We start from the raw sequence: 59,205 nt of genomic DNA on the forward strand, positions 1-59,205 counted from the left end.
TTCAATTAATTATTCTTTTTATGTAAGGTCTTAGTTGAGATAAAAAAGTCAGCGTCATGTCTTTACATCTAAACATAATTTTAACTGTTTTTGATGTTAAACTTAAACGTTAAACCACATTTCAAAAACAGCAGTTGACACATTAATAGCAGGTATCATTGGCTTTATTAAAAAGTTAGCAAGAAATGAACTGGGGTCTTCAGCCTTTCCCATTCTCTCAGGCCCGTCTACTTGAAATTCTGCATCAGACGATACCTCATGCATTCAAATCCATTCAGCCCAAAGTGCTGCATTATTTACAAAAACGACAACAGGAAGATTTAAAGACCACAACTTTGAAAACACGATAGTTCGGACAATTGATTTTAAGGGTGAGGGTGCAGTCAAGAAACTTAGCCACTTAATTGCATCTGAGAAAAGTTTTGACAGTTATAAGATTTTTAAGGGATAAACAGGGTTTTCTAACTTCAGATTTATGTTACGCTGAAAAACATTGTTAACATTGACTATTTTTTGAGACTCAAAGGTAAATCATAAACGACGAGCAGAAATTTCCCAAAATAAAATAAATAAATTGCCCTCATTATCCTCATTTACTTTTATTATTATTTAATATCATTTAAAATAAACGTAATAGTTTTAATTTTCAAAGGGATGAATCCAATCCCCAAATTTTAATTACATATCTACAAATTAAAACAGGCTAATTATCGGTAAAGGTGATCTGCATGGATGTTGGTAGCTATCTCAGATTCCCATTTGTCGCCATTGTTAAGAAGTTTCTCTTTATTATATAGCAATTCTTCGTGAGTTTCCGTTGAATATTCAAAATTTGGACCCTGAAATAGAAAGAATTTAAATTAAAAAATCAAATAAATAAAAATCCTGATGAATAGAAAATAGTGCCTCAGATCCAAACAATGGTCTTCATACTAGTAAAAAAATTATATGAGTGAGCCTAGAGTCTGTCAATGTGTTTAAGTAGCTGGTAACACCCACTTTAGCACATATTCTTTTTTTTTTTTTTTTTTTGTAATATGTAATATTTACATTTGGGTAACAGATAGGTTGTATTTACCTCAACAATAGCATCAACTGGACATGCCTCTTGGCAAAAACCACAGTAAATGCACTTTGTCATGTCGATGTCATAGCGAGTTGTCCTTCTGCTGCCATCTTCCCTCTCTTCCGCCTCAATAGTAATAGCCTGAAACATCATAAACAGTAACAAATTTTTTTGTAAATTAGTGAGGTAAAAAGACCTGTGCTGGACAAATGGCTTCACACAGCTTGCAAGCGATACACCTTTCTTCTCCAGATGGGTACCTCCTCAATGCATGCTCTCCTCGGAATCTTGGACTCAGCGGACCTTTCTCGAATGGGTAGTTAATAGTTGCCGGTTCTTTAAACACGTGGCCCAAAGCTACCATGAGACCTAAAAGGAGCAAAAAAAATCCAATCTTTTACCTATTAGGATTTGTACTAAAATAAGAAACAACCTTAATTTAAGTAAAAATATAATTATATAATAATAGAAGCATTATTATTCTTTTAAATGACTTTATGAACTTTGAACATTAGCCAAGGAATGTTATATTATAAAAAAAAGGGCCAGCAGGGGCAATGATGGGAATCAAACCCACGGCCGAAGGGTCTTCAGCCGACAGTTTATCATGCTGACCACTTGGCTACTGCGGTACCTGCAAATAATAGTTAATAAGAAAAACAATCAACCTCAAGTAAACTCGATGTGAGATGCTAAAATTAGTACAATTTATAAGAATTTCTACCTTTGGACTCACCAACCTATAAATATAATTATATTTTTATATAGTTCTATTGTCAAAAATATTAATTATTATTGGTGGATACGCTATTGCAAAATTAGTCTGACAAATATTGCTGATATTTATGATTTATAACTCTTTTGACCTAATGATGATGAAACTTGATGAATATAAAAATCAAGATGTGAGAGGAAAACATTGAGTTCTATCATAAAAGAAATGGAAAACACAGGACATCTATTGCTGATTTGAAGAACAAAATTAAAGTAGTTAAAACTACATTTGATGTAATTAAATCTTTTATTTTTTGATAATTTTTTGTGTTATTTTTACTATTAGTATAATAAAGCATATAGGATTAAAGGTACGGTAGGTCAAGTGATGGAGCATCAGAGTATCTATCCAAAGTTCATGGGTTCAAATTCTTCCTGTGACACGAATTTTCATTTCAAAAATTGTAGAATAAAATTGACATACAAGAAAAAATGTTCAATGGTTTGTAAGTCAAAAGTTGATCAATTTTTATTGAAACATGTGAACAAAAATTAACTAAGTCGCTTTCAACTTTCAAAATTTAAAAATCGTGAGTACATGCCTTTAGCAACTAAGCCCATAAAAAACAATTTTGTTTTTTTACCAATAAGACAAAACTGAACAAAATACACCAGAAACAGAATAAATATTCAAATATTATCACTATTATTATATTTGGAATAATTTTTATTTATTTATTTTTGGAATACAACATATTGTGCTGAGCACTTTCACTGTGAGCAAAAAGAAATGGAACAAAAAGAACCAAATATGCAAAAATATTGGTCCATCTTACTCCATAGCCATATAGGATTCAATCCTGGCTCTTTTCAAGGTAAAGGTTTCAACAGATATTTTAGGTGTTACATCTCTCCAAAAAAATAAAAATCGATGACTCGCTTAGATATTCCGAAAGAAAGTAATTCCTCGGATTACATGGCAGAAGTATAGGGTTTCAGTGTTTAATGGGGTATGTTGGAACATATGATGAAATCAAGTGGGTTTGGTAGGTTGAAGGCAAGGAGCTGCGTTGTACAGGAATAAGAAATGAGAAAGATAGGTGTGAATAAGTATGGCGGTTCCATTGTGGGTAGTACCGTCTTGTTGGTTCGTTCTGTAGGTTGTAAAGCTAGTTATATAAAATCGAGATCAGTAAAGTGAGTTTGAAGAGTTAAATTTTAAAAGAGTTTAAGGAGTAAAAAATAAATACAAACCCCTCATAATTTCAGTCATGAACATTGAAGCAGCCGCCCTGTCGCTAATGTCCTTCCAAGCCATTGATTTCTCTTCGTCGTTCACGTAAATGTATTTGTTTCTGACGATTGACGAACTTGCCAGGAGACTCGGCCTGGGCAAAGGCGAAACTTTAAAAAAAAGATTAAGAAAAACTGTTCAAAAAAGAATCAGATCACGGGGTGCTACTGGACAACACACAAACCTGATTTTGTTAGTTTGAAAAGTTTCACTGTCGCCATCATTTTGAGTTTTACTTTTAAAACTGAGCTGTAAAGGCCTTCACCCTTCAGGTAAAGCCTCGATTAAGAAAAATACCAAAATTTTACAGCTGCCTATATAAGGTTCGAAATTTACCTTCCCGTCTTACCTACTTCTAGACAGCCTCAAGCGGCATTTATGACGACAACATCAAAATGGTGAACTACAACCTTGTTATTTTTTCAATTAATTATTCTTTTTATCTAAAGTCTTGTTATTTTTATTTTATTTTTTAGTGCCTATTATACATTTTTATTGTACCAACCAGAATGAATAATACAAAATACATTTCAAAAATCAAGAAAAATAAATTTAGATTTCCCATAGAAAATACCAACTCTTTCCTGGATCACTTCCTTTTATTTTTGTTCTAGTTCAATGGTCAACTTCAGCAGCCAAAAAAGGCCATTTCTCTCGTGTTTGGATCCTGTGTATAATAGCAATTCTGAATTATTTTATCACGGACCTTTTGAAATCAACAATACCTCACAGTTGATTAATATGATACCTCTCATCTCGCTTGAGTATGGGTGATTTGTGTGGAGTGAAGTTTCGGTTTCGAGGTCGTCAACGTCAAAATGATCAGGGTCATCAGATGTTCGAGGTCGTGGTTGGTGGAGGGTTTGTGTCCGGACACCTTGGAGACTCCGTACAAATACTCAGACTCAACACTGAAGAAGGCGAAATGCCGAAACTCGTCTGACAGGCAAAATTAGCAGGGTTAAGCAGACCAAGATAATAACTAACTACCAAATTGTAGGTCCATCACTCCGCAGTCCACATGAGGAAATATCAAAAAATAATACTGTAATTTGGTATTGGCACATTACACAAAATTCTGACCCTAAATACTACAATTACAACCGAATATACATAACAAAGCTCAATGAAATCTGCACTATCTGTGATCTATAACATATTGCCTCGTTTATGGTCCTGTAAGAAATATCTGCCAAACGACACTACTACCATTGATGAGTTTTCGCGTGTTTAATTACATCAATTACGTACAATCAATACGCAAAATATTAATAACTCTGACTTTTACTTTATTGTCTGTAAAAATAAGGCCAATTTTAATAAACGAATAAAAATACAAAATGAATAAGAATAAGTTTATTGCTCTAAATTATAAACTGCCACGACCTCGAACATTTGATGACCCTGATCATTTTGACGTTGACGACCTCGCATGAGAGAGCATCCTCTTCTTTTGTTAGCCGTTTCGTTCTTCAAGTTCTAGAATCATCATAAGGTAAACGTGTTTCCTAGATCCATTTGGCAATTTTCGAATCCAAGACTAATTTGGAGCTGAAAGCATGTGCATTTAGCTAGCACCTTTTTAGCTGCCAGTACGAAATCCGTGCACCTTTCATTTTCTTGTTATTTACTGATTATTTCGCACTTTTTCTATTTAGTGAGGCTGGTCGAGTTTAATGTGCTGTTAGTTCATTAATCCACTTTTTAACATGAGCAACAATTTAGTTTCATGTCGTGATGTATGTTGGATTATATGACATGGGTGTTTGATTGGCCAGGACAACTAAAACTCGGCAAATATTCATCAGATCTGCCAAACATAAGTCTCACAGATAACGTCTTAATTTCAGGGGTAACGAAAAGTCTGATGAGGCGGCTAGGCTGGTACCTCCGAACTTAACTACCAGGGCTCTCTGTCGCAAAAAAACGATTAAAAATATGATTAAAAGCTCCTATTTCAATTTTTGGAGGAAACAAGGGTATATAGGTTTTTTATTGCAGGTAATCTTAGTGTTGTGTATGTCACATTTGAATTGATTTCAAAGTGACAAGAGAAGTGTGCGATCCTCAAAAGTGTTGTATTCCCTAAAATAGAGTGCTTCGGTCCACTGCGAATTGACTGGAAATAGTGAGTACATATCCACCCTTGTTCTAAATGGTCTGGCAGACGCTTTGTAGGAAATTACTGTTTATTTAAAGTTATAAAAAGTTTTAATTGTTTGTTTAAAATTTAAAAGGAAATTTATTGGTTTTAATTATTACTTTCTTGTGTTTTAATAAATTGTTTTTAAACTTTAATTAAATTTTATTATAAAAAGGCACCTGATCGGCTGTATTCAGGTTCGATCAAGACCTCTGGGGCTCTGTTTCTCATAAAAAGGATTCAGATCAACAGATCGTGATATATATATATATAATATAAATTTGGTCGTAGATGTATTCTTTGTTAACTGTTTTGTGAGAATGTGTTTATAAACGTGAATGTGTGTGTAGTACAGAGCGTCGATGGCGGAATCAAGTACCCCATCGACCTTCTATTCGATTAGTTAGTGTACTTGTAATGTTTATAAGTGTGAAGGATGATGAGGAATATCGATTATTCCTTCATCTTACAGTAAGTGTAAATAAGAAATAATGTATTTAAAAATGAGTGAAAAAGTGAGTGTGTTTAGGTTAAAACTGCAAGGGATGGGGTGAAATGACTTTGAGAGGGATGGATTCCAACCTCAATGGTAGAGATTCGACCCTGAACATCAAGCTACCGGAGTGATAGGTGATTGGCAAGCCGCGAGAAGACGTAGGTTCGATTATACTTTAAAAAAAGCGGTACAATAGCAAAGGTGAAGTGCTTTAAATTGGAATTTAAGTTCATGCAACCAAGTCCACAGGTTTTGGACAGTCAAGCAGATGTTTTGTGACTCTCCGATAGATCAAAAGAGAGGGCCTTTTGAATACTTTTGCAATTAATGCTCATGTTTTTTCCTTCAAACACCGCCTGGAGTGAATTGCTTTGTTTGATTTTCCGCCTTTGTCCCTAAATGACTTTTCATTTTACTTCCTGTCTGCCTGTAAGTTATTGTATACATGGTAAGTCTGTAAGTCTGAATAATAAGGTTAAGTCATTCCTTACATAAACGTTTATGTGGTTACATAGTTATGCAATATAGAATTGGACCTGGAAAAGACTAGTAGTCGTATCAGAAAAAAATTGGAAAAATTGAAAGCCGAAACTGCAAAACAACACGGCTAATGGCCTGAAAGAGATTGTTGAAATTAGGTTGATTAGACGTGCTGGAATTTCCCTGATATATAAAATTCTCTCAAACAACTTCCACTCGTGTCGAGATGCTATTGCTGGTCCTGTTGTTCTCCTGTTCTGTCATTTCAGTGAAATTGCGTAAGTATGAGTGAATATGAATTTAATCGCCGATGATGGGTTCTGTCATTAAAAACGCTGTGATTTCCGAAGCCGTCCACTGGCCGAAATGCTTGCATGGGGCAGGAATGAACGAGTGCTTGAAAAACGCGATGCAACTCGCAATCAAAGACTTAGCGAACGGTATGTAACACACATATTTTATATTTTTGATTGATTGTAGTGATTTCTTCTTGAGGTCTGCGGAGTGATAAACATGTAGTTTCTTCGTTCTTAGATAGAAATTTAAACGCACAAGATAAAACCATCACTAAAAATGACGAACCCCCTATGACGGACGAACACAGGAGAAAGATAGCGTAAACAACCAAATTACAGGTTTATATAGTTGACATTAATAGTGGCAATATTTATTATAATGTGGCTGTATTCTTGAAACATACATCCATTCATTGTGTGATGAAATAAGACAGGCCGGCAAAACATTTTTTTCTATTTATCTGTCAGTTTGTCTTTCGATTATTTTATTCTCTCTCTCTCTCTCTCTCTCTCTCTCTCTCTCTTTCATTCATCTCTCCCGATCCCTCAACCTCTCTAGCCTTTATCACTATCTATCTATCCATCTATCTATATACCTACCTACCTATCTATCAATATATCTGTAACTTATGATTTTTCCTTCTTGAAGGTGGGATAATAGGTCATGACCTATTATCCCACCTTCAAGAAGGAAAAATCATAAGTTAAACTGTTGAGGTCGAAATATAAGAATATATCTCCATTTATGTTTAGTGGTCTAATTGTTGTTACCATGTTAATTATTTCAATTAAGTATTCTTTTTTTATGTAAGGTCTTGGTTGAGATGAACAATAGTGACAATAGTCACAATGGCTCAAGTGGTTAGAGCAGTGGCGTATTGAGCCGAAGGTTGTCAGTTCGAATCCCGCTCGCGACTAACTTTTTCATCTCAACCAATATCTTACACATATAGAAAAGAATAATTAGTTGTATATAAATCATTCTATCTATATTGGTCTATCTATCTCACCCTCTCCTTTCACTCCATTCTCACTCACTCTCTCTCTCTCTCTCTCTCTCTCTCTCTCTCCCTCTCCCTCTCCCTCTCCCTCTCCCTCNCTTTATGTCTGTTTTTGTTTTATCTCTGTTCTCTCTCTCTCTCTCTCTCTCTCTCTCTCTCTCTCTCTCTCTTTCTCTCATTCATTTTTTGTATGTACGGTCCACTTTTGATAATTCGAAACCCAAGGGACCAGAAAAATAATTCGAATTATCGAGATGTTCGAATTATCAAGAGGAAAGAATGAAATTGTTAAAAGTTGACATGCATTTTTCCATATTAACATTCAACTTGTACATATATATAAAACAGTAAAAATAATGAAAAACGGAAATAGATCAACTGTAAAATTGAATATTGTTACGCATTATTAAAAAAAATCATGAAGTAGTTTTTGTTTCAATATGGCCTGGCATCCTAATTTAAATGATTTTCCGAAGTGACCAATGCTGAGAACACATTGACAAAACACTGACCGTAGAACATAACAAACTAGACTAAATTAAAGAAACTTTAGGCTAAGGAAGTAAACAATACGTGGAAATATATTGATTGAGAGGAATACATTGTAATAAAGAAAAAGTGCAAATTATAAAGATGGAAAGTGGCTCCATTTCGATTAATAGTATGTAGTAGTAGATACAAAACATCCAAGACATATTATATTATATTATATAGACTGTAAAATTTTAAAACATTGTGTGAGTCAAAAAGTGATGTAAGTATTGCATTGCGCTATTTTCAAAACTATTGTATGAAGCAATATGCTGAATCTGTAAATCAAATTCATTAACCGCTCTGAAACGCAAATAATTTTACAATACATTTGACGGCTAATTGTTCGTCGACTATGATAATTATCATTGACGTCGTCCATTTGCTATTGATAAATATCACGATAATGATAATTTAAGCTAGGACCAATAAAAACCGGTAGTAAATGTTATTACAAAAGAGAAAATATTTTCCCTGTTTTAATTTGTATTTGTTTTTCCATATTAAAACTGCCTCCGACCTAAACGGCTAACGATAATTCCAACCTAAGATTTTCTACAGGTGGAAAACCCAAAACTATTTATAAATTGATAGTATGATATATATATATTTTTTCTTTCGGCAGGTTTTTATACTGCCGTGTGTGAGAAGCGTTAAAAAAATAATATTCTCTTTTTTGGCCATAATCTCTGGTTTGTTGTCGTTTAGTTGGTAGGAGACTGCCATTGATTTTCCACCAAACTCACACAATGCATGCGAGAACTTTATTCAATAGAGGTCAACTTTAAAGTCCGTTAAAAATGTAGCTGGTTTTTCAAAGTTTGTTGTGATCTCTAAATAATTTTTTTATTTTATTAAAATAAATCTAATATCAAATGATCAAATTAAAATAAATTTAATAAAATCCAATTTCCTCTCTCTCTCTCTCTCTCTCTCTCTCTCTCTCTCTCTCTCTCTCTCTCCCCTCTCTCTTTTTTTCTAACTTTTCCTACTCTCTCACTCTCTCACCCCCTCTTTCTTTGTTCAAACTTTTTTTCTCTCTCTTTTCTGTCTCTCTCACTCATTCTCTCTCACTCTCTCTCACACTAACTGAACCTCTCTTTATCTTTTCCTTCAAAACTTACTTTCTCTTTTTTTCTCACTTTTACCTTCGTGTCTCTCACTCATTCTCTCACAGTACCTCTCTTTCTCTTTTATCTCCTAACTTACCCTCTCTCCTTCTCTATTTTTACTCTCTCTCTCTCTCTCTCTCTCTCTCTCTCTCTCTCTCTCTCTCTCTCTCTGTTTCTCTCTTGAGGTTCATGAGGCCTAATTTTGCGAGCTTTTACATATAATATATTCAATTCAATTCTCATCTTTCACCCTACGTCTTATGAGAAGAACTAATTGTAGTCACACATAATTACCAACCCGATAGATCAATTCCTCAAGAAATTAACTATAATAAGTGGTTAAGGTAGAGAGAAGCGATCAGATCAACATAATAGATGTATTTTAGAAATGCGCATTTTTTATTTAATTGCCTACGTTTCGACCTTTATTCGGGTCAGCTTCAAGTCTGGGTAAATTACAAACATGTGTCAATTATGAAATCTGTGTAAAAAAATATACCAAAAAAAATGTAAATGATTATGTTTGATATAAAAATGAATTTTAGTTTAATCAAAATATTTATACTCACATGTGTTATTCGAGGGTTCACAACAGCAGAGGTCGTATCAACCCTCAAGGTGTCGACGTTTTTGAAAAAAATAAAAAATTTGTAAGTATGTCGTGTTCGTATTCGAACCCGGGACCTTTACCTTACACTGACGAGTACCGTGCCAACGCCCTTGAGCGTTGCGACCATCGACCAAATAGTTTTAATTTTTTTCGTCCAATTTAATTAGTTAAAAGATCATGTTCTTTCAAAAAATCTTTATTCCAAGATTATTTATGACCGTTTTGTGGCAAACTACTTGCTTTGTTTTGTCTTTTTTTTTTTTAATTTAGAGAGAACTTATTTTCACACTTTCGGGATTTTAATTCTTCGAATTATATCTGACCTTACAGTCGGTTGAACGTGCTTTTGATTGGTGTGCAAATTCAGTCTATTAAAGTTATATATCTATTATAAATTGGGTTTGTTTTCCTTATCATATGTGCCAGGAGTTGTTATTGACCCAGAAAGCTTTATTGAGCGAAGGCCTCCCCTTTGTGTCGCCACCAGTCCTTTTTCTTGAGTCTTCCTTCTCCACGATTATCCAGCTTCCGTGACAATTTTATTTACGACTTGTTCTATTTTTCTTCTTTGCCCCCTCAGATAGTAGTTCATGATTTGTTCGTTCTTTATATTGCACAAGAATCAATCACCTCTGTTAAGTATTGGGATTGAGCAATGAAAAATGAGGTTTTCGTTGTTTTTTATTGATTCTGCACCCTTAAGATGAAACTGGATAAGTTGAATTTTGGCCAAATGTTTCATATTCCAGTATGTCTTTAGGCTTGACAGACTGTGCATAATTGATTACGTCGAAACCACTTCCTATTTTTAGGCCCTGAATAATATTAATTAATAATTCTACTTTAACTTTAAAATCGCAATCATGAAAATTTGGGTTTTTTGACTTATCCAGTTTTGCCTCAAGGGTGCAGAATTATTCCATCAAAATTGCAAAATAATTAATTATTTCAGATCACTTTTAGCCGGGTTTATGGAGTGAAGGTTTTATTTTATAATAATTTCTGTACAGGCAGTAAATCTTTGGGTGTGCCACCGCTTGACCCTTGGCCATACACAAAATTGGAGTACAGTCAAAAACACAAGCCAGTGGCTTTGTATGCTGTCGCTTCTGACTCTGAAACAACTGGATTAAGAAACTCAACCATCCATTCAGTCTGGTAAGTATATAATCATACATCTATCATGGTAATTTAAATTTGCCTATTCGGAAAACTCGTCACTTTTAGGAGGAAAACTCAAATAAACTGTTTGACCCAGCTTATATCCTTGACAATAACTTTTCTTAAAAATCACACAAACCTACATAATTAATTTTTTTAGGACGGATTGGGAAAAAATGGAAATCCAAATGAGCTCGCCTCGTATAAAGATAAAAGGAAACTATTTGATTAATGGAACTTTGATATTTTTCCCTTTATCAGGACAAGGGGAATACTCGGTTGTTTTTGGTAAGACAACAGAACGGTTACGTTGCATATAAATGTATAATACTTTATTGTATTTTTATTTTGAAGAGGGCTTCAAAGCTGAAATAAAAATGCTTTTCGAAAAATACAGAAAATCGGGACACGAGTACATCAGGGTGAAGCGAGCAATGTTTCACCCTGACGCTGAAAACGTTTCGGTCCATATGACTGGCTTGTTCAACGGCAATAAAGTCCTCAGTAAGGATCGCGTTGAAAAAAAAGTTAAAATTTTGAAATAGTTTAGATTTTACATTTCAGGCGAGAGGACGATCGCACTGATCAACAAAAACTGGAAGTTCATACTGGTCACGGTGGCTCCGTTAGTATCTGAGACGTCTGCAATTCCTATCGTTGACGTCTGCAACAGCATTTTTTCCAGGGTTCCAGTAAGAGAGTTCATACCGGAGAAAAAGCTATACTAAAAAGATCGCATTACACGTTTATATATATCCTGTATAAATAAATCCTCTGTGACTGTTTCTTGTGAATTCACTTTTTCTTCATGTTACATGTTACATCTAGTAAAGTATTTTTCTTTGATACTTACAAAATTAAATTTTTTAATTAACTAGAAAGTAGTTTTTCTATTACCTGAAGGTATTTCACATATTTCATCACTTGAGACATGAAGACGTTGTAATTCAGCAGGATTACCACCTTTCCTGTTCACCAGTGCCAGCAGCTCTTTTTGATGAATTGTGATGCCTTCTCTCAATTTCTTGGCAGTACTTCATTGTGTTGATTGTTTCCTCCCTAAGCAGAAAAGCAAAATTGATCACCTCAGCTACAGATCATCGTGTAGCCAATGATTAATAATTAGTTTTGGCATAAAACTAGACGACTGATCGACATTAACCTAATCAGCGTATGTTGTCGTTCATAATTTTTCGTCTTTGTTATTGGACACCCAACAAATGACCTGTTTTTTTTTCAAGTTTCAGCTCCTGAAGTTCATTAATTCATTGACAATTATCCAGTATTTTATCTTCAAAAAGCAGATAGTCTATATAACGCAGATCAGGGAAATAATTTTTTATGAATTCGAAGACTGTTCTGTTCCGGCGGTACCATGTAACATGATTCCAATGTTCAACAGTCCACTACGCTTTTGATTCATCAAATTTTAATATATTTGGTCAATTCCTTGGTAGCACTTGAGTTACCATCCCTAATCAGTTCTTGGGTGAATTGTTTCCCGGTATGACCTGGAATTTTGACAAAGACCAGACAGACAGACATCTAACCACTGATCTGATCGGCGTCAATTGATATATGCTCAATTTTTGGTCTTTAGTTGCTATGAGTTCAAGAAATGAGTAATTTTTATGTAATAAAACAAAACTCATGATGTCCCAGCTGCTGAACTTTGTTTAGCCATGGAGGACCCAGGACGTGTCCCATTTTAGCTCAAAATAGCGGATAGTTTCTCGGGACAGGTAAGTTCTCCACGCTGCTTTTGATCAAATTTTGATATACTTGGTCAATCCTTCGGTAGTACGTCGTTAAGTTGATTGTTTCTCTATCGGTGGGAAGGAGAAATGTTTGACCTGGTGTTTTGGCAACGACCAAGCTGATAGTCATCTAACAACTAGATTGACACACAATAAATTTTTCGGCATAAGTTGTTCGAGTCTAGATTTTTTTGACATGCGAGCAGAGAAACATAAAACGCCTGACGTTCCAGCTGATAAAGTTCATTAAGCTTATCCAGGACCCCAGTTGAGTTTTTTACGTCCAAACAACAGGTAGTCTCCCAGGACCAATCAGGAGGTTCCAACCTTTACTGTTCATCAAGCTGTTTTTTGATCAGAGTTTGATGTATTAGGTGATCGTATGACAGTACGTCGTTGAGTTGATTAATACTCTCGGTAGAAAAGAAAAATGGATGGCCCGGTCGTTTTGTAGCATGCCATGCGGCTGAATCTAATCAACATCTATCGTAATACATGATCTATTTTTCATCGCGTGCTGTTGTTTTCCTAAGAAACTATTTATTTTTTGACGTACAAGCAGAGAAAGAAAACACTTTATATTTCAGTAGTTGAAATCACTCATATTGCTGGACCCACTTATCTATAATTTTAATTTCCTATTGATGTGTGTGATGTGATTAATGTCCTATGTGTGTGTGTGTATGTGCGCAACCTATCCTAGGAGTCAAGAGGACTTAAGTACGATGTGGTTTTTTTCGCAGCTTCTTTACCAGGTCACACGTCTACCCTGAGGTTTGATTTGCTTCTTATCTCGTATGCTGTTATGTGTCAAGAAACTATTCATTTTTCGAAGGACAAGCAGGGAACAAAACTCCTCACATTTCACCAGTTGAATTCATCTATTGCTGGACCCACGTATATAGATTTTTAACTATCCCTCTTGATTTTATGTGAGTGGAACTAGTCCTAGGTCAAGTACGATGTTGTTTTTTCCGCAGCTTCTTTAACTGATCACACGTCATCCTGTCGTTTGGTTTGCTTCTTATTTCGAATGGTATTATGTGTTTATGAAACTATTCATTTTTTGAAGGACAAGCAGGGAACAAAACTCCTTACGTTTCCCCAGTTGAATCCATCTATTGCTGGACCCATTTATCTAGATTTTTAACTTTCCCTATTGATTTTATGGGTGTGGAACTTATCCTAGGAGTCAAGATTAGCTTAAGTAGATGTGGTTTTTTTTCCGGATTAACATTGCAGCTCTTCAGAGAGTTTGGTTTGCGACTTATCTCCTGAAGAACCTTCCAAACCAATGATAATTTTTTTAAATTAGAATATGGAGTTAAACATTTTATTATTATGATTTCTTGGACAGTAGAGCCAACGAGCTAGCTTGGTCAGGTGGAAAGAAAATGTGGTTTTTAAATAGAGAATTAACTAGTGTTTCTTACATACTGAAAATATTTTGTTTAGAATCAACGCAAAACTTTTTAATCCACTTTTAATTTTGTTCAATAACAATAAAAGGACATATCAGAAAACCCAATCTGAAATATTAAATTCCTCAATAATTAAAAGCAAGCTGAAAGGAACTATACACAGTTAAACAGTGTTGAAAGCAACATATGTTGATACATCATACATGCAGAAATGCGGAGTTGACCGTTTCGACTTTAAGGAGGGGGTCGCGGTTGCGCGGAGTCAACAGACACCAAACAACAACACTACTGACTAGTGACTACACTCCACTCTCCAGTATGCCCCCGGCCGCTGCAGGAGGACGTCGAAACGTCTTCAGTTTCTGGGAATACCCGTTCTACCCATGGTGCGATTAGTGTGATGTGACCCGCTATGGATTTATCAGCTGCAGTTGTATTTTTGACGGTGAGCTTTGTCTATTTATGCGTTTTGCATTGTACGAGAGATAAATTATTCCTATTTGTTGTTTCACCTTCAATGAAATAAATAAAACGAGACCCACATCCAAATTTTACAGGATCGGTTTCGATTTTACCCAAATGTTGGTATAAAATTATCATATTTGCTATGTTTTGTAAGGCAAATACACGTAATATCAACATGGAAAAATTAATCTTTTGTGTAGCAATCCACTAGGATAAAAAATACTCCTCTTCTAGTTCTTTTTCTTCTAAATTTAAGCATACAACTTGAACAATTTAACAGATTTAATTAAATGTTGGAATGTCACGTTCAAAATGAAATGTTAATTTTAAGAAATTATGACGGTGAAATCAATTCAATCGTGAAATCATCTAAGCTGACATTAACTGCGATTAACTGTTTATATTTACTAAAAGAATTATTCTTTTTGAGCCATTTAAGACAATTTATATTTTTTAAATTTCCCCTTATTTCGCTGTCGTTTTCATTTGTGTTGTCCAGTTTTCTTTTAGCAATTTTTTTAGGCTTAATTACAAGGAACAGTACTTACTAAGTGCATTATGAAACCCTACGTTTTGGTACTTGTGACATGATCGTTGTCATTTTTATTAATATATAATTTTTTTATTGTACTCGAAAATGGACTTTGTTACAAATATTTTTGTGTTTGTGTGTATTTTTCCTATCGTTTTTGGCCACACAGAGATCATTTTGAAATATAGAATTATGTTTTCTCTATTTTTTCCTGGTTTCTATTAATGTGGATTATTTTTTATTATTTTTGGGGCTTTTCGCTTGAATATCAACATTCTAATACTATATGAAAGCTTTTTTAAACTACCTTTTCTAAAAACCTTTTATAATAATACTATCATGATCGGCACAAAAAATTTATAAGCCTTCTGATAAATAAGACAAAAATAATTGTAATAATTATAAATAAAAGATTCAATAAAAACAAAACAAAAATTGCTATTTGGGTTGTACCTGTTGATACGTAAACGACTAACTATTAGATAAAAAATAAGGAACTTTACTGAAATGATTTTATTCCTATGGTGAACAATTTTAAAAACAAAATGACATTTTAAACTTATATTACAAAATATTACCTTAACTAATATTATTTTTGATAACCGTGTTCAATGAAGAAAGTTAAAATGAAGATTAGCTTGGTCGTTTTTGATCATTCTGGTCCGCCTATCCTCGCTATGTTGGGCTGTCATCTTTCGCCATACTTGTAAACCCTAAAAATGTACAATTCATTATTTTGAAGTAACAAGAACAGCATAGACTCAATCAATAAGCTAGTAAAAAAAGACAATAACAAAATGACATTTTCATTATTTTTTAGGGATATAAGCAGGGTGAGGCAAGATACCAAGACAGCCACTCAGGTCCTTGTTTTGTTCTTTATTCGCTTTCTAAATGAAAATGTTTTTCAAAAGCATCCTCTGACGATGGCAAGTTCAGGCGGATCATAATGTTCGGAAACGACCAAGACGTGAAAAAACATTCCATTTTCTCAATCAGTTCAACTTGGAAGCGGGTTTGTCGAGTTTTTTTGAAAATTGTCAGGTTCGAAATGCAGGAAGGTCTGAAGGAACAGTAGTTGGTTAATAAAGTTCCTCGTAAATTCACTAATTTCGTGGGACGCTTGACCAATTAATATATTACAATTATAAAAAAAACCTTAATTAATTGTTCTTCGTAAAGTTACTAGAGATTTTCGATTAAATTTAGGTAATTTATTGGTACTAAATATACAGCGCAATAGTTAAAAAACTAATTTTACATTTCATACATATGTTTATATCTTAATTAATGTTTATTTTTATATGAAAGAACAAAAAACGTCGTACAGATTTCATGAAACAGTATGATTTGCGATTATAGCAAGCTGATTGCAGGCGGTGTAAATGTGCCTTTATAACCAGCATAACGGGAAAACTATAGTTTATAGTAGTCAGAAATTTAACGGTTTCCTTTTTCCAAATTTAAAGTCACAAAATACAACTTGCGTTTAATTGATTAAAGTTCTGTAATGTTAATTGTTTTTCACTCTTTTATGTTTTCCAACCCTTAGACAAATCTAACATCAGGCCTTATAAATGGTTAATAAAACAATCATTATTATTTTATATCGAAGAAAAATTACCATAGTTGAGTGAAAGCATGAATTTGATGGATATTTCAACACCAAATTATTTTTTGATTTGATGATTAATGTTTTTCACATTGGGGCGCAATAAAACCCCAATGTGAAAAACGTTAATCATTGAATCAAGTCGTTATTTGTAATTCATATATGTATGTCTTAATTAATGTTATGTTGTAACCAACATAACGGGAAAACTATAGTTTTTAGTCATAAATTTTACTGTTTCCTCTTTCCCAATATAGAATCATAAAATACAAGTTGCGTAAAATTAAATAAAAGTATGTTAAATAATTGCTTTTCACTCTTTCGGGTTGAGCCACACTCCGGCAAATCTAACATCAGGCCTTATCAATGGGTAATAAACAATAACCATTATTATTTTATATCCAAAAAAAATTACCATAGTTGATTGAAAGCTTGAATTTGGTAGATGCATCAACACAAAATTATTTTTTGATTCGATGATTAACGTTTTTCATGTTGGGAGTTTATTGCAGAATCATCTGGAATGACCTGATTCCCTTTTGACCTTTCCCCATATTTTATTATCGCCCCGTATTGTTTTCATGCCGGGGAAAGAAACTTTAAAAAACAGTAATATTTCATATATAGACATCTTGTAACATTGTTTTAAAAATAATTTAAATTAAAACAAAAAACATTAGCAAATGTTGGTTTATTTGGTTATTGATTAACAGTGAAGCTCGACTGTGTTAAGTCCGGTACAGGTGTTAAATTCTATTTTCAGAACAGATTAGTGCAAATTCATTTGTTACTCCACCGTTATTCAACCGTTATGAACCTGGCATATTAAAAAATCTTCAATTCGTACAACACAATCACTATTTTCATCGCGTCAATCGTAAAATATAAATTTCGATTAATACCGTCTCACCCGATCGGGTCGACATTGTCATAAAAAGGGTGCATACTGCTATTTTCTTATTTTAAACCTATCTATTTCTGGTATTCCAGACCCACCCTTGTCTCCCCACGCAAGGATTCGTGTGACAAATGGTTACACAGTGGGTATGTATTTTTGACAATGACCCAAATTATTTAATATAATCCAGTGGAAAAACTAAAGAAATTTACTCATGATTGCGTGACAAGATTTCAAAATGGTTTATTCTGACTAGAACACGCACACGAAGTTGTGTGTTACCACAAAGTTTTGTGTAATTAACAAAGAAAATATAATAATCTTAAAAAATCTGCACCACATTACGACTCAAAAACCTTGACCTGGTGATTCTCCTGTCATACAGAAGGGCGATGTCCAACTACCCGTTTGTCGCATTATATTGTTCTCAATTAAAAAACCATGGGCTGTGCCGGGAATCTAACCCAAACGGCTAGCATGGCCAAATACAAGTCGGACGTCCTAACATCTCGGCAACCGCGATCCTTGACACAGTGAACTACATACATAAAAATTATTATTTCACCTTCGGACCGCTCAATTCTTTCTTCGAGGTGCTCATACTCGAACCAACAATACAGAACGCCCAAACCTAAATATATTCTCTATCAAAATACAAAAACGTCAATACTCCAAGGCAGAAAAAGACAAACACATCAATTCCACCGTGTCTTTCAAAAGCTAAGGTCAGGGGCAAAAAGATAGCCTACCTAATATTCTAGGTATAATATCTTAAATTTTATTCTTTTCATTATTTTTTTAAATCATAAATAGGCTCCACCTTTCTTCATCCCAGTTTGCATTCGATTTAGAAGGTCGTAAAGGCGACGAGCATCCTGAGAAAATTTCTTTCTATTGTTTGAGAGTTATCTATCTTGGTCTGCCTATCCTTACTGATTTTTGTCGGTTCAGACGCATTTCGACATTTCGCCATCCTCAGAGCTTGGGAGAATTTTTTGGAGTGTTCTCTACTCTAACAGTAATAAAGCATAATAGGCTTATCACCCTATTATGTTATTGTAGCTAATAATAATAATAATAATAATAATAATAGCCCTAGCTGGCCAATCCAAAACTTGTTTTTTTTCCCTACTTGACAAAAGGATTTTACCATTTTCCCTGTATGGAGTGGAGCATGTCCTGCTGGATACAAATTATTCACTTGGTGTAGTATAAAGCCACCCATACCATCACATTTCCTCCGCCTCCTTGACTTTTCGAAAACCCATTTCTTCTTTAAGTAAATCACGGAAATAATATACCCAGCCATCAGGGCCGTTAAGGTTTATGTTACATCTGAAAATAGGATTTTTCTCTATCCTCCTTCCTGTATACCACAAGCGGACTGTTTATGGCGTTCCTTATGAACTTTATTTAGCTGTGGTATCCGTTTCATTTTCCTCCTCTGGATGTGCATGACATCATTTATGTCTCCCTTTACTTTTTTCTGTTGGTTGACACTCCAGCTCTTTGAGCAGTTTTCCAAGATGACAAACAGGAATTTGAAGCGATCCTCAAGATTGCTCGTTTTTCACTGCTGGTTAAAATAAGTTCTTTTTTTAGCTAATCTTCTGGATTATTAGGTTTTTTTTAAATAGAATTATTAGATAGAAATGCATTATGTTTCTTGATATGTCCGATCAGGGCCTCATTTTTCACTGGGCCTGATCAGTCTGGGTTCCTGGACATTTTTTTTCGGGGTCATTGGTGAGCAAAGTTTCCCTTTATTCTACTGCGACTTAAAAGATCTATTGTGAATTTGACCCTTCTTTATTTACAAGCATCAAAAAGTGCATCGCTTTCTGGTGTTCCTCTTCGCTTATTTCTTTGGACGATAATATCTTCTTTTGCCTTTCCGGGCCAAAGCTTTGCTGCAAAGGACATGCTCTGATGACTCTTCTTCTACATGACAGAATCAGCATGTCCATTTTTTAAATAAGCATTAATTTTAAATAAGCAATGTCTTATTCATCATAATAAGGGTAATCTGATGTTCTGTAGACGCCGGCTGGATAAGTATTTTACATCTACCCTCCAAGTCCGGGCGCTACCAGGGATATAAGCAAAGTTAATAAAAACAAATGTATCTATATAAATTAATACAAAACATTAAAGAAGAAAGAATTCGGACGTTAGTGCGTCTCGATGTCGACTCACTGCAGAGTGAAAATCAGAAGGTACGTACAGGAAGGCAAATTGAGAGCAACTCGCCGGATAAAAGCCAAAGGTACGATCGTGCGTACCGGATAGAAGCCTGGGAGCAACTGGACCGATGAAAGCCAAAGGTACGTTCGTACGGACCGGATAGAAGCCTGGGAGCAACTGGCCTGATGAAAGCCAAAGGTACGTTCGTACGTACCGGATAGAAGCCTGGGAGCAACTGGCCTGATGAAAGCCAAATGTACGTTCGTACGTACCGGATAGAAGCCTGGGAGCAACTGGACTGATGAAAGCCAAAGGTACGTTCGTACGTACCGGATAGAAGCCTGGGAGCGACTGGCCGTTTTAAGGACGACTCGCTGGAAAATTACGTGTTTCTCTCCCTCCTGCCTGTTCTTATTTTTACGTGTTTAACATGTATGAAAGGAAGAAAAATATATAAACTTAAATGATCAACTATAATAAAAAATTGTTTACATTGGCGTAAACACCTACTATATTCTTTAATTCTACTCTACTGAGAGAGAGGTCAATTTTGTTTTCCTGGATGAGATGTTGCGGAACTTTTGATTGTCTGGTGAATTTATCCAGTGTGTTTGTGGCGTGCCAATTTACGTTTCCGGTCCAATAATTAAACTGTCCCTGCCTTTGCTAATTTGTCAGCCTGTTCATTTCCTTCAAATCCTTCGTACGCACATTAGAGTTACCTGATTACGTTTTCCCAGGAACTACAGATTGGCACTAGCTTTCAGTTGAAGACAGAGAAGTTTAAAGGTATTAAGTGCTGCTTGACTGTCTAAAAATATGCTTATCTATTTTAACACTTTTTAAAAATATTTCTTGTACTCAGAGTTCTATTGCATGGATCTCAACTTGGAAAATTTATGGTGTGGTCCCTAGAGGTTTTGCTAAGTCAAAATCTGGTCCGTTTGTTGTTGTTCAATTTTAGATCCATCTGTATACCATAATAGTTTCAGGGTTTTTATTCTTCCAAACATCTCTTACTATTTGATTTGTAAGGGTGTATCAAAATGTTATTTTAAGTTCCTGGACATACTGCAATGAATTAGCATATAAAGCTGCTGCAGGGTCACCAGGCAACCATCCAGAGAAGAACATATAGTCGACGTTTTTAATTCAAACGTTCTGTCTCAAGGTTTAGTTGAACAAACAAACCCAAAGGTTTAGAATGAACATCATGATCGATTAGGAAAAAAGAAATTTGTTTTAGCCATATCGGTCACTGTAGAAACATAATCGTGTAAAGACATCTAATGCCTTTGAACTGCCCCCATGCCACCGTGTGCAATGAACTAAAATCTCGCTGACACAGCCAACGGGTTGAAAGATAACATTCCACAAATTTCGTTTTGCACATTTGCCATCTACACTGCAAGAAATTCTTGGCAACAGTCAGCCGTCTCAATTGTACTATATAATCAGCATAAGTTGAGACAATCGTGATTCTCGGTTGTTCTTTACTCTTAAACAAGTTTAAATAAAAGAAAAAGTAGCATACGTTTTTGAAATGTATAGCTACCTAATGTCTACTCGGTTTTGTGGAATTTTTTACGATACTAATCAACTTAGAACTTTAATAAAAACGATAAACCTAGTTATAAAAGTTTAAAGATTTGAAAATAAATTGTGAAGATGGAGTGTAATTCTTTCCGGTTTTATCGAGAAGGCTCGACCCGGTTGTCCTTGTGCAAGACAAAGTGGTAACCTTGTAGTACACACGGTTAAAAATACTTCTATCTTTATCAAGTCAAACACTTCGATTTACTGCACAAAAAAGAATGCTCGTGTTCAAAAAGGAAGTGCACATAGACATCTCTATTTACAAATGTAAACCCGAGACCCAAACATATCTCACTTTCTGGCATGGTACCAGGGAATATTTTCGATGTTCGCCCACTTTGCTGAGCATTAACACAATATAGTAAAACCCGACTTAGAAATTTTGTCTATCTACCTTTAGTCGTATTGTCAAGTTACCTTAACTTGATAGAAATTTGCCTGTATAATAAAACGTTTCTCGGTCATCCACAAAAGTCTATACACTGCACAAAGCAAAAACAAAAACCGCTTTTCCTAAGTATTTCTTGGTTTTCTATCGTAAAATTATTCGCTAGAAGTCAAATTTCAATCAAAATATCTTTTTTGAACAATTTGGTGCTATGTAACCTCGCCATATACATATTTTTAGCAGCTCTTCCTCGTTTTCTTTTAAAGTTCTTGAACTTCCTTATGAGGTTTTCAACAAGTAGCTTGCAGATTTTCAATTTATTTCCTAATAATTCAACAATGGCTTCTTTCTGGATTTCCTTGATAGCCCAAGGAGTAAACGTGGCATATCTCTTATGAACTTTCTTTTGTATATTTATTATTTCCTCAGCTAGGTACAATTTTTTTTCAACATTTCATTACAATCTGAATTTTTTTATTACAATAGAGAGGGGTAAATAATCAATATCATTTTCCCGTTTGACTTCATTAAACAAACTTCCTGGCTACTCCTCAGCAAGGAGGCCGCCGGGCCATTTCCTCTTGAGACGCCTTATGGGATTGAAGGGCTGGGTTCTGTTGGACAAGGCTTGGACGAGACTATTGGGATGATGGAAGAGATTATTTTGGAACTTGGTAAATTTTGGGGGGATTATATTTTGGATAAATGGGATTTTAAGTTGTGGGGGTAGTATTGGAGACATTAAAAATTTATAAGTGATCTGAGAACTTTAGATTGAAAGGTTGTTGGATATTTGAAGGTTTAGCGGTTCTCCACAATCCTATTCTGTATGTCCAATTCGATTATAGTAGCGTCTTGTAAATTGTACGTTTTTTTTTGGTCGATAGCTTGAACTGTCTTTGAAGTTGTAGAGAAGACTGTAGCGTCTGTTTAGAATGATTCAGTCGTATGTGCTGATTCCACATTAAGCATGAGTCTAGGTAGCCCATGGTAGCAGTCGGATTTGGGGATAGGAACATTGTTGTAGTATATTGTGAGAGGAGATTTACTTCTGAGTGTAAATGATGCACGTTCATTTATCTTCATTTTCCATTGTCTACACCAATCTGCTATACATGTGATATGTCTCTGCAGATCTTACGAAGCAACTGCAGGATCTCGGTTAGAGTGTATAGCTGCAATATAGGCAAAAGGTGCAAGAAGTGTGGTAGATTTCTACAGTACAAAGGATATAGATGGTCCGAGCACACTACCCTGTGGTACTCCCGCGACAGGAAAGTAGTATTAGGAGTAATATGATCCTTGTCGAACTCCAAAGAACCGCTCTGTTAGATAAGAGCTATGGATTAAGTAGACGGTATTTGAAAGGGCACTTTAATTTGTACAGGAGACCTTTGTGCCATACACGGTCAAATTCTTGTGTCACATCAAGAAAGGATCCCATACAATATTCTCTGCGCTCAAGGAAAGAGGATATACGGTCGACAACGCGAAACAATTGCTGGTTGTGGCATGATGGGGGTGAAAGCCAAACTGATGATCTGGGAAAAGATTAGTGTAGTTCAATTTTAGCAAGTCTTTTAAGGAGAATTTATTCAAAAACTTTGGGCATGATGGGAAGTAGGCTAACGGGGCGATATGATAAGGAATTTTGAACGGGTTTGCCAGGTTGCGGAAGAGGATGATGTTCGAATATTTTGAAAGTAAGGGAGAATGAGTAGTAAGGAATACACAATTGTTGATGTAATTAAGTAAAATTCCGCCGCGTTTTCCCACTTGGATTGGTCCCTACCTTATTATACTGGCAATACACAATATTCTATCTTTTTTCTGTACCATATATATTGTACTTATTAAATGGCCTCAAAATCATCGCAATTCTTTTCTTTTCATCTTCATTCTGCCTTCGACTTTATCAATTTCCTTCTCGTTTATCCTTATCCCTTTCAGTAAGTACGTTACTTTTTCGTTATTTATTCTCAGTCCTTCTTACATTTCTTTTCGACTATTTTTGAGAAAATTTGACTAATTAAATTATTATCAGAAAATCTCTGGTTTTTCAACAACTCTCATTTTTACTTTCGAACCTTTTCCCTTTCCACGGCATGTTGCTGAAACCCTGCTCCCATAGAGCGATAAATATCTTGGCAGATGGGATAACTTCTTGCCTCCATTTATTTGGATATCCCTAAATAAAAGGTTGTGGTTTATTCTTAACTTGGCGTTCTTGCGATTTCCTAGGCAATCCACAGCTTTCTAACCACATCTAAATGACGTCATTGCCGTAAACTTTAACATTCAAAGTCAAAATTCAATCAAGGCGTGTTGCCAGTAACCACCATTAGGGCTGTAAATTAAACTCTGTAATGTTTGTTAATCTTTGATCTAGAGAACAAGTCCTGTAGGAGAAGTTCGGTTGACTGACTCGTGCACGAGCTCTGCAATATAGCCAGTGTACCAAATTAAGTTCCGGGTGCATTAATTTAACGCTTTACTTGAGTTAGTAGTGTAAAAGTATGCATGTTTATTAAGCAATAATAAAAGCAAAAATTTTCTCTAGTTTTATAATAGTTATTGATTAATTATTTAATTGATTGATGTTGTTTTGAGTAGTATTATGGTCTACCTATGCTAGCTTTATTTTTGAAACGTATTAGCCAAAAAGAGGAAAGCGAAATCCGTGTTGGACCCCCATGTCTCCACAAAACTATTGCAGTCATAAACTTTACATAATAAATTCATACAAAGGTAGAGGAAAAATTAAAAAGGCGATCAGGATTACGAAGGTAACCGGGGATAAAGGACGGGGGCGCGTGCCAAAATTCCCCGTGCTAAATCCGTTCCGTAGCAACCCCTCCTCTATAAGTCCTTTAATTTGAAATATTCAGTTACGTAAAACATGCAACAGAAATGAGCAAGTGCCAATCCTCTTAAAAGCTTGGACGAAACTAGAGTCAATTACACGCAAAAAATCAATATCTGCCACTTCCTGCGCATAATTTTAATGCTCTCTGCTAATGATTTTCCGTTTTAATTAATCGAACACGAAAAATACTTATTTAAAATTATAAAATAACTTAAAGAAGGCAAACTTGCATGGAACGTGCGCATTGGTCATGATATCCCAAAACAACGCACAATCAGACGAACTTATATTTATTATGACTCATAAGACCATCACCGCCCTTAGAAATCTAACGACCCATTGACCTTTTTTGTCATTTAGTCTATTTGAATTTATGACTGGAAGACTTAGGTCACTAGTACTAACACATGAACCACCCAAAATATTTTTTTCCAAGTGCATGGTTCAAACTTTTCATCTGACCTCGACATACTCTGAGTCGCAAAAGTAAACTTCAAAACATCACGTTGCCACGGTAACTCATCAAAATCAACTACTTAAGGACTTATCTGAATACACCATCACGAAAAGTGCAATTTACATAAAAGATTTCTTATCGTCTGTACTTGCTTCGAATCTCGTTGCCAATTTATTCATTATTCTTCATTACTCTGTCTAGTTTAAAAAAAATCAAGAATAAATCAGCAATGCGAGAAGGATTCTTCTTGCATTGTTATTCACTTGTTACTACTATTATCCTCAACTGTACTGCAGTTAAGAATGTAAGAAGAATGTTTACTTCGAAAAAATAAAATTTATAAAATAAACTCATAGTATGAACAACGGAACGTCTTGATTTTGTCAGACGCGTTCTGGCTTTTCGATCTCTTCCATGATAGGTTTATACCAAAAGCCGAAAGTCCATTACAAGAGGACTTATTGTTTTTGACGTACAGCAAGGGCAAATTAACGTTTTTCTCGTGTTTTTCACAGCACAACCACCGCTGGAAGATAAAATTCTGTTCAAGTTGTAAACTAAATTTATATGCTAAGAAATAAAATAATAGAATGAATTTTTCCGGGGCAACCGGTGAGGGCTTAAAACAGGGGAAATGCCAGCGACGATTGTAAAGCAAATCCACGTACTTCCTGAAAATGCTTTGTGCCTTTACAATACTTGTAACAATTGGGTCTTTGACGTTATTTGGTTACATTTCGTAAACGCGGCAAATATCCATTTCGCAAATAAGGTTGACCCTCCTTTTGAAATCTATTTTCATCGCGATTACCCTGGGTCAACCAGGTATGACATATGCGCAATCAGGGGACTTCCGAATTGATTCCAATCGTTTTCGTCAATGGACCAGCTTCAAGATCGCAAAATCCGATTTTTTAGCCTGATTTAGAGAAAGGATGATTGCAAAACTGTCAAACCCACAAATAGTTACACTACATATTAAATACGTCTCAAAACACATAAATTTCAGCATGCAAATCGACAATCCAGAATTAAAACAGTTATTTTTCCAAATAAATAATACGAATTTGGCCATGCTTTAAAAAAATGAAAATCATAATAAAGTTTTTATGATAAAAGCATGTATTTATTACACACTCTTTACGTTATACAGATAATTAGCTATTCTTTGAGATGATTTTCGTCTGTTTATCCTCATGGTTTTGTCTGTCAGATGCATTTCAACATTACACAATGTTCAGTATGGTGGTTTTGGTGGGTGCCTCACGTTGCTTATATCCCTGTCCGAGTCTTTTATGAGCAAATGTGAAAGAGGAAAAAATTTCTTGATAAGCTTTTAAACAAACATGAACCTGAAGACAAGTCAGTTGCATTTCGACTGTGCCCCATCTTAACTGTTGGGTTTGTGTCAGTGCCACCCTGTTTATATGAGAAATGTGAAAGGGGTAAAAATTTCTTGATAAACATAAACCCAAATGAACCTAAAGTCTAGTCAGAGGCTTTTTGGCATTGTGCCATCTTAACTGTTGGGTTTGTGTCAGTACCTCGCCCTACTTATAACCCTGACCAATTGAACTCAAGGTTCAACATCCCACAGATCCTTAGAATAAATCTCACAGTATCCTTTAAGATTCTTTAAGAATTATTCTTAGTCTGAGTATTTAATTTTGGGTAAAATCTTCTTGTCGATTACTACCTCATACACAGATATAACTCTGTAGTTGTAAATCGCAAATAAGTTTAGAAAGAATCATAGTGAGGTAAAGAAGTGCAGCTTGGTTATGATCATAAGTCACAGGTCAATGTACAACACAACTCACGGTAAGAATAATATGAAAATTCTAATAAAAATTAAATCTGATTACAGATCCTGTCATCGTTTTCATGCCAGGCACTGACCGCAAACCTCTCTACAGCTTGCCCATTCAATAGCCTGTGCAAATGTACTTTGTATGCAAATATCGAGGGCATACCCCACTACAAGTCGCTAAAATCTTTCAATGAAATATCCTGCAATGATGTACCATTTACAAAACTACCAGGTAATTTTTTTATTTTTAATGGGAATTTTGTCAGTTGTGTAAAACAAAATTTACTTTTTCAGACATTCCACACTATAACGTGACCAAATTAAGTATTGTAGGATGTGGATTGGAGATTCTCGAAGACTATTCTCTTGGAAATATGAAACTAAAATCACTTAGTTTTGCTAATAACAATTTAATGATGCTCTCTCCAAAAGCCTTATTGTAAGAAAAACATTTTTATTTTGATTGTGTCGGATGTTGCATGGCTTTATTCTTTCAGCCCATCAAATGAGACACTTCAGGCGTTAGATTTCAGTTATAACTCATTACATACGATCCCTGAGGAAATGATTAACGGTCTTTTAAATTTGAAAATTCTTAGTTTGGAAAGGTATGTAATAATCAGTTATATTTTTTCAAATGCATACAAATTGTTGATGTTTTGCATACAAAATTTTGGTGTTTCAGCAATTCAATAGCATCATTAAAAGCCAACTGGGGGAATTTGAAGAATACCCTTCAGTCTTTGTTTTTAGGAAAGAACGAGTTAAGCTTCCTGCAATTAAACTTCAACTTTACTCTTTCCAATTTCCGACAAATGATTTCCTTAAATATCGACAATAATTTCCTAACATCTTTGGAAGAAAATTCGCTGCCTTTCTCTTTAAAATCTTTGAGCGTTGAACACAATCTCATAGACAACTTTCCATCTGATCTTGTTGATAATCTGAAGCAATTGCAGAAATTGAACTTAAAAGACAATTACATTAGATATTTACCTATTTATTCCTTTAAAAGCAGACAACCGTTAATGTATCTTGATTTGTCTAATAATCTTTTGACTTCTGTTACTGAAGTGTTTGGTAGAACGATCAGAATTGATGATTTGGACTTGAGTTACAACCAGATTGGCTCAATACCTTCAAAACCGTTTAATGGGCTTTCTTGTTCTAAAATCAATTTGTCTCACAACAAAATCACTTCTTTATCTGAAAAAGCATTTTATGGACTTTCATACACTCTCGAATCTTTAGATCTAACTCATAACATCCTGACGAAATTTCCCAAAGCCTTAACACGAATGAAAAAGCTGAAGTATCTATCTCTGAAAAGAAACTATATTTCTTCTATGCCAGATCGTGTGCTTAGGAATTCTTCTAATTCGCTCAACTATCTTTCTTTGTCCCACAATAGTTTTCATTCCATTCCAAAATACGCTTTGAGAAATTTAAAAAAATTGACCACTTTGTCATGCGCATACAATAAAATTTCGAGCATTTCAAGCTCAGACTTTTCCCATTGGGGGGACAGATTGCAGTCTCTTTCATTGAGTAGCAATAGATTTTCACAACTAGAGAACAATGTTTTTAAAAGTTTACCTCGACTGTTGACATTGAAACTTCCTTTCAACACAATCACTACTTTGAATGATAAAGCTTTCGCTAATTTAAACAACCTTCAAATGTTAGATTTAGGGTATAGTTTGAGAAATATTACATTTCAAGGGAAAACTATTAAAACTCTTTCCAATCTCAGGGACATTTATCTTGACAACAATAGGCTGAGCAAATTGCCTGAAAAAGGGATTGACCATTTGCGCTTACTGACAACGTTTAATGCAGACTTTAACGAACTCAATCACATCCCTTCTGATTTTTTCAAAAGCAATTTTCACATCAATCTTATGGATGTTAGATTTTCATTTAATAAAATCACATACATTGATATTCACACATTTTCAGGGTTGAAGTCATTAAAATATATTGCGTTGAGCCACAATCAAATTACCACAATTAGTGCTGAAGCTTTCAAAAATTTGCCCTCCAAACTTATAATAATATTATCTTATAATAAGTTAATAAATATTGGTAACAGAACATTTATGAACCTTCCAAATTTGGCAGAATTAGACCTTCATAGCAATGATTTAAAAGATATAAATTGGCAGATGTTTGATAATGTCACAAGTTATGTTCATCCTATGACTCTTAATTTATCACATAATCGTATTGAAAACACTCCTTTTGAAATTGTATCATCTTCAGATCAAAATTGGCATCCTCAATTTATCGCCAGTGCGATTCACATTGAAAAAATTGACCTCAGTCATAATAACTTTAGAGCTGTACCATTCGAATCTTTGAGGGCCATTAACAGTTCTCTTAAAATAATTGACCTTGGATACAATTACATTAAAACTTTACACAACAATCCATTTCTGTCTCTTTCAAACCTTGAAATATTAAATCTGGAGCATAACATGATTGATGACATAAGGGGATCTAAATTTGAGCAACTTAGTAAACTTCAGATATTAGATTTATCACACAATCATATTTCCACCATACTTGCAGATCAGTTTTCAAAGTTAAACGAACTCAGAGTGTTAGACCTGTCAAATAATTATTTCAGTGCATTGCCTGGTGAAGTTTTCAAAAGCACCAAATTGGAAAGGCTGATATTGAAAGGCAACCAATTGGTTTCTGTGCCATCCCAGGCTCTCGTACCAATCAGTCACACGTTAGGAATTTTGGATATTGCAAATAATAAAATTCAGAATATGGAAGTGGACCAATTTACAAATGTGCCTATGTTGACTGAGCTTAATTTGTGTTCTAATTCTTTCACCCACGTACGGATGGAAATGTTTCGTAATTTGAACTTTTTGCTAACCCTCCGACTGTGTTCTAATAGGCTGGCAGGTCTGGAGTATTTCCAACACTTTAACAGTTTACGCAATTTAGACTTTGCAGATAGTTCTTTAAAGAAAATCCCATTTTTGGAACAAGTAAATCTAGTTTCTTTGAATTTATCTAACAATGTAATAACTGAGTTAAACCCTGGCTTCCTTTTTGGTATTCCAAATTTGAGAAAATTAGATCTCAGCCACAATAATATCACCACTTTAATCAATCCAAGATGGAATGAGGCTGAAAATTTAAATGAACTTGACCTTTCATCAAATCCCATTGAGGTAATTAAAAAACTAAACATATTCAACAGAAATTCACCATATAATTTATCAATCTTCCTAGGTATTGACAAGTGATAGCTTTTTTGGGCTTCGCAATTTAAAAGTGCTGAATGTACAAAATCTACACAGACTAAAACGATTCGATGCAGACACTTTGTCCACTTGCAAACTTTTGGTGTCCTTGAAAATCCAGTCATGGCCGAACATAGAAAAGTATCGCTTCAGGCTCCCGAGCATACTTTCCAATGTTCCTCACCTCAAAAAACTCCATGTCAAGATCGTTGAAGACAAACTGACAGACCAGCTTGTTGGCACGCTCCCGCCCAAGTTGAAAGTACTTGAAGTGACGGGTGAGAACTTGACTGAGATAAATGGTGATGCTCTTAAAGGGTTGCACCCTATCAAGGAGATGCTGATTAGATTTACTGGAACAAACATAACTACTTTCCCACCGATGTTCTTCACTAAATTCATAAATATGAAAGCCACCATTGACTTAAGAGGCAATAACATCAGAATGATGGGACCCGAAAGCTTCTATAAAACGCCTGCTTCTTTACAATACCTCGGGACACAAGCTTACTCAGGTACAATTGAAAACAAGAAAAACGTGAAAAACAAACTAAAACTAGTAAACTTTTCATTTTATGTGATTTCAGGTGGCATTCATGTGCAGCATAATTATCTCATGTGTGGATGTGAGGCTTCATGGATGGGGCAGTGGCTGAGAAGGTACATTCGTGAAACGCTGCTCGTTCATACCAAAAATGTCAGATATAGCAGGAGCATATATGAAAACATGTTGGAGTTGACTTGCCTGGATGAGTTTACAGGTGCCAACATGAAGCTAATCAGTTATGAGCAATCTGGCTGTTATGTTAGCCGTTCAGCAATAATACAAATTAATTCTGTACTTATTTTGATTTCTGCTGCAATAAGTTTACTCAAAATACATTGAAACATTGGATGTGTATACGTGGTTAGATAAGTCCAGTCATATTGTTAATATAAACAAAGATGTTGATATAGTTTTTTGTAATTGTATCTTGTTGTAAAATTTAAATTGGCCTTTTTAAGCTATATTATATTAAAACATATGCATGTTGCCACCACAGACGATTTTTTGAAAATATTGTAAATATAATTTAAGACAAAATGAACTTATCTATATTTTATAGAAGTTTTATTTTATTTTAACTATATTCTCTGCAGGAATTTGGCTATAACCAACCTTATTGAGGTACTAGTTAGTATATAGAGTAGTTTGTATATACACATATAAGTACGATAGGGAACAATCCAGCTGCAGACAAATAATTCAAAGTGCCTGTTATTTTGTATTGTCTCAGCATAAATGTTTCACTCGATTTTATATGCATTTCTAGTCAAGCCCATTTACCTCATAACGATGCCAAAAGATGGGAATATATAGTATGCTAAGTTTGAAAGGCTGTGAGTAGTCGAAGAATGCATTTCTACAGTTGAACGATACAGTTTTAAGCAACAGTAATACATTTTATTTATTCTTTTTTTATTATCTTCTAATAAATGTTAGTTCAAACGTGTAAACGTTATACACCAAATTAAATCTTGCATTGTATAAAAAGTATTCCATACTTTGCACATTGCGTATAAGTGTGATATATTGCATAGTTTTAAGAAATAAATTCTTATTCACATTTTGTATGTATATATTGTCAAATAAAAATGTAATATTTCTTTATTTCTCACACACCTCTTAACCTTTTCATATAAGTATCTAATTAGTCAAAGCCATGGAATTAACATTGTAACCACTTTTGAACTTAAAAAAATTGCAATTTCAAATAAGAGCCAAAGAATATGTGATTTTAAGATATTTTTTCCATTATAAAATCTGTAAAATAATGATCTATGTCAAAAAAATAAAATAATTTGTAGATGAAAATTAAACCATATACATATTTTGCACTTGGTTTTTAACCCAAAACTTGTAGTTAATTTTTAAAAAAGGAAAACTTGGCACAATTCCACAATAATAGAGAAAAAGGATAGATATATTACAAAATATCAACTTGCAATAATAATCATAATACTATTTTTATTGTTTCAATCAAACAAACCACTACACAAGATAAGATTTACTCATGGTCGATAGGCTATCTGAGGGGTAGAATTCTCAATTACATATACTGATCAGAAATTTACAATAACATGTGAAAAAAGAAATATAAGTGATAATATAATATAACCATCACTAACATCAAATCGTCCACCATTTTAAAAGATTACTTGACAGAGGTTTTGGAAAATCTATGCATTCTCAATTTATAGAAGATACAGAATCCAAGAAGACTAAGGTGTGAGAAACATTTCTTAGATACTCAAACAACACAGTACATATGTTGTTAGATTGCAATTATGTTTACCAATTTGAAAAACTACTGTACTTGCATCTTCTTTAAATATTGCTTATATTTGTTTTAGTTTCATGCACTATTATTTATCTATAAATGAAATTTTGATTTCCTATTCTTTTGCAAATTAGGTTTTTTAATTTGATATAATTACTTGTCTAGTTGATGTTAAAATTCAAAACGTAAATTTGAACCCTCACTGCCTCTAAAACAACTCTATTGTAATGTAGTGGTGTGGAGTACTTTGGAAAGGTGGAAATTAAACAAAAAAATAACACAGCTTATTTAAATAATGCAAATTGCTGTTTCCCTACAACTCGGAGCCATGCATTGATGGAGCAGTGACTATGGATTCAAACAATTTAATCTTCATTATAAGCAAGTTTGATTTACTTTTAATTAAAATTTCCCTCACTTTCCCCAAAGCTAGGAATTTAATGGCATTATCCACAGCTAGATGAAATTTCCCTGTGTAGCTGAAGGGAATACCCAAGTATTTATACTTTTTTATAGGTTTGACCAGTTCTGGTTAATATACCAATTTCTTAACTTTTTTCACGGGTGAATTTCTGAGGACTAATACTTTGGTTTTAGACACATTAACGCTATTTGGGCAGCCAGGCGGCACTGAAGGCAGTTATCGCATTGGTGGTTAAGTCCAGAGTAGTTTGGGACTGTATTAGAGTCCTGTCAAACATTGGGGAAAATAACAAAATTCCCCTTGTCTGAGTACCAGGGCACACAAGGCAGGGGGCAACAAAGAGGCTGATTGGCCTGGAATTGGCCAAGGAAAGTTCGAATAGGTCACCTATAGGCCTTGAACCCTTTTGTGTGATTAAAAATAAGTCTTCCGTTCAATAGATAGCCCAGGCAAAAAAAGCAAAAAAGTTTATCAAAGGATCTTCGGAGAAACTAACAGAAGGGCTACTAAATCTAGGACATACTAGGACTAGAATAGTTGGACTGCTGACTGGACACTGCAGACTCTGGAGGCATATGAATAGCCTAGGAGTGGTAGAAAAAAGCCTGTACAGATATTGCCAAGAAGAAGAAGAAACAGCAGAACATGTCCTCTGTTGGTGCGAAAGCCATATGTACACTGAGATTCCTAGTCCTGGGAGAGGAAAATCAGGGCCTGAAGACACCCCCACACAAGCCTTTGAAAAAGCTTTGGGGGCGGATAAAAAGCCTTAAGCTTAATGAGGAGCTCTAGACAAAAAGAATGGAGATTCACAATAGACCAATACTGGTTGTGGTGCGCAGGTTGTAAAGAGGCTGGCTCCTACATAATCTAATTTAAACTAATCTAGATATATTAACACTTAGTTTATTTATCAAGCAATAATCCACAGTCTATTAAGAATGTGCTGGGCTTCATTCCTTGAGTCTGTGAAGAGTACAAAATAATCAGAAAACACAAAAGAAAAGAGTAAATGCACAATATCAAAATGCTATATGCAACTAAGCCTTCAGCCACTTGCACCTTCACACTGTACCCAATTTATTAAAACCTAACTTAATATTATACACGTTAAAATAACATAATATAAATCTAATTTAGTTTTCAGCAAATTAATGATTTAAAAATAAACTTCCAGATTGACATCAACATATTGCCCACCTGAAACCATCGTTGTTTTATTCTGCACTATTTAAAGGATTAAGGCTTACCAGATGGTCGTTGAATTTCCTAACAAAACCTTGACCATAGGTTACTATGCAATAAGTTAATTAAATTAATTTTAGAAAACCAGACAATTAAACAGGGTAAAAATAAAGTGTTCAGACAAATAGTAGGAGGTTTAAGAATCAGAGACAAATGATAAGATGCAGAACGCCTGGAAGAAAATAAAAGCAATTTTTAATTTGTAGAATACATCAAAGGAAAGACCAATGAGATCAAGAGGAAAATTTGAAATTAACATTGAAGACATACCTCAATAAAAATGATTATATCAATAATAAACAAAAAGTCGATATTGTAGAACCAAGAATATATTGTCACAGTGAAGATGATGTATATTTTTTTTAAATTCCCTTAGAAAAATGCCCCATAAACTTATTATTAATTAATTAATTTATTATTTTTATTATTATTATGAATTTTTAAGGGAGGTTTAATGGCTAAGGGCGGTTTAACAGCTAAGGTCATTTCATGCCCTAACACTTAAACCTTCTATCTTAGGTTAGCTATATGTTAGTGTCATGAAGCTCTGACTCCAAACATTTACTCATAAACTAATCTATCCTATTGCCATCCAAAGCTTTAATTTATCCTTTTAAAGAAGTTATTTTGGAAGGGCAAATGTATGCAAAAAAAAAAACATTTTAAATTATAAGATTTATTCCTGTTCTTTAATAAGAATTTCGAATTTTTGTTCCACAATTTAAACAATTCCCATAGGCACATAATAATAATGGAATCAGACTAGCAACAGTCTCATAAGTATAGGCTCATCGTTATCCTTTTATTCTTCCATTCAAATACTATAAATACACTAATTCTACTTAACAAAATTAATAAAACAAAACACTTTTTTTGGGAGGGAGCTAGCTATCTTTCCGTAGTTAAATTGCGATTTTGGGCATTGTAGTTTATTACCCCGCAATTTGTATTTTCTTTTATTTCATTTTTCTGCTCCAGCAGCCTCAAAAATTTCTGAAAAAAAAACTTGCACGAAGAACTCCCATTCAAACACTAGCAGACAAACATTCAAAGGTATAAGAATTTGGGAAAAGACTTAAATCTCATTATAAATTCCAATAAATTTAAGAAAGCTGAAAACAAACACTTGGGACCTAGTAACTTCTTTAAATCACTCGAACGGTTGAACGTTTGCCTAAAGGGTTGCAAAGTGCGACAGTTGACCAAAATATGTTTTACAGTCAGAATTATACGTCCTCCATTTTGAATACATCGAGGACAAGTTGGTGCTGCCTATTATGAATTAGCCTGATGTGACCTATTCGCAATCTAGTGAGAATCACAAGTTCTTTTCTCTCAATTTTATTATTATTATTGCTGTTATAATTTTATTATGTTTATAAAACAACTTATTTCTAATATGTTGTAACTTGTAAGGGGGCATAAAGCCCTATTTGTACTTTTAAAATAAATAAATAAAAGGTCAATTTCAATAAATAAAAATATTAATGATAAATATCCATACATAAAATATTAATATTGAGGAAATAAATAATTGTTTTTTTTCCTTTTGTAAATGTACATCAGATTGGGGGGGATAAAAGTAGATTTTTTTCTGACCTTACTTTATGCATTGGCTAAAGAAATAACTATATGAAGCCCCGATGAGGCGGAGACGACCAAAGGGAACAGGAGGAGGGCCAAAGGCACCCAAGCCAACCCAGCGAGGACAAAAGAGCTTTATAAAAATCAAGTGCCCCGACAATGACCCCCACCCGCTCCCCGACCATCACCGCCACACCCAACCAAGCCTAATCCTCTAATTTAAACTTCAATGTCACATGACACCAGAAAATCAAATATATGAGTATATATATCTATATCATTAGTACCAATTAAAGTGTCCAAATTGAAAGACCATTCAACACTTTTACACCAGCAATATTCTGAACTTCGTGCTCATTACAAATCAAAATTATGTGTTTGAGATCCTTGACCTCATCGCATGTAGCACAATTTCGGGTGGGTCTTAAATTTATTTTATACAAATATGCTCCACATATACCGTGCCCTGTCCTAAGGCGAGATATAGTGGAGTAGAAGTAGATTGTTAATATATGTGCATAATGTGCTAGTATGAGAATGAAAATCTTTTGACTTCAAATACAACTGACTGAAAATTAATTAATTTTTGTCCTTAATTTATTCTTTTATTCTTCCATTCAAATACTATAAATACGCTAATGCTTCTTAACAAGAATAATAAAACAAAAACTTTTTTTGGAGAGAGCTATCTTGTGATTTAAATTGCAATTTTGGGCATTGTATGTAGTTTATTACCCCGCCATTTGTATTTTCTTTTATTTCAATTTTTCCTTTCCAACAGCCTCAAAAATTCCTTTCAATTTCAATTAATAAAAATATTAACGATAACAATGTGTATTTGTTAGTGACCTGCTGATTCATAATTTGTTGAAGTCGTGAGTAGCGGTCAAGAATGAGGTTAGAAAAACTCTTTTTTTGTCGGCGTTTCGACTTATTCGGGTCATCTTCAGCGCATAAAATGAGGTGCTATTCTTGTGGTGTCATATTGGTTTTGCTGACAACACTAACGACTTTAACAAATTAATGATAAATATTCATACATAAAATATTAATATTAAGGTTATAGATAATTTTTTTTCCTTTGTAACTGTATATCAGTGTGGGGGAAAAAATAAAGATAGTTTGTTAATACATGTGCAAAACGTACCAGTATGTTGATGGAAATCTTTTTAGTTCAAAAACAACTGACTGACAGTGGACAATGTTGGAAGAAATTGTCAAATTTGACTGTCAGACGGCCCCGGCCTTGCTGTAGTAGTTTCCAGTTACTTTTCTTTCCTGATTTTAATTGCTTAGAACAGTGATGAAACGTTTCTAGTCATTAGGACTATTTTGTAGCAGAGCATTCCCGCCATTTTCCCATAAGGAAAACTTGGAAAATTCTCTTTACTCGTACGTGAAAAAAAGAAATACTTTCGCAACTGGTAGTTTTTTGAAAATATTTAATGGGAAAAATTCCTGTCCCAGGGTTGTTTTTCTAGTCCGAGGTGGTCAACGTGAACGAAAGAGGCCGTGCAGACGACTCCGTCATACCGTGATCATATGATATTATGATCCCCTCGTCCCTTGTCAGTACACACATGACAAGCCTTGTTTTTCTCTGATCTCCACAGGCCGTTTTTCATTTTGATCAAATTACAAAATAAACCAGGAAATTTAAGGAAACGCGTTAGTAGCTAGATTTCGACAGACATGAACTGGTTCGAGGGAACGATCGCAGAAGCTGTCTCCTCTTCAAAAAGGAAGAAGGCCATTTTCGTCGTTTATGTTGAAGGTGACTTGTGAATTATTTATTAGTTTTCAATCGAATTTGAGCAGTCTGTTAAATGAGTTAAATAGCCAGATGTGCTATTTGGCAGTAAATCTACCTTGAAGTGTACACGGGATCGTATGTCAATTCTGCTCAACTTCCTCCGAGTAACCCAGTCGATTGGATTTAATGTTTAGGTACTGTCTTTTCCCCCAGTCCTTTTCAAAATAAATAACTCTTTACCCTGACAATTTATTTTCTGCGTTTTACTTATGGAAAGACTAACTGCCATTATGTAAATATTTGAGGAGACATGTTGATTTTAATTTTAATAACAGTGTTTGCTAGGTTCTGTCAATTACAAAAAACAATTTCATTATATCTTTGTTAATACATTGTTGTTATACCCTGTAGTCCAATTTGAAGTCAGGCTCTCATTTTTAGGCTTATGCCTAAATCCCCTTGTTTTATACTCAGGGTATTCTAATTTGTTTTTTATTCACAATTCTGGCATTTACATTTTTCATTCTGAACCGGCATTGGGTTACTTCACTCGCTTGTTGAACAACTTGAATGCGTTTGTTGTGTGCAATAATTCTGCCATCTTCAGTGAGGAACTCAGTTTACGTGTTTTTCAGTATAAGCTCCCATTTTCAAAACTCGATATCTCTAAAATTTTCCCATGGATCTTAGCATTCGGTAATACCATTTTAAAATAGATTTTCTCCAGTTTAAACAGGAATAAGAAGGAAAAAATAATGAAGTTACTATGTCAATGTGAATTAACCGTACAAGTAAAAGTGAGGGTTTATACTGCAGAAAGAGACTCGTAAGAAACTCTAGTATAATCTCACAATTATGTTGTTGGTTCACTACATTTATTGACACCTTCAAAATATGTTAATGTATTTCGATATATAAAACACAGTAATAGTTAGACAGCTATGATTTAAAAAAAAAAATGTAATGAAGCTATTTCAATTACAAGGTTATATGAACCCTCGGGATGTCGGTGTTTTAAATGCCAAAACGGTTGCAGCCACTGACACCCCCACAGTTATCAGTTAAGTATTTGGATTGTAGCAATCTTCCAGACCCGAGGAAGGTCTGGGGGTGTTTGCTTTCCTGATCCGCACATATATAAATCTAAGCCAAAGAAATTTTGACAGGCGGCATGAATGTTTTTAACATTGCCAGTGTCCCTCATGATGGAATGCCATGCAGACTAGACTGAGTGTGCAGTAAACTTGTAGGATCTATAAATGACTGTCTGGTAATAAAAATGTAGAGTTGCCAGTCTACTGTAATCATGCTATTGTTCTGGCAGCAGGTTTTTCACAATTTCAAGATAATTGGGAGAAGCATTGCTGCATGGTGGGTGGGTTATTCTTGGTTGGATTGTTATTCTAAATTACACAAAAACTGGAATCACTGGTAGGCCATGAGAAATCATAGGTGTGTTTTGATAATTAGATAATTTTTTATTAGTATTTTGGACATAACCAATCAATTCTGGTCTTCCTATCCTTATCATTACAGTAAATGGTAGGTATATTACTTTAAAAAAGGGCACTCATATTAACAATCTTAAGTGTTTTTTTTTACATATTGCAATGATTGGTCGGTGCTATTTAATTATGAAAGATCGTGCTTATATAAAGGGGATGTAAATATGTATAATGAAGTTTTATTGGGACAATGAATGTTAAAATCACAAAACAGTCCTGATATTTTATTGAAAGGCTTCAGGCTGCCAATTATGTGGCCATTTCTCGATGTTGTCTGCAGGGTGATGATACTGAAATTTAGTTGTCATTTTGATCACTCTATCTTGACTTGATTGCTGTCTTATTATACTAGATTTTCCACTGCACAAATGTTACATTTCAGATTTCTCTATACAGTCTGCATGGTGAAGGCCCTATAATTTGATCATGCCAATGCCCGTCATAATGCTGACCAACACAGTCATTGATAGACGAAAACAATTGGTAACGGTCAAAATTTCTTTGAAGTTAAAAGACCCATTTCCTTGTTGTTTTGCTTTGCCAGATATCGTATATAACAGTAAAATGAATTAAGCGAAATGGATTCATTGGAAATGGAATGAATTATGAAAATTAGGAAAATACAAGTCCATCATGAAGCTGAACAAAAAATCTTAAAAAAGAAGGAAAAACTTGCCTAAGTCAAAATAAAACACAAATCCACCATCCTGAAGTTCCAAGAAGCCTAAATGTGATTGATGGTCTCAAATGATAGGAAAAGAGCAAATAACCAATTCATAACATATGCAATTTTATATCCATTAGATTTTTTTTTTTTTTTTTTGTGTGCACAAGCAATCTTTCTCCATGCATTATGACTAAACTTTAGCTTAATTTATTCCATTACTTTGTATTAGTTCATCTCTTCAACCAGAAATCCCTTAAATCACCCAAAAAGACTGAAACGACAGTGGCCAAGAGATATCTATTAAAACAGCATCACAATATAGAATGACTTACAGTAGGGAAAAAAAATTAAATAGAGTGTATTTATCCGGGATGGAATGCTAATCCTATTTAGCAACATCTATTATCTGGTGGATTTGCCATGGTGGCCGAGTGGTTAGCAGGTCTGACTCATATGGGGATGGAACTAGTACTTGCCATGTTAGCAGTCCTCACGGAATATTTAATTGTGAATAATATGGAGAAAGTATTGTAGTCATCCAATGGGTAGTTAAGTTCTCTTGTATAAAATTAAAATTTTACATTTCAACGTTATCTATTAAATAGAAAACAAAAATTGATTTAAAAACTGTTTTAATGGGAAGTGAGACAGCAAATGCTTAGCAGAGAGAGCAGAGTTTTTTTATATATATACGTTGATGCCAATCAGTTACAAATAACAAGTTCAAATTGTGAAGAACAAAAATGCTAGAAGTTATTTTTATTAGATAAAATAATTGTTTTTAAAGAACAACATTTAATTTCTCTATAAAAGCAAGTTGAATCGTTAAACTTCAATTATGTCATTAGGGACCGATGAAGCTTCAACATCAATGAGCCAGATATTGAACGGGGGTGAAGTTGCTAAAAAATTAGACCCCTCAAAATTTGTATGCATACGATTAGAAAAGGGCTCTCCAAGTCATAAACAGTTCACTGATATCTGTGAGTAAATAAACTTTTAAATCTGGCCTCATATGTATTCGACCTATACTCATAAATATTGGTTTTTTAGATAAACTAGTGCCAGTACCTTCCGTCTTTTTCATCGGACATAAAGGTGAACCCTTGGAGATCGTAGTAGGAAGTACGCAGAACAGCGTTGAAGAAAAGATATGTGTTGGAATTGAGACATGTATAAATTACTTGCAAGGTAATAAAATAGTTCTTAATATTTTCTTCATATTTTTTTAAGCAGTAAATAATTATCTTTTTATGATTGTATTCTCTAACTTTTAAACAGCTGAGCATTGCCATCTACATACTCAATACTACATAATTAATACATTATTTATAGCTTATTATAAATCATTTATTTTTATTTTCCTCTTAACATGATTTTTTCATGATTTGAAAATGTGGAAATCGTTAAAAGGCCAGTCTTGAGTTGGAAGAGCATTCTTGATATTCACTTTGAAAAATTCAACGAATTTCAAAGAATAAGTTTTAAAAGGCAGTGATCAAGGTTTATTTTCTTACAGGTTCTGTCCCGTTGGGTGAGGCTGTAGGTGATTCAAGTATCCCAGCACCAAGTAGCTCAAATATTCACCATGGTGACCTTGGTACCGACAAATCGTACAATAATTTCATATTATTTTAATTTAATATTGTTTCTTATTTGACCCTAGGTCAGTTTATAAAAATGGAAAGTCAAACTACCGAGAATGCAGGAAAACCTCCCACAGGTAAGTTTTGAAAACTAACTACTTGAATTAAAATTTTCACCTTCCTGTTTAAAATTACAGTCGAGCAAACATCAACCCATGAGACGACACACAAACCTGAAGAACCTGAAGGTATTTTTTTTTTCTATTGTAAGATTTAAAAATAAACAATTAATAGACTCAATGCGTTAAGAAACTCCGAGCAGTAATCATATCTAATTTTTTAAAGCGTTTTTCTAGCAGGAAGGAGACAATGATGATTGTTGTGTTCTGGTCCAATTACATTTATTTTTACCAAAGAAGAATTTTGTTCAATTAATTATAATAGAAAGTTCTTTATTATTAGGAAGAGGGGAGTTGAATTATCTTTTGTTTTCTTTTTAGATCACGAGACAAATTTATGTGACGGTTGACCACTCTGTTGAATATTATCAAATGAAAATATAACCAAGCACTGAAGAATAACTGTGATTACACTAGATATTCAAAACCTTTGAAAATAAAACACTGAAAGAACGGCTCATTTGAATTTTAAATTTCTTTTAAAAACTTTAATAAAAGGGCATTGGTAATGTTTGCATTTGAATCTTAAGAGGGGATTTTAAACTTCAACCTGCTGTTTGTTGCAAAGTTTCATAAAAATAATTATATAGTAGGGTTTACATAGCTGACATGATAATAGAACTATTTTCTGCCGATGTTGACAGTTTTGTAAAAAATGTTACATTGTTATATTCATAAGATGTATTTGTTTCATAGAATGATTAGTTATTTTTAAATGATATCATGCTTAGCTTATTAATTTGCTTATCATTTATCATCTTTCTTTTATAACTAGAACTTTTATATTTCTTTTAGGTATGTCCATGGATCAAAAGGTAGAAAGAGCAAAGCTGTTGTTAGCCAGGAAGAATGAGCAGAAGAGGCAGGAAGAACTTGAAGTAATGTTTTATTATTGATTTATCATAAAATTTCCAAAGTAATTGTCTACCACCAAGCATTTATTCATTAGAAAGAGAAAGAAGCAGAACTAGAAAGAAGAAGGATAGGCCAAGAGCTTCAGAAAGCAAATCAACTTAAGCAGGAAATGGAGCTTAAGCAGTTTATGGAAGAGAGGAAGAAGGAAAGGAGGGAAGAAGCAGAGGCTAAGAAAAAAATACTCGATCAGATAGCAGAGGACAGGTTTGTTTTTTTATTGGTACATACATAATAAAATGGTAATAAAATCATTTTTTAGAGTTGCAAGAGCACAAAGGATGGCCATGTCTTCTCAAGTCGTGCCGGACCCTGCTGTAGCATCTGCCTCGACTGCTCCTTCCACATCCCCCCCACCAAGCAATGTGTAAGTTGTACGTAGTGATTTTATACTTTATACATTAATGTTAATGTTTATCCAGGAATATTGCGCGACTCCAGTTCAAACTACCTACAGGTGAGGCTAAAACTCACACTTTTCCAGCTGAAACTACTTTAGGTCAGGTTCGGCAATTTATAGACAACAATATTGTTTTACCATTCAGGTATTTATGTAGTGTATTAATGAGTAGAAAGATAAAAATAAAGTATAACATGTATTATAATTTTTATTTTGAAAATTCAGCGAGTACCAGATGGCGACTATGTTCCCAAGAAGGGAATTCACTCACCGGGATAACAATATTGATCTGAGGGCTCTTCAGCTTCTTCCCTCGGCTGTCATACTCATCCTTCCTGTAAATCCGATTGAACGTATGTTAATAGTTGTAACTTGCTGAATAAACGATTGTTGCAGGTGACTGGAAGCCAAGGAGGGGTTTTGTCTGGCCCTTCTTGGACCCAAATATGCATAGATATGTTCTGGGACATGGTGAAACCCTTATTCACTCTGTCTAGGTACATTCAGTCTTATTTGTTCGGCCGCCCTCCACCAAGTAATGACAATGCGCCAGGCTGGAGTTCAAACTCAAACCAGGGCCAAGCTCCTACGACTGTAAATTCAGGGTGAGTACGAAAGTATTTTAATTGGCAATGATTTTGGAAAAATAACATCCTGCATTAGTTCGCTTCCTAACATGTTTCTAGGATTAATTGTTTTCAGGGTGTTTAGAAGATTGTTTTTTGCAAATAAACGGAAGTAAGTTTATAGCGTAAAGAATGCTAGGTGTAATTTTCTAAATTAATTGATCTTAAATAACTTTTATTTAAAATTTCTTTTTATAATCATGCTTCTAGCTTTTAGTGAAAAAATCTGTTTTTAAAATCATTAACTGTTCATTCCTGTTTTTAAATAATGCATGACTTCTATCTAAATCTGATTGTATTTCATTTTAAAATTGATTTCATGCATTTTTAGAAGTGGAATTAGAAGGAGAGGAAATGTCCACACACTAGCTGATGAAGGTGACAGCAATGACGAAAATAATACGTGGAATGGAAATTCAACACAACAAATGTAAAAAATATATTTTTGGCCAAGTGACTCTTGGTATGTTGTGTAAAAAAAAGGAAAAAATTAGGCTAGTTTTTATTTTTGAAATTGTTTTATTTTTAACCCCCCTTCTCCTAAAAGGGAAATAAACAATATATAGTACGACGATTATGGTTGAATGCTAAAACATATTGTTTAAATAAAATAAATTGCATTTCACTAAATGTTATTTTTTCAAAATCACAAAAATCGTGCAAGTAAAAATTACTATAGTTGTTTGTGCATCTTCTCTTTACGTATATCTTTGTTGAACTGTTTTAATTCTACATGTAACAGGCGAAGGAATTGTATTTAAAAAATATTTGGAAAATAAAAATAATTTTTTTTTTTTATTAATTTGTTTCATACAACCTTGTTATTTCAGCTCCTACTATTTTCTCTGTGACAGCCTGAAATGGGTTCATCTTTTAGTGATAGGGTTGATTATTTGGAAGATGATGAGTCCATGTGAGGGGAATTGTGACGGCCGAGGACTATAAACGCTCGAGAGATTGTCAGATATCGCCTATCGGATGCGCCATTTGATATACGGGCACCAATGCATTAAAATTTATATTTATACCACTGGTGTTTCTGCACATTAAAAGTAAGACTTTTAACACAACATACACCTCTCATTTAATTATTATGACTGAACAGATTTTGTCACTAAACAAACTTAAAATAGCTTTTTTGGAGTGCAGTTTAGACGCTTGAAATCATTCTGGTCTGTTATGCATTTCACCATTAACGTTGGGTTTGCATGAGTGTATGAATTTTATTTGGCAAATAAAATGAGCATAACGGAAGAACCAAGATTTAATCTGTCAAGCCGACAGACAACATAGGCTGTTTTGCAATGACAAAACCCAATTGTAATTTGTCAAAGTTGACAGACAAGAATACCACCCACTTATATTTAAAATATATTGGTTAAGCAACTCAGAAACCCACATAAAAAATAGTGAAGTCTGACAGACTGTGGTGATTAGAAATGATCAAGATTCACCACCTTGTAAACTTCAATAATAATTTATTTTATAGTCCTTAAATTCACTAATTTCGTGGTCCCCTTGACCAATTAATACTTTACAATTAATTAAGGTTTTTAGTCGAGACGAAAAAAAGGAATGAAAAATGGCAAAAGGAGGGAAAACTCATAAGGTGGGGTTGAGATGGGGAGTTGATGTCCGAGTGGATCGAGGTCACGATAGCTCAGGTGGTAGAGCAGCGGCATATGTAGCCGAAGGTCGTGGGTTCGAATCCCTCTCGTGCCATTAGTTTTTTTCATCTCAACTAAAAACCTTAATTAATTGTAAAATAATTTATAGGTTGCAAATGTTTTAAAACATTTAATGGTGATAAAAACAAACCTATTTATTAAAAAAAATCAACTATATTACAGGTTTATTTAAAGTTGCATGATGTGATCGTAATTAGCTTAATTTTTGTTGCTCATACAATTAACAATGAAAAATAGGATATTGGAAAGGTACAAAAAATTCAGTACATATCCTTAGACGAAAGAAACAAATTTAATAATGGTTGTGAAAATAATTAAAATTATGGTTAAAATAACAAGCCAAAATGTTAACACTGATTCGTAGTTCACATTGTCAGCTCCTGCAAAACAAAAATTGGATAAATAAACTTATTGTGTTAGTTAATAGTTAAATAATAGTGAAAGTAAGGAAAATTACCATAATGGCATTGACTATATCATTCTGATTATTAGTTAGGGCTTTCACTGCTTTATTTCTACTGACGTTAGCTTGAGACATCACAAGCTCTATATCTTTTTCCTCGATACCCGAAGCATCCAGCTCCTCTTCTTCGCTCTCTTCTTGTATTGGAGGAACAACCTGGTTCTAAAAATTAATTAAATTATTACATAACATTTAAGCGATAAATAGTAAAAGTACAAATTTATAAATGCGTACAGTAGTAGCACCGCTAACATCGGCGTATTGTGAAAGCTCTGGAGGAGCCTTAAATTTCTCAGCAGCGGCTACTTGTGCCTGTTGACTGAGATCTTCAATCTGAAACAAATATGAAACTTAAAATTGTGAATTCCAAAAAGAAATAAATAAATTACCTTCGTTTCACCAAAGATGATATAAGTGTCGGAGGCAGGATTCTTAAAGACATCTGGCTTATTTATTACAAATAGGATATTTTTTGACTTCCGAATGGTAACTCGTGATACCCCTACAATTGGTTTGAGTCCAAGCTTGGACATGAGTTTCCTGGCCTTTTTCTCCCCTCTCGACTGTTTGGCCTTGCTTATGTCTGGGATGAGTGAGACGGACCCTCCAGTGGCCTCTGCATCCGGGGCTTCATCAGGCTCCGAGTCGGTGCTGGAGCTGGCCTCGACAGGCTTCTGATCAACTTCTGTTTGTTCAGGCATATTTCCACCGGTAGCAATGATCTAACAGAATAAGAATAATTTATTTACAAATAAATACTAATATGTGCAAAAGTATGATATAGATGTTTCAGACACCCTGTCTATATACTATCGACTAATATGTTGTACAATTTAAAAATAAGTATTTATAAAGGAAAAATAAAATTAAAAAACCTCAACATAATTTAAGAATGTAACAGAATTGTTCTTTTTTACACACAAATTGGTTAATGAAAACAACACAGTGATCTCAAATAGAGTCAATGTGTTAAATACAGTTAATAACTGCACTCAATTGTAATGAACACATTACCAGATGGATGTCTCACTAGAACCCACAAAGAATTAAATATGGAAATTAAAAAAGTTCCCTTTTTAATGTAAAGATGACATTGCTCAATTGATTTCTGAAGAACAAATTGCAATCAAATGTTGGAAGAGTGACTTTCTTCATTAGATGAAATTCAAGAATAAATTTTTATCCATATCGTAATATAATTTCCCCAAGTATTTATCATTTAATGTTTAAAAACATTGTTACCAATGTTGGTGTAATATTTGTTTCTAGCTTATTTTGCAAGTGTATTAAATAATATTGGTAGTTTTTGAACATTTTGGTAGGTCTTACCTTGCTGTTTTTGATCTACCAGGCAAGTTTTGGCTTGTTGCCATATTCAGTAAAATGCACATCGAGGACAGGTAGACCAAAATGAACAGAAACAAACAGGTTACAATGTGAAGTAACCCAAATAACCGAGTACCAGGCCTTACAGTGTATGTGTACACAATGGCCTGCAATTTTAAGGTTTTTTTACATATTATATTGCCATTATATTGGAAGTTAATTTTTAAACACGAAATTAGAGATAAAAAGCCAATGTCACAGATGAGATTTGAATTGTACAGAAATCGTGAGATGCGGTCTGGTGTGATGTAGGTATATATATGTAAATAAAATAGTTCCATGACTGAAAAATAACACACAGACCAAAGCGCCGGATCTAAAGGCCTGAAATTTCGACAATACATTCCTACAATGACATGGATAGCTGCTAAGAAAAGGATTTTTTGCAATTACATCCCCAAGGTGAAAAAATTTAACATTATATTAAAAAGCCATACTAGCACTCTGCATCGTGCTAGACAGGTATATTAAATCAGAATCCCTCAGAGACGAAGTCACGGATAAAAGAGAGTTCTTTACAGAACAATATAGTAAATGAATTATCTACACATGCCTGTGGTAATATTAGGCGTGGGTTGTCTTACTGCATCCAGCTATCCCTGATCAACAGTGAAGATAGCGAAAAGCCGATATATGTCAGACAGTCCAAAACAGCAATGTAATACCTAACTACCAATATAATCTTATTACATTGTGGAGAAAACTATTTTTGTTGTATAAATCGGAGAAAAGCTAAAATGTTTAAACTAATTTTTTAAATACATAGTAATTTTTTCTTGATGTGTGCTGAATCTGTAGCTTGTTAAGTTTTCAAACCATTTGCTGTCTGCCTAACATTGTTTTGATGCGTCACATATTTCGCTTCTCGCCATCTTCAAAGTTTTGTTTTTAATATTATCTTTTAGTAGGCAATGTGGTCAATTTGTGTAGGTAATATTACAAAGGAGTGGGTTGTCTCGCCACATCCGGCTTTATATAGCTTACCAACACTGAAGATAGCAAAAAGACAAAATGCGCCTGACAGATCAAAACGATCGAAAACAACCACAAAACAAGGACATCTCACAAATCTTTAAGCAATAACCGCCTGTATACGAGTATTTTGAATCGGGATGAACGGAAAGATTTTGCAGAAGATAAAATCCGGGGGTATCCCTAACTAATTAGGGTTACAACTGATTTTTTTACACTTAGACAATACAACACAAAACTGGCTAAATTAAAAAAAATAATCTGTACTCATTTGTGTAAAAATGGAAGATGGCTATAGTTGTTTCTTTTGAACATAGTCGCATTAGTTTTAATTATCCATGCCGTTTTACGTTAAAGGGATAAATAAAACGAGACGCTTAGATTAAAAACAAAATGAACAGTGCGTTATAATTGTAGCGATGTAATTACAGGAGAAGATCCTCGGGCTGAAAATGACCGAGACAAAGGAAAAATACCGCGGAAGGTCCGACCGATGTCGGGAGTTCGCCTCGTGAAGGAAACGTGATACTAATTCTCGGCGGACATGAAATTTTTCGTTATTTTACCGAAAGCCCGAGGACGTGAAGAAACTCGGCGTGTCATGAACAAATGATTGAATTGATGAAACTGGATTAACTTACGACTTTTGGTTGAGTACGAGCTAAACACAAGAGAACACGCGAAAATGTCCTTCTGAACTGGAATGTATCAAGTCTCCACCGAGCCCTTCTTGTTGTGAATATTCGATATCCTTTTAAATAATACTTCGGCCCTATGAAATTGTCTAATTTAATCTAGTTTGGCATGTTATGATTGGTTTTTAATTATCGCACGATCTTAAACTTTGCCAAATGAAAAATTACAATGAGAAAACTAAATTGACTCAGCTGATATAATAAAGGCATTGGTAGACGCTATTTCTCGCGAGGCGCGAAGTCCGGTGCACAGTTCTTTTCCTTTCTTTTTTTTTAGCTTCATGCACCTCGGTTTCATGCACGTGTAAGCCTATTTATTATTCTATTTTTTTAAAATAAACATTATTTTTCATAACGTGTAATTTAAAAAAATATTGTGTTGGTTTTTAAAGCCAAAATAGGGATGATTAGGATTTAGAATACTTGGGCGTCAGGTTCACTTGTAAAATCGATTGGAAACTTTATATTAGAAAATCAAGTGAAACAGCATTAAAGTTAGTAAATGCTCTGTTGTCAAAAATTGGATGGGAACCCTAAACACTTATTAGAGTTATATGTGATGGCGCAATTGTATTAACCACCTACGGCTCACCAGTAAGAGCCAAGGCATTGGAAACCAAATCTAATATAAGGGTTTTCCAAAATCTATTAACAATAAGGATGATCAAAGGCTACATGACTATATCCTACCATGCGGCTTGTATTATAGCTAATACAATGCCCATGACTGAAAGTAAACCAATTGAAATATTTCTTTCTTATTCTGAAAAGATATGCGCTGATGAATCTAGGCGAAATAATAGAAAAAGAACGGTTAAACAAGGTGGATTCATTACAGAACCAGTATGCAATATACAGTAGACTTGTAATCCACGGGGATACATACCAAGCATCACCTCAGATAACAAGACCCGTGGGTAATAGGAAACACCTCGCATTTCAGGCTTTGAACCATTTCCTTCTATCTACATACCAATCAGACACTTTCTGTATATTTTCTTCAAAGTTATGTATGAACTCATATACACATAAGGACGGTATGACAAATGTTGCAATGTGTAACACTCAATTGTTTTTCTGAAATTCACCACATTCCCACTCTCCTCTATACCTCTACTAAGTGGGAAACCATGGAAGAGTGAAAGCATTTGAATTTTAGTTTAGATTATCATCTTGACTTATGTATTTCCTTTTTACTGTTAATTGAAATTCCCTTTAATATAACCATTGTAAAATAAATTATGGTTTAGTCAAAGGAATTCCAAACTCCTGCAGATGGCCCTTTTGCTATGCTTGAAATATATTGTAATTATTTAGTAAACCATTACTTTTGTTAAAAATAAATGTATTCTTTTTCTTCTTCTTCAACTAGCTGTTTTAAAAAAGGGACTAGAATGGATTAAAGGGACATGGGGAAAATTTGACATTAAAAATCTTGCGTTTATGACAGACAGTCAGGGCACACTTAATTCTATCAAATTCGGGATAACTACAATTTTCTTAGTGAACAAGCAAGACAATAAAAATTTGAAAACAAAATTGGATTAATATAACCCTCACCGGGTGAAAGCATACGCAGGATTACAGGGGAATGAAGAAGCTGACCTAATTGTAAATGATGCATTGACTTATAATACAATAAATCTCCTAGAACTTGAACAAAGAAAAAGTTAATGGAGGAAAGTATAAAACAGTGGGAGACTGGAAGGACATACAAAATTAAACGCAGACCCAGATTTTTTCCAATGGTGAAAGAGAATTATTACTTCAATTCTACTTTTAGGTATACATCACAATTCTTTTTCTAGTCATAGAGCACATAAGTGATACTTCTATCGATTCAAAATATTCCTGTCCCCTTGCATACCTACTTATTTTAATGTAAAGCAAATTAAACAAGATCAGAAATTCATTCATTCAGTGTTAACAAAAATATTTAATTATGATGGTTTAAAAGAAAATTCACCAAAACACCGGAAAAGTATTTAGCGATATAATAAATTTAACCAAGAATTTATTACCTGGTTTTGCTACTGGATAAAAAAGTCTAAGTTAAATTTTAGGATTTAATAAATAATTTTTATTAAAACTCGTGGATTTTTGATCTCATTTAATGTGGATACATTAAGATAAATATGTTGCAGTTAATATAATGACAAAATCTTTCAAATGATCCAATAAAATTCATACAACTTTATGTACAATTGATAATGTTTCTTTTGAGTTTTTGACGCCTTGTTGTTTTATTTGGGTGGTTTCATAGATTTTTCAGTAGAATTCTTAAATGACATACAAGTCACTCATCCAAATATGGATGTACCATGCATTTATTCTTAATAATCACTTTTGGCATTTGGGGACTGTGGTAGTCAAGTGGTCAATGTGATAGACTCTCTGCTCCAGATGCAGGCAGTCATGGTTTGATTCCTACCATCACCCCTGGCCATTTTTTTCACGTAACCTTCCCCCCCCCAAAAAAAAAGAATACACATCATATGAGATATTAAAACATTCCTTGGCTAATATGAAAAGTTCAATAAGGCCGTTAAAAAAATGTACTTGAGATTAAGAGGCAGAGCCTAATCTTACATCTAGTGTGGGCCCAAATTGGGTGTATCAGATGTGTAGGCTAACTGTTTAAAGTGGAATGAGAATTTTGATTTTGCCATCTATAAGAATTTAAGTGTTTGATCCAGTGCTTTAATTTTTGTCAAATTAACTCTGTATGAGACTTTTCATTCTCACCTTGAGGAATAACTTGTCAGTGCAGATTACTGTTGTGTTAGCTAATGTGCTAAGCAACTGTCCACCCCCTAGTGTTATTGTGGACAATAAAAAAGAAATACAACTGATCTACACCTGAATTAAAAGGTTTTTAGCTCTAATTTATCAACTCATTTATTATGTCATTAAGTCTTTTTCATTTTCATTTATGCCATGATGTGAGGGGTCATTATGGAAATTAATCCATGACCTCTGGTTTTCAGTCTGTTAAGTGAATATAAATGTCTTGTCGGGGTGACTAGAAGAATTTGTTTTATTGCTTCTAAACCTGTTTATACAGGGTGTCCCAGTTCCTTCTGACGAAACTCAGGGAATCGATTCTACTCTTCATTTGGAGCAAAAAACGCCAGGAGAAAATTTTCGGAAAGTTCTCTATTTTGATGATATTCGTCAATTTAGGTTTTTTTCAACTTTTCACTACCTTACCACATAAAAACGCTTACAACTTCCAAAATGTTGATACTACAACAAATCTAATTACACCATTTGAAAGAACGCTAAATTTGCTGTAAGATACTTCTATTTGTAATAATCTGAATGATATAAAATGTTAGCCAATATCAGTTGGAACATGTCAAAATTACAAAATTTAAAATTTTGGTCATGATTGCACATTCTACTGAAGTTACAAAAAAATACCTACAACTTGTCAAATTTCACAAAAACTTTTTCATGTAATATGCTTTACGTTGATATATCCAGGTTTTTAAATAACGTTCTAGTAGAGTTGAAAAATAACAATTGAATGTTCGAAAACGTGAGCTAAGGTAAATTTCAAGATGGGAGGTAGAAATAAATCAATTAGAACTCGCTTTGTAAAATAAAAATGACACTTGTTTGACCGGTTGAATGAAAAATGCTGGATGAGATCGAAGTTTAAACAATAATCATCACAGAATGTATCAAGTAGGGTGTGTTACTGAAAGATAATAATATTAATTAATATTAATATTATTTTACAAAGCGAGTTCTAATTGATTTATTTCTACCCCCCCCCCCTTGTAATTTACCTTAGCTCACGTTTTCGAACATTCAATTGTTATTTTTCAACTCTTCTAGAATGTTATTTAAAAACCTGGATATATCAATGTAAAACATATTACATGAAAAAGTTTTTGTGAAATTTGACAAGTTATAGGTATTTTTTTGTAACTTCAGTAGAACGTGCAATCATGACCAAAATTTTAAATTTTGTAATTTTGACATGTTCCAACTGATATTGGCTTACATTTTATATCATTCAGATTATTACAAATAGAAGTATATTACAGCAAATTTAGCGTTCTTTCAAATGGTGTAATTAGATTTGTTGTAGTCTCAACATTTTGGAAGTTGTAAGCGTTTTTATGTGGTAAGGTAGTGAAAAGTTGAAAAAAACCAATATTGACAAATATCTTCAAAATAGAGAACTTTCCGAAAATTTTCTCCTGGGCATTTTTTGCTACAAACGAAGAGTAGAATCGATTTCCTGAGTTTCGTCAGAAGGAACTGGGACACCCTGTATGCTAATAGAGAGAGGGAGAGAGAGAGAGAGAATTGGTAGAGTTAGTAGCAACTAGCAATGTTTATTGCCTTGGAAATGTAAAACAAAGGGACGATAATTGAACACAAAGGATGTACCCAAGTACTTGACATCATAAGAACTTGACTGGAAAATGCAGCAAAGATTCTGTTCCTCACTGAGTATGTAATTAACTCATTTCTGTAAACAATAGTGAGTGTTTATGTTTTTTTGGGAACTTCTTAGATCTAATTTCATGTTAGGAGACAGGAGTCGGTAAGTAACCAAGGCATAATTGTCCTGGTGGCTTCTTTTAGTAATGTTGTAGAGGGTAAACAATAAGCGATTACGATTTAAATAACAAATTAACTTTCTGAAGACAGATTTTCTTAGGAATTTTCTAGTTCTTGTACCAATAAAAATTGGTCATTGGGTATAGACCTTTTAATGATTGAAAATTACTTAAGTAGTTTATTGCATTCAGAAATGACTGATAGGATCAAGAGGGGGCTTACTAGCCTCAGCCAAAGTTGACAGTCTTAACCAGGAAGCTCCCAATGCAAGTTTCAGTCCTGCATTATATACCAGGTCTATTATTATGTTATAAAATTATTATGGGCAGAGGGGTACACTACACCCATAATCATACAAGAGCTCACAAAACTATTTTTTATTGACTCAGCCAATATACGATATATTTAACACGAAAACAATAGATTGTAAAAAAAATGGTGCATAATAATAATAATAATAATAATAATGTACTAAGGACTTCATACCTATAAAGAGAATAACGCAAGACACGTATATGCTTAGTCGTTCCTCTTCATTATCCTTCATCATGCCCACATTGGTTTAAGTTAGCGTATTCTTAAATAACGACTGTACAAATTTTCAGATAAAAGTTATTCTTAAGGCAATAGGGAAAATACAGTACATTTTGTTAAATAATATGAAAAAGAAATTAATTTTATAGAATGAGTGGATTTTGGTGAGCTAGCCCCCCCCCTTGCACCACATGTAATCAAATTGCAAATTTTATACGAAGACCCTTTTTATGTAGGTTGTTGGCCACTTTAGCTCGAGATAGCACGATAAACTTCCCTTTGGATCTATTTGATGACCTTAAAGCAAGGTATGCAGTACGAAAAGGTCAAAAACTTCGGAAATTAAAAGGCATTTCCGCTTAAGCAAATTTAAACAGAAACTGTACTATTATATCTATCCCTGGCACATTCCTCGTGGCTGACTTTTTATGTTCTGGGAAGTAATATGTATTTATTGTCTATGAATAAATTAGCAGGGAAATGATAGGTTTTTGAAATTTGTGCAATTATTAAACTAAATGTAACGAATTTCAGGCGAATCGGATAGCTGAAGAGAAGTTACTACTGACCCCATTCTTGCGTATATTTTTTAGTTTACGTTTTATATTTTACTGAAAAAAATTTTTTTTTCCTTTGAATCGTCTTGCGACTTTGACAGATTACTCTATCGGGAGCGCAGGAAAGACCCGGTCCAGACAATGGGGCTGGAATTAGCTAATTAAAATGTGGATGTGTGTCAATGCCAGCAAGGAACTGCCCCACTACTTTCAGCACACCGGTCTAGGCGTGGTCGCAACCTTTCGGTTTCAAAGTCACACACTGTACCCGGTTCCTTGCTCAACAGTCAGGACAAGAGGTTGTCGTTTTCATTAACAAGGTGACAGCTTTTCCCTGGGCCGATTTGTCCGCTTGGGTAGGTTGTTTTTTTACTTTTGCGGGCTTGCCAGAAAAAGGCAAGTTGCCGAGGGCGCGGAAGAAGGCTGTCAGCGTTGAACTTTGGAAACTAGGTGTGCCGAGAAATCGTGTTACGTGATGAAAAATAAATTAAACTACACTAAAATAACATAGATGGTTACTGATAAAAATCCGCCGCAAACAGAAATAAATTACCATCTCTGAATTTGACCATGATATCCTTTCAGAAGAATGCCTTATCATGCAACGTTCTTATGTTGAGAATAACAATGCAAAAATTCCCCAATTAAATAAATAATTTACGATCACTGCCAAACTGAGAAGGCACTAATTTATTTTATTTCACTTGTATTAACTATCACGTTAGCTTAAGTTCATTTTTGGATTTTACCTTCCATGCCTCCAGTTCTTTAAAACAACTATGAGAGTTATTTTTTAAATCTACGGAGTGATGATGTAAATCCTGGTCAGCCTGTCTTCACCGTTTTGGCCAGTCCGTCGCTTTTGGACAATTCACCATTTTCAATGTTTGGCTTGTCTGTTGTTTTGGCTAAAGCACATTAATTATGAGATTTCTTGTTGATATCTACAGATTGATGTACTTATAGTTTCTGAACCAGGCTTGCTATTCTTGCTTTTTCATCAGTTAAGTGTTAAACGCTATGCCATCTTCAGACCTGACCGATCACACAATAGCGACATTATGCAGAACAGAATGATCAGTAACATTTTAAGAAAATTTCTAACGGACTTGTACGTCTTAATCATTTGGAAATTTTGAAGCTCCTAAATGATCTCAATCCCTTTTCAAGAGCCAATTGTTTGCTGAGTCTTCAGAGGGTTTATAAAATAAATTGACGAAAAGCGATATTGAAGAACTTGTTCTTGAAGATAGGAAGTTAAATTAGGCTTTAAGCATTTGGACTTTCCAAGGCAAAGGGCGTTTTATTTTCATTTTTAAGAAAGTTAAACGAACTATCAGTGATCTTATGAGTAGCGGACGGTTTGCCTTTAAAAACTTCCTTGAATAGATATCAACAGGTACCCGCATCTTAAAAGCTGCGAGGGTCGCTGGCATTTGGAAAACGCATTTCTCCCTCGAAGCCGATCACGATCCATTTACGTAAAAAGAGAACCGACAGCACACTTCGAAGAAAACACAACGCATGATATATGACGAAATGAAAATATCGTTTGACTGTTGTTGCTCCACACGCTCCCGCGCCACAAATGTCTATCCAATTAGGCCATCTTTCACAAGTCGTGGTACGGAGGCCGTTCCATACCAGATCGTCAGTAGCTCGGGACGCGTTTGTTGATGTCTACAAAAATGGGAACAAAGGGCGTCATCGTCCTGAAATTGAGCAAATCCTTGTTCGGCTAACTTGCTGGCTGTACTATCGAACAATCGGCCATATTTGGGCCGAGGAGAGGTCAGTATGGGTAGAAAGTAAACCTCCTGGATCACTGCCCACGCCCTCGGTCCGTGAGCAAACAGACCCGGGCATACACATAATGCGAACGTCTAGAGGCGAAATTCGTCCGTAACTTTATTGCACAATCTGGAGAAAACAAATCAAAAAACGAAATTGTCTACCTTCGTGTAATGAATTGAAAATTTAGGGTTCTAGTCCACCGTCGCTTCATACAATAGAGAATTCAAAATTCACGAAACACAACGATTTTGTGCTGTTAGTAAGTAGTATTAACACTATCTTGTCACACATTGAATTACTAACTTCGAAATACATAAAATGTTATGGTTGCACAACTCTACCAATTCTTCAGCCCCATGGCCTAATTTTAGCTATATATTTCTAAACATGTCTTCTGTAACATCTAAAAATAATAATGTAAAATATGTTTTAAAATAGACAGTCAGAACAGCTAAAATAACAATCTTTCACACCGTGGTTTTATAACATTGCATGTAGGTAAATAATTGGGGGATAAATAACTCTACCAAACAACTACATTTCTGTATTTCTAAATGTAAAAAAAAATAAAATCAGGTAAATGTTTATTTTTAATCCTCGGGTTCATTTTATCATTAATTATATATTTCTATGCACTTCATCTATTAACGGAAATAATAATGTAGACAAAAAAGGGCAGGCAGTATTATTAAAATCCCAATCTCACATTGAAAAATCTAATAAATGTTTTTTCAGCCTCAGGGGTCATTTGATCAATATTTTTTTTTTTAATAAAGTAATAATGTAATTTTTTATGGGAATCGTGGCAACTGCAATCGTGAATTCAATTTCTATTTCACACTTTGATGTCAGCTCCGTCCGTATATAATGGGGTTCTTTAACTTTTCAGTTAATTAAACACAATAGTGCAATACAGTGGAAATTTTTTAATCATGGGTACGTTGCTCAATGTAATTTTCATGCTTGTTCATATGTTAAGTTGGAATTTTGTAAAAATAATAATGATTTTAACTTGAGGATAAGGTATTTTCTATTTCCTTTCTAGTTCTGCTCTTCTTTGAGTACCCTCTTCTTCTTAGAGCAAATTTGTCTATTCTTCCATCAAGTTGGTATTTCAAGATTTTTGTTTGTAAGTTTTTCGATCTATTCTGTGCCCCAGTTGAAACGGTTTGTTAATCTGTAGACATACCCCTTCCCGATTTAATCTTCTTGCGGTCATCACTAAGACGACTTTCCTTTTTCTTTACTTTTCGCTCAATTCCAAGCACTTGGCCAATGTGACAATTTGATCTTCATTGTTGGCTGAGTTTGAGCACCAAAGATGATTTATGTCTAGGTTATCTTATAAATGATTTAGAGAGCATTTTTTTTTTCGATAAACATTACAATACATACTACAACATAGTATATATATATATGAGTATGCTTTGTAATCCATTGCTAAGGCCTACTTTGATTTCTTAAATCGGAGGTGTCATTTTCAGGCATCGTTTGGATGGAGGTTGGATGAAACGGGAAAAAGATAGTATTGGAATGATCCTCCATCGATTTATGGAGGCTATAAATTCATTGACCTGGACATCAAAGCCTTTGTGGAGCACTGTATTCCTGACGTACCACGGTGCGGACGTGATGAGTCTCAGTACCCTGTTTGGTTCGGCTTGGACCCATTGAAGTAGGTTGCGCTTGGGGCTCCCCAGAGTCTAGATGCGTTCTGCCGTATAGAAAGAATGGAGATAGATCAGTTATTATCAAGATTGAAGGAGAGTGAAGTGCCAACAGTGATTTGAGTTGATGTATTTTTCATTTGTCCAAGTTTATTGTCTATTTTCTTTTCACTTCGTGATTGAGTAAAATGTCAGAGAGTATCCCGTGGTGAATGATGGACAACTTAAGATAAGGCTCGTATTTGTGTTGATTTCTTTGGCATAAATCGTGTTACTTAGAGGGACATTGGCGCGTACAACTCGATCATTAACCGCTTGCTTTATTAAGTTTTCTCCTGTTTCATCACGATCTGCAGCCGGCCCATGATTTCAATGCACAGCTCGCGTCGTACAAAGCACGCCGGTCTAAATTTATGCGGACGGGGGCTGCTTAACCGGAGTTGTACTCTTTTGACCTTTAGGCACGGCCGGCCGGCGAATTTACAACATGTTGCATTCATCAGACCAGTTTAGGCCCGCCCAACAAAACCAGAGCATGGGTTTCACGCCAATGACGCCTGATCTTGACAAATCAATCGACCGCAATTTGCGAACATGAAGACCTTTTCGATCCTTCGGCAAATTTTCGTATTTTTATTCGAATTTATTAATTAAATTTGTGGTATTTAGTGACCGTTAATTGATGATTATTTAGAGATCGTGAGATGTGGTCTGGTGTGACGCAGGTTTAGAAAAACATCCTGTTTATCGTGCCAACGTTTCGATCTGTATTGAGATCATCTTCAGGGCTCAAAGTGTTTGTTTTCTGTGTAGAAGGTCATTACTGTGTGTGTGTTGAGAGTGCCCCACTCGAGGGCAGAAAACAAACACTTTGAGCCCTGAAGATGATCTCAATAAAGATCGAAATGTGACACGATAAAGAAAATGTTTTTCTAAACCTACGTCACACCAGACCGCATCTTACGATCTCTAAATAATTATTAATTAAAATTGATTTGAATCTGAAGCTACACAAAGTTTAAGAAGAAATAATTTACGTGCATTCTTTTATGCTACATGTTTCATACAAAATACATATACACAAATCATATTATGGCGAAAAGACAATGACTGAAAACTGTTAAATAATAATAAATAACGTTGATAAAGTTAATAAGGAATTAATTAAAAACTAACTTAAAAACTTTATTCATAACCCATGCAAGCCGAAAGTTCTACTTGAACATGCCTGATGCAGTCTGTATTTTGCTTCATAAATTTTCGAACCATTCTGGAAACAGACACCATCCTCTGACTTGCTTCCATCAGTGTATACAGACATATAATCACCATCGGCCATTTCGGTGATATTTAGATACTGGATGTCAGTAGCATCTGCCGGGTGTTTCCGCTCTTTATATTTCAGTAGTCTGTCATATGTCGTGCCTTGAAGCGCATCATTACCATTATTCACACAATTCACGTGCATTGCAAGAAAAACAATTTGGAGTTGCCACAGATGACTTTTTTTTATCCG

General features: G+C 34.4%; 5 protein-coding genes, 1 long non-coding RNA gene and 1 other non-coding gene across 11 annotated transcripts; 4 read left to right on the forward strand and 3 right to left on the reverse strand.

The window, feature by feature from the left end:
• Positions 1–637: 637 nt before the first annotated feature.
• LOC106664668 (NADH-ubiquinone oxidoreductase subunit 8) lies at positions 638–3,410 on the reverse strand. Its single transcript, XM_014390602.2, has 5 exons — positions 3,259–3,410; positions 3,035–3,184; positions 1,263–1,435; positions 1,079–1,207; positions 638–839 (listed from the first exon to the last, which is right to left on the reverse strand). Exons 1-5 carry the CDS (start codon positions 3,296–3,298, stop codon positions 708–710), a joined length of 624 nt encoding a protein of 207 aa, XP_014246088.1. The 5' UTR covers positions 3,299–3,410; the 3' UTR covers positions 638–707.
• Positions 2,334–11,773, forward strand: LOC106664512 (protein takeout-like). Of its 3 annotated transcripts, XM_014390292.2 has the most exons (7): positions 5,508–6,161; positions 6,229–6,471; positions 6,544–6,633; positions 10,754–10,901; positions 11,065–11,192; positions 11,259–11,408; positions 11,469–11,769. In XM_014390292.2, the coding sequence occupies exons 2-7, from the start codon at positions 6,420–6,422 to the stop codon at positions 11,630–11,632; spliced, it is 732 nt and encodes a 243-aa protein (XP_014245778.1). In that variant the 5' UTR covers positions 5,508–6,161; positions 6,229–6,419; the 3' UTR covers positions 11,633–11,769. The 3 variants fall into 3 exon arrangements, with proteins under 3 accessions (XP_024086338.1, XP_014245778.1, XP_014245777.1); XM_014390291.2 differs by having other exon boundaries at positions 5,508–6,471; XM_024230570.1 differs by lacking the exons at positions 5,508–6,161; positions 6,229–6,471; positions 6,544–6,633 and adding an exon at positions 2,334–2,655 and having other exon boundaries at positions 11,469–11,773.
• On the reverse strand, positions 3,582–36,955 carry LOC106664513. Its single transcript, XR_001340196.2, has 4 exons — positions 36,875–36,955; positions 15,658–15,792; positions 11,802–11,963; positions 3,582–4,013 (listed from the first exon to the last, which is right to left on the reverse strand). It is a non-coding gene; the product is annotated as an uncharacterized LOC106664513 (long non-coding RNA).
• LOC106664510 (chaoptin-like) lies at positions 14,387–31,804 on the forward strand. The gene is made up of 7 exons (XM_014390284.2): positions 14,387–14,527; positions 26,948–27,122; positions 27,185–27,329; positions 27,388–27,498; positions 27,576–30,081; positions 30,143–30,668; positions 30,741–31,804. Exons 1-7 carry the CDS (start codon positions 14,495–14,497, stop codon positions 31,037–31,039), a joined length of 3,795 nt encoding a protein of 1,264 aa, XP_014245770.1. The 5' UTR covers positions 14,387–14,494; the 3' UTR covers positions 31,040–31,804.
• A 303-nt stretch (positions 36,956–37,258) lies between the features above and the next one.
• On the forward strand, positions 37,259–44,385 carry LOC106664511 (UBX domain-containing protein 4). Of its 3 annotated transcripts, XM_014390287.2 has the most exons (15): positions 37,259–37,501; positions 40,501–40,635; positions 40,706–40,843; positions 41,172–41,252; positions 41,319–41,375; positions 41,436–41,486; positions 42,213–42,295; positions 42,367–42,536; positions 42,592–42,696; positions 42,752–42,874; positions 42,955–43,066; positions 43,126–43,334; positions 43,432–43,467; positions 43,687–43,818; positions 44,186–44,385. In XM_014390287.2, the coding sequence occupies exons 1-14, from the start codon at positions 37,420–37,422 to the stop codon at positions 43,787–43,789; spliced, it is 1,485 nt and encodes a 494-aa protein (XP_014245773.1). In that variant the 5' UTR covers positions 37,259–37,419; the 3' UTR covers positions 43,790–43,818; positions 44,186–44,385. The 3 variants fall into 3 exon arrangements, with proteins under 3 accessions (XP_014245773.1, XP_014245775.1, XP_014245776.1); XM_014390289.2 differs by lacking the exons at positions 43,432–43,467; positions 43,687–43,818; XM_014390290.2 differs by lacking the exons at positions 43,432–43,467; positions 44,186–44,385 and having other exon boundaries at positions 37,261–37,501; positions 43,687–43,812.
• Positions 44,386–45,004: 619 nt separating this feature from the next.
• Positions 45,005–45,077, forward strand: Trnah-aug. The gene has a single exon. It is a non-coding gene; the product is annotated as a tRNA-His (tRNA).
• Positions 45,078–45,311: 234 nt separating this feature from the next.
• On the reverse strand, positions 45,312–48,830 carry LOC106664643 (nascent polypeptide-associated complex subunit alpha). The gene is made up of 5 exons (XM_014390561.1): positions 48,506–48,830; positions 45,896–46,228; positions 45,741–45,839; positions 45,501–45,668; positions 45,312–45,423 (listed from the first exon to the last, which is right to left on the reverse strand). Exons 2-5 carry the CDS (start codon positions 46,205–46,207, stop codon positions 45,409–45,411), a joined length of 594 nt encoding a protein of 197 aa, XP_014246047.1. The 5' UTR covers positions 46,208–46,228; positions 48,506–48,830; the 3' UTR covers positions 45,312–45,408.
• Between the last annotated feature and the right edge of the window lie 10,375 nt (positions 48,831–59,205).

Source organism: Cimex lectularius, unplaced genomic scaffold, assembly GCF_000648675.2.
Source record: "Cimex lectularius strain Harlan isolate CLEC.00 unplaced genomic scaffold, Clec_2.1 scaffold13, whole genome shotgun sequence".
NCBI classification, from domain to species: domain Eukaryota; kingdom Metazoa; phylum Arthropoda; class Insecta; order Hemiptera; family Cimicidae; genus Cimex; species Cimex lectularius.

Coding starts and splice junctions, on each gene's coding strand:
- LOC106664668 (XM_014390602.2), bottom strand. CDS start 3,298: ATGATGGCGACAGTGAAACTTTTCAAACTAACAAAATCAG. Junction 3,185..3,258: donor TTTCAAACTAACAAAATCAG/GTTTGTGTGTTG, acceptor TTTTTTTTAAAG/TTTCGCCTTTGCCCAGGCCG. Junction 1,208..1,262: donor AAGCCATTTGTCCAGCACAG/GTCTTTTTACCT, acceptor ATGATGTTTCAG/GCTATTACTATTGAGGCGGA.
- LOC106664510 (XM_014390284.2), top strand. CDS start 14,495: ATGGATTTATCAGCTGCAGTTGTATTTTTGACG. Junction 27,123..27,184: donor ACCATTTACAAAACTACCAG/GTAATTTTTTTA, acceptor TTACTTTTTCAG/ACATTCCACACTATAACGTG. Junction 27,499..27,575: donor AAAATTCTTAGTTTGGAAAG/GTATGTAATAAT, acceptor TTGGTGTTTCAG/CAATTCAATAGCATCATTAA.
- LOC106664511 (XM_014390287.2), top strand. CDS start 37,420: ATGAACTGGTTCGAGGGAACGATCGCAGAAGCTGTCTCCTCTTCAAAA. Junction 42,296..42,366: donor AGAGGCAGGAAGAACTTGAA/GTAATGTTTTAT, acceptor TTTATTCATTAG/AAAGAGAAAGAAGCAGAACT. Junction 42,875..42,954: donor AATATTGTTTTACCATTCAG/GTATTTATGTAG, acceptor TTGAAAATTCAG/CGAGTACCAGATGGCGACTA.
- LOC106664512 (XM_014390291.2), top strand. CDS start 6,420: ATGCTATTGCTGGTCCTGTTGTTCTCCTGTTCTGTCATTTCAGTGAAA. Junction 10,902..11,064: donor TCAACCATCCATTCAGTCTG/GTAAGTATATAA, acceptor TAATTTTTTTAG/GACGGATTGGGAAAAAATGG. Junction 11,409..11,468: donor CAACGGCAATAAAGTCCTCA/GTAAGGATCGCG, acceptor TTTACATTTCAG/GCGAGAGGACGATCGCACTG.
- LOC106664643 (XM_014390561.1), bottom strand. CDS start 46,207: ATGCCTGAACAAACAGAAGTTGATCAGAAGCCTGTCGAGGCCAGCTCC. Junction 45,840..45,895: donor TCATCTTTGGTGAAACGAAG/GTAATTTATTTA, acceptor TATTTGTTTCAG/ATTGAAGATCTCAGTCAACA. Junction 45,669..45,740: donor ATGTTAGCGGTGCTACTACT/GTACGCATTTAT, acceptor ATTAATTTTTAG/AACCAGGTTGTTCCTCCAAT.